The 72,089-nt window shown below is 34.5% G+C and overlaps 2 protein-coding genes across 2 annotated transcripts; both read right to left on the reverse strand.

Moving 5' to 3' along the window:
* Nucleotides 1-113: 113 nt before the first annotated feature.
* Nucleotides 114-3,108, reverse strand: LOC108993719 (ras-related protein RABA1f-like). The gene is made up of 2 exons (XM_018968726.2): nt 2,507-3,108; nt 114-859 (listed from the first exon to the last, which is right to left on the reverse strand). The coding sequence occupies exons 1-2, from the start codon at nt 2,725-2,727 to the stop codon at nt 421-423; spliced, it is 660 nt and encodes a 219-aa protein (XP_018824271.1). The 5' UTR covers nt 2,728-3,108; the 3' UTR covers nt 114-420.
* A 12,057-nt stretch (nt 3,109-15,165) lies between these two features.
* Nucleotides 15,166-55,686, reverse strand: LOC108993713 (50S ribosomal subunit assembly factor BipA). Its single transcript, XM_018968708.2, has 19 exons — nt 55,244-55,686; nt 43,602-43,676; nt 42,741-42,891; nt 42,238-42,306; nt 41,938-42,110; nt 41,381-41,518; nt 24,877-25,002; nt 23,432-23,530; nt 21,213-21,333; nt 21,002-21,065; nt 20,358-20,412; nt 20,152-20,276; nt 19,129-19,202; nt 18,964-19,013; nt 17,006-17,092; nt 16,340-16,390; nt 16,176-16,259; nt 15,759-15,809; nt 15,166-15,441 (listed from the first exon to the last, which is right to left on the reverse strand). The coding sequence occupies exons 1-19, from the start codon at nt 55,598-55,600 to the stop codon at nt 15,358-15,360; spliced, it is 2,034 nt and encodes a 677-aa protein (XP_018824253.1). The 5' UTR covers nt 55,601-55,686; the 3' UTR covers nt 15,166-15,357.
* Between the last annotated feature and the right edge of the window lie 16,403 nt (nt 55,687-72,089).

Below are 72,089 nucleotides of genomic sequence, written 5' to 3' on the forward strand. Positions count from 1 at the left end.
CACACCATTGGGTAACAATCGCTACTTTCAAGGAAACGGGAAAACTTCCAGGCTTTTGGATCCAAATATCAAGCAAGCATATAACCAGTTGAGTGAAAAAAACAAACGTGACATAGCAAACTAGAATCTTAATATCTATTCAATCAATCAAATACATTACATAATTATCTCAATACACCTCAAAATTCTATTATCGAGCAATCAACTGTATCCTAATCTATGAGATGCGTATCATAACACTCCAACTCCAACTGAAGGTGAAAAAGAGAAATGGAAAATATACGGAAAGAGAAAATAACTGAATTCCATGTGACCTCAATCCAATATGTAATGAAGACATACATGTTCTAAGCCACATAGAAATATAAAATTTTAGAAACAGAAGAAACTATTTTATACCACCAGGATTTGCAAGATTTCTCAAGGCATTGAAGAACAACATCCAGCATTTTTCACAGCTGATACATCATCTTTAGCGCCCACATTAATAGTCTGTCCTTTGGGCAAGGCTGTTGGGTCATCCCCAATGTCGAGAGCCTTCCTGCTGACTACACGATATATCTGAGTGAGCACTTCAGTGAAGGCATTTTCCACATTCAATGATTCCAGGGCAGAGGTTTCCATAAAAAATGTATTCTCTCTCTCGGCAAATGCTGTAGCATCCTCGGTTGAAACAGCACGCAAGTGACGTAAATCTGCCTTATTTCCTACAAGCATAATCACAATGTTGGAATCAGTGTGATCACGAAGCTCCTTTAACCACCTCTCCACGTTCTCAAAAGTGACATGTCTCGTGACATCATAGACAAGCAATGCACCAACAGCTCCGCGATAGTACGCACTTGTGATTGCACGGTATCTGTGGCAAAAAGAATATCCAATGAGAAAAGTTCTTTTCTAAAAAAGTAAAAACAAGTGATTCCCTCATAAAGTAGAGGAAGAGAAGGTCCATACTCAGTGAGTAAAATAACTTATGAAATTGACATACAAAAAAAAAAAAAATTTCACTTTTCTTCTCCAAGCCTTTCTTTCCTTCTTTAAAATTTGTTGCTGGAAGAAATTACTGCTAAAGATAGGGGGTTTCCGGAGTCAAATAAATAAAAATAGGCACTGCACAGCATATGAGAAACAGAACAGGCGAGTACAATCACTTCACAGCTATTCAGCTTAAAATTAGATGAGATCAACTGCCCACAAAAATTCTGGAAGCAAACGATATATATAAATAAATAGATAAAAACTTCGTCTATAGTTTTATGTCTTTGTTGTAAAAAATTCATCAACTGATCGTACTTGTCTGAAATTGCCTCTCATAACCATTAAAGATTTCGTTTCCATTCTAAACCATCCCTGCCCCCTTGATTCACAACATAGTTGAATAGATCCAACTCCAAACCAACCGAGAAAACATTGTAACAACCCAAGGAAACACAAACTTCATTTGGCTTGTACTCAAGAACTAGTCAATATTACAACTGGATGATACTTAGGCCTAGGCCTGGGGTATTACAATCTCCCCCTCCCCCCTCTTTCGTCGAGCCATTCTTCAAGTCCCACACTTCTGGTTGAGTGGCTCTGATATCATTAGTAAAAACCCAATGAAAACCCAAGCCGCATCTTGGCTATAGTACAAAAGTACTAGTCAATGTTAAAATTGAAACTCCTTGAAATCAATATAAAAGGCAAAAACTTAGTCCTCCTAAGCAAGTGGGATTCCATTCACCAACCTCTCACACTAACTTGGGGTATTACTTATGAAAACCTCTATAGATGTTCAATTCAACCATGAAAGTAGTTGTCAATTATCCTACTTCAAAAACCTCCCCTTTTGTCAAGTGTTGATGTCATAATCATCTTACACCTAATGAATTTATTATTTTTCACAAAAATGAAATAAAATCTTGCATACTGATGATCTTCAGTCCTTGGTCATAGGCAGACCAAGGACTAACTATAAACCTAAAAAATCCAAACCAAGAAAAATTATAATGTATAATTAACATTCGCTTCGCTTTAGAATGTGTGATCCCGACACTGCACAGGCAGCTGCTGATAACGATCCATTGTCTATATCCCTTTGACAAAACAAAAAAGTTTCCCCAACACTAAACGGGCATAACGATCCTTTGTGTATATCTCTTACACAAGGCCAAATTCTTTCCCACATTTCCTAAAACAACATTACAAAATGCAAAAAGGACTCATCTTTCCTGATTGAACGAAACCAGCATCGAAGATCCAAATTAGCAAACGAATCGAAAAGGAAATGGAAATAAAAACTTAATAGATAACCTTTACTCAATTCGTGACGAACTAAGAGCTTAAACAATCAGAAGCCATGAAAATTATAAACACCATTCGCTACCAAATAATCTCTCACACATTACCCATTTTCGAATCATCGAAGAACCGCCAAGCCCCACGTTCATTGCAAATTATCCAAGATCCAAATAATAATACCCAAAACCCGTGGAAAGAAAATCAGTAAATGAAAATTGGGGTTAACCTCTCTTGGCCGGCTGTGTCCCAAATCTGGGCCTTGATGACCTTGTCATCTACGTGAATGCTTCTGGTGGCAAATTCGACGCCGATGGTGGACTTGGACTCTAGGCTGAATTCGTTCTTTGTGAACCTGGAAAGCAGATTGGACTTGCCGACGCCGGAGTCACCTATTAGCACCACCTTGAATAGGTAGTCGTAGTCGTCCTCGGCTCTATACGCCCCCATTATATGTCTCTTTTCTTCTTTTTTTTCTCCGAGTTTTTGTTTGAAGTTCGAAGCTGGGAGATGAGGTTTAGGATTTGAAAAATTGGGATGTGGATTAAGCGGAAATACGGGGATCAGGAAACAACAGTTTTTGAATTCGGAATTCTTCCCACTTTAGAGAGAGAGAGAGAGAGAGAGGGAGAGCTATTCTACAATGTTAATACGGTTGAATCTATAAATTGGATATGATTTGTTTTGAATGCCTTCAAAAGCTTAATTTTTGAAATTTCAGAGATATCTGTTTCGTATGTTCCTATCCCCTCCTCCTTTTTCTTTTGCTCACAATTTTAAAATCTTCTCACCCACTTGAAATCTTTACATTAAAGCCCTAAGAATAGGAGTAGGCAATATTATGCTTTGTTTTAAATTTTATCATTCATCTCTTTTTTTATCATCTTTTCATCATTTCATGATGTGACATTAAATTATAGATTCATAAGTGAAATATAATAAATAGTCTTCAATCATATAATATCATATCATGAGATGATGACCGAATGATGAGAAAATAGATGATGAGTAGATTTTTTCTAATCGTATTTGTTGATGTGGCATATTTTGAATAATTTTATACATCAATCATTTAAATCAATAATCAGTTAAAATTTATCACACCAATATCAATATATGGTTAATAATAATTAATTAAAATGAAAAATAACATTATCATAAATCTACTAACTTTGCAAACTATGTTAATGCATTATTCTTTTTTACTTTCTCTATTATGATCAACAAACATCAATGTAAAAGGAACGGACTAGCTTGCATATGATTATGAGCAGAATGCCAAATTGTTGACTCTCTTTATGATAGGATGTTCTGTCATTTCTTTTCATAATAAATAAGTCCTATCCAATGCTAACATTGCTATAGTTTTTTAATCCAAAAATGCTTGCCCCGATCACTTCATCATAATAGGAAGGCAAAGTACTCAACCCCATGTGAGTACTAGGGATAGCTAAATTACTTACTAACTTAAAAAGCAATGTAAATGAGCATGAAACTCGCCAGCTCGGCGAGCATCGTGGAAAGGCAAAGTGGCGAGTACCATAGAGAATAAAAGTGTTCACTATCCAGGTGAGCATTATGGAGAATAAAAGTGATTGACATCTAAGCAGGCACAAGGGAGAGCAAAAGTGATTGCTATCAAGACAAGCACTTTTGCATCTAGGCGAGTACTACGGAGAACAAAAATTCTAACCGTCCCAGCCAGCACAACAATAGTAAAGACCCTGGAGTGCAAATGTGCTTGTCACCTAATTACCTCGGAGAGCAAAAATGTTCATCCCTAGCACTTTCATTGGATTAGCTAAAAGTTAAATTCAATAAGTATTTAGCTATTAAAGAGTAAAATATGCTCACATTGGATTAATCAAATTCCAAATATTTGGAATTTAGCTACAGTGACTTTCAAAAGTTTTTCCAAATTTGAAGGTTACTATACATACATCAAATACATATTTTATTAATTATTTCTCCCTCAATTTCTTTCTATCACATATTTTATCACAATTAATATATTAATTTGACTTAGTGATATATTAATTTAATAAGAACATGATTATTAATTAACATATAATAAGTAGAATAGTAAAATATGATAAAATTAAATAAATTAATAATTAAAAAAATTAAATATTTTTGAAATTATTAATTATTCATTACTATATAATGAATAAATTTATAATCTAATGTAGAGATTTGATGTGAATAATCAAAACCAAATTCATCTTATATTATTTTATTATTATATAATGAAAAAATAACTATTCCAATGTGGAGATTTATGTGAATGGAATAGTCAAAAGTTAAATTTCTTTTACATTTATCATAATTATCTTTTAACTTTGACTAATCCAATTAGAGTGCCCTAAGCGAGCATCATGAGATTAACTATGCTCTTTCCCAAGCGAGCACCCCCAAAAAGAAAAAATGCTTGTCACACATGTGAGTAGGGGTGTGCAAAATTTCGAAAATTCTGACTCCGTCCGACTTCCGCTCCGACTCCGACTCTGACTTCGTCGGAGTCATCGGAATTCGGAGTAGCTCCGAATATCTATTCGGAGTCGGAGTCGGAATCGGAGCTCCAAGAAGCTCCGATTCTGACTCCGAACATTTTTTTTACTGAACACTTGCGCTCGAGCGAGGTGTCGAGCGCAAGTCGAGCACACGTTGTATTGAACATTGGCTCGAGCGACATGTCGAGCGGAAGTCGAGCGAACCTCTCTGGAAGAGTTCTCTGCTCGAGCGACAGGTCGAGCGGAAGTCGAGCGAACCTCTCTGAAAGAGTTCCGCTCGAGCGCCACGTCGAGCGCACGTCGAGCTCCGATCTTATGTCGAAGCTCCTATAGGAGGTCGGAGCTCCGATAGGATGTCGGAGCTCCGACCTCCGATCGGAGTCGGACTCCGACTCCAGTTCGGAGTCGGAGTCGGAGCTCCAATTTGGTCCGAATCTTGTCGGAGTCGGAGGTCGGAAATGAACACTCCGACTCCGTCGGAGTCGGAGCCCAGCCCTACATGTGAGCACCAAGGGAGTAAAAATGCTCGCGACTAAGGCAAGCACACCCCCTCTTTCACCTCAAGCTCCTGCTATTCTATATAGTATTTTACTAATTTTCTTTTGACCGCAATTTTCCTGCCCATATATATTAATCAACCATAATCGATATTCTTTGCTCAATGGAATTTGAGCACTTCAATTTTCTATAAGCGTAGTTGTATCGTCATATTCCTTTATATTGGCATTATCTATCCAGAGTATGCCATGGCTACAGGAAATAATCACCATCTTCTGACTTGATTCGGTATAATATGTAATATCATCATGTAATATATAATATCTAATATGGTTATGCTTGTTTTGAATCTAGCTGTTTTCCTTTTAAAAATTAAAAATTTGAATAATATTACATACAGTTATAAAGTGTGCAAGTACCGTACAGTCGTTTTGAAAAAATGTAGAGTCTATTATTAAAAAAATTAATTTTTATTTTATGTGGGAGCCTCGTATTTATTTATTTTTTAAAATAATTGTACGACACTTACACACTCAAAACTATATTTATTATTTCTTTTTATGAAATATATATATATATAAACTAATATAACTTAATATGATAGGTTGAATCTATATCATAATTAAAAAAATATTTTATAATTTAATGTATCGTACCGAATAGCATTAATTTTTAAAGATGTTTCTGTTCATAAAGTACTTTTCTTTTGATTTTTTTTTTTTATTTCTCCTTTTATAATTCCCAAGGAAAATTTACATATGCAGGCAAAGGAGAATGATGTTAAGTTTTCAACGGTCATACCATTTGCCTGTCATTATCATTTTATAAGGTTGTCATTTGACAACATGAAGTGCATTTATAAAGGCAAATGACCACTTCAACGGGCCAATCTAGCCGTTGATGAATTCAAAGAGTGGATGGGGGGCGCCGTGAACTCTTCGTTGAATCAAATTGGAAAATCTAGAATGCCAGAAAGAACGCCACATAAACAAGTTAAAATATCAGAAACTTTGACAAGTACACCAAAAGTCAGCCTTTTACGCCCAGATGTGCTTTCCAATCACTTCACGTAATTATAATAAATTGAAATAGAGAAAAGAAGACATAATAATGAGATAAAAATTTTGTATTTTGTTTAAAAATTTAAAATATTATATTTTAAGATTTAAAAAATTTGAATTATTTATTATATTTTATATAAAAAATTAAAAAATTATAATGATGAGATAAAATAAGATGAGAATTTCATGTTTTATCTTGTGTCCCAAAGCAGCCAAGGGTCTCGTTTGGACAATGAGATAAGATGATTTTAAATTAATTGAATAAAATATTGTTAAAATATTATTTTTTAATATTATTATTATTTTGATATTTGAAAAAGTTGAATTATTTATTATATTTTATGTAAAAACTTGAAAAAATTATAATAATAAAATGAGATGAAATAATTTCTGTATCCAAACGATCCCTAATTATTCATCACATCCCAAAATATCCTCTCCAAGATATCTTTAAGCTTCTTATGCTACATGAGCCTTGGTTCTATCCAAAAAGTGCTGGTCCAATTGTTATATATATATATGAAAAATAATATTTATAGTTTTGAAATATATAGTTCTTACGAACTCTCTTTGAAAAAAAGTTGGGGCTACCATTAAAAAAAATAATGGTAGCCCCCTCAGGATTGTATATAGAATTATCCTATATATATATATATATATATATGCACAGTTAATAAGAGCAGGCAGTAGAACTGACCATATATGCATGTATGTGAAATTCAGAAAATAAATATATGCAAAAATAACAATTTGCATTGAAATATAAGCTTAGTTAAATTACAATTTAAACTTACAGAAAAACAGGTGGAGAGGGGTATGTGGAAGAAGAGAAGGAATGTGAATTCTGAAAGAATGAGAAGAATTAAGGAGGCGTTTGGATTCGCAAGTCATCTCAGCTCATCTCAACTCATCTCAACTCATCTCACTACTATTCATTACTATTCAGCAACTTTAACTCACAAATCTCACTACCATTCAAAACTCATCTCATTACTATTCACAATACATCTCAACTCATCTCAGCTCATCTAAAGTCATCTCAAGTCATCTTCAAATCCAAACGTCTCCGTCTGCCTTCCTTGAACCAAAGGTGCCCCTTTTATGGATGAAGGGGTCGCCTTTTACAATAATTGAAATAGTATACTAGAGCCCGTGAGTGAATAGTAATTGGGACTGTTCATTCATGTGAAAGTAAAATCATGATGTCTTCATATTGCTTTCTCATCGTGTCTTGCGTGAGCATCTCTTTTGACATAAAGCAATGGTCATCTTTGACAGAGGGTATTAGTCAGTCTGAGAGACGACAATCTTCTTTTTGTCTTATAGTGTTAGTGGATCATTCATCATCGGATAACTTTGGAGTATCTTCATAATCATGTTTGAAAATATTGTTGTAGGGATCAGTTACTGAAGCTTCGGATGATGCTTCTGATTTTTCTTCTTCAGAGTTATCTTTTTCCAAAGACTTCATTAACAAGTGAACTAAATCCTTTTTAGTAAGACTATCCAGAGTATCACTTTTCTTTTTAGTCTTTGAAGATTTATTATTCTTAGAGGAAACAGTTGCATTTCCCTTTTGTGAGGCAGATGGTGAAGCATGGGCCTGGATTTGAGGATATCCAGTTAAAATCAAAGAACCATAGTGATTGCTGGATAAATCTAGGGCAGTCTGCAGGAAGTCCCTTATCACATAGTCAATAATATCTTGGGTATAGGGGAACCTATACCACCATTTTGTAAAACAGTATCGAACCAGAATATCATCATTCCTTTTATAATTATATTTCATAATCCAAGGGATTTTATACCATTTGCATAAATGGAGGCAGTAAGGAAACTTAGCCATATGTCTGTCAATTTTGAGACAACAGCATTGGTGAAGCACTTGAATGCTCGTAAGAGCATATCAGGGAAGTTTTCAGGAATATGGCCAAATTGGTCCCACCATTTGAGAAACCAAAGGGAGAGTTTTCCTTTAAAATTTTTATCAAAATTAAAAAATTATGAATGATTCATATCAGGTACCTGGAATAGCATGAATCTGGATCAAGCATCAATGTAGTGATAATAATTATAAGAGATATCAGAATCAGCGAGTCTTTTTGAAGTAAAGGGGTTGGTGCCCTATTCTTATTCTGTGATGACTCGAAGAATATAAGCACCATGGTATATCAATTTTGATTTATCAATCTTGTCATAAATAGGCTTTATGACAATGGAATCAGTCTAGACTAAAACACTGGAGTAAAATTGGAGTGTTTTTGTAGAATTCTTTGGAATCCAGTAAAAGCCAGGGGAAAATAAGATTAAAAAATTTTGAAAGGATCTATGTACACAGACCGGTTAGGTTCTATGTAAAACAATTTGAAATGATAGAGTTTTCTGATATACTCAGTTTTGGATTTTGGAAGCAAATACTGAGTAGTAGGTTATGAAGCAATGGCTTTGGCATATGGATCATATGGAGTTGAAACAGTTGAAGCAAAAGAAGCAGGTTGAATTATTTTGCCAAGGGTAGTAAACCTATTGTCAGTTTCAACAGGTGAAACATGTTCATTCTTGATGAGTTTTCTATTAGGAATGGGGGTTGGAGCAGTTGTTTGCTTTTCTTTTCCTTTTTTCTTACTCATGGTTGGGTGTCTGCAAGAATTCACGAGTAAGAAAATCAGGGATAAAATTATTGGGTCCTTTAATATATAAATATCAAAATAAAATAAAAATACTTAAAATAGCTTGCCATCGTGCAAAAATATGTTTTGATGCAATATTTTCAACATCTTTTTCTAATACATACTTAGCACTTTTGCAATCAATTCTTAATAAGAATTTCTTATTAAGTAAATCACTTTAAAATTTAGAGATATATAGTAGTATAGATAAGATTTCTTTCTTAATAGTACTATAATTACTCTGTGCAGGATTCCAGACTCTAGAATGGAAGCGAACTATTTGTTCAGAAGAGTCTGGCAAAACAATTTATTTCAGAATGCCACCATAACTAATGTTAGAGGCATCTGTTTCAACGATTTTAAAAGAATCAGTAGTGGGAATGCCAATGCACGGAAGAGTTTTGACATGTGCCTTGAGTTGTTTAACAATGTTAGTGTGAACTTCTGACCAAGCAGGATGATTTTTCTGTAGTCGTTGAAATTAAGGACGATATTGTTTCCTCATATTTTGGTAGAATTCAGCAACATATTTAAGAGAACCAAGAAACCTTTGTAACTGATTTTTGTCAAGAATGACATTTGAGAATTTGTCAATAAATTCAATGGCCCAATTAATGGGTCTGATCTTGCTTTCAGAGATGTCATAACCAATGAATCTAATCTTGGTCTAAAACAATTTGATTTTCCTAGCTGAAACAACAATATCATTTAGTCTAATGATATCTAGAAACGAATTCAAATGTTTCCAGTGTTCATCAATAGACTTGGAGAATATGAGTATATCATCAATATAGACAATAGTGAAATGGGCGAATGAGTTAAAGATGTCATTCATGATGTTTTGGAATTCACTAGGGGCATTTTTTAGACCAAAAGACATCACATTCCACTTGTAGTGTCCAAAAGGACTATTGAAAGCAGTCTTATACCGGTATGATTCTTCTATCTGGATTTGCCAAAATCCTAACTTTAGGTCAAATTTTGAAAAGATAACAGCATCACTTAACCTATGAATCAAGTCATTTTTGTTGGGGATAGGGTACCTAATCCATTCTAAGATTTTGTTCAAAGGTTTATAATTAATAACTAGGTGAGGGGTTCCTCTCTCAATCTCAGCATTTTTTTTTAACATAAAAGATGCAAATGACCAATGAGACTTACTATGCCTAATTATATTTTTATTAAGCAGATTAGTAATTTCTTTTTTGCAAAATTCTAAAGTCTCACTATTCATTTGAATAGGTTGAGCTTTAGTTGGAATATCATTTTTATTAAAATTTTTGATATAAGGAAGAGTAAAAACATATTTCTTCCTATTCTAAAAAGTATTTGATAAATTAGAACAAACATCATAAATTAAACGTTTGTTAAAATCATCAATTTTGGATTAAAGTAAAGCACTAGATAATTGTTTTGAAACCTTTTTGTATTTGATTTCCTGCTGAAGGAAATTCAAATGTTTGATTTTTGCAGAAAACAGAGATTTCAGACTTTTATATGTATCAATTTCAAATCGTGAAACAAATTTAAATTTGACTTTTTGTCCAAAATGATCAGTAGTGATATCATCCTTCTTAGTCAAAAAAGGATATAAAGAAAAAATAAAAGGGATTCTCAAAATTACTTTATCAGACATATTTCTGACTAAAACATAGGAAATTTTTAAACATATATTATCTTGGCAAACATGAGCAGTATTAAGCTCATAATTGATCTTCATCTAAGATCCATATGCCGAGATTAATCGTTCAGTAGATTTTTCAAAATATTTACTAGATATTAATCTTTCTTGTATACAATTCATATCCAATCTGGAATCAATCATAGCAACAACTGAAAATTAAAATTCATGGCAAACAATAATAGTAACTCTTGAAAACCATTTGTGAGGAATAGTTTGAAGAATCAAACATATCTGATTATCAACATCCTTTTCTTTTTTGCTTGAATCAGAATCATTCATTTGCTCAGTATCATAAGGAATATCTTGATCAAGTTGTTTGTCAATTTTAAAACATAAACATTCTTGTTTTAAAATATCATTTTAAGATTTAAGATTATTAATCTCAAATTTGTGTTCAATGATTTCTTTTTTAATAAAATTAATTTCATGTTGTAGATCACTAGTAGAAACATCTTTGGGTTTTTTCTTTTGAAATCTTTCCAAAATGTCTTAAAACTAATTCGTTGCTTAAAAGTTTATGGTTCTTGACGAACCATGGTTTTCTTGAGTTTAAAAATATATTCTTTTTTAAGCTCAGGATTTGTGATTTGAGAAATCAAGATTAATAATAGATTTTCTTATTCTTCAGCCTTGGTTAAAACATTGATTGTTTTACTCAAGGATTTGTAACAATATTTATCACAATTGCAATCAAGCTTCATATCAGGAGAATCAATAGACTCAGTTTCTGATGATACTCTGAATCACTAGAACTAAACTCATGAATGTCCGATGATGAAGAAGATTCCGTTTCTAGGAGTCGAAACAATTCTTCTTGGTCATTGGCATCAATATTCAACTGATTAAGCTTCTTTTTAAGTTTGTTGGGCTTCTGAGGACATTTATTAACAAAATACCCAGATTTGCCACAATTATAACATTTTCCTTTTGAAAAATTCTTTTTCTTAGGAAAATATTTAGAAAAATATTTTTTAGAAGATTTTTTATAAAATTTATCACAGGATTTTCTCGTTGTCCCTCCATGAGATTTGGAATACTTTGTAAAATGTTTGTGCTTTCTTCTAAATGGAGCAATAGGAGGAAGACAAAATTATTCGCAAAAAGTTTCCATTTCATATTTGGCTTTCTTGATATTCTTCATCTGTTTATGAAGTATTCTTTGATCATTACACATACTAATACAAGTTTCTTAATTACACTGAAAATATCATCATATGTGTAATTTTTGTAATTAAGAAATCCCGAGATATCAGTAAGTTCTTCCTTAATTTTATGAGCAAATAAACGGGGTAGACCATCAATAAACTTTTCCTTCCAGTAAGGCTTATGACTATCGTCTCTAAGTATTACTCTAGAAATAAAAACATCTTGATACCATTTGTAATCAGACATTTGATTGTATCGTAAATTATTCAACTAATCACTAATACGATTAGTAATGTTGGAGAGAGTTCTAACAAAATGTTTAAGAATAGTGTAGATCAAAGTATTAACACCATCAGGATGTGACATCCCTATAGTGTTATAAAAAATAGGTAACCCTTCATCATTACGCTTAACAGCGTTCTGAATAGTTTCTTTAGCTTCATCAGTGAGGTGCTTATCTCACCAACGACGAAGTACTCCAGAAAAACCTCATGTTAAAATAATAACAATATCAAGTTGTCTGATATTTTTGTTAATATAAAAATTTGCAACTAAAGACATTTTACTCATGGTATTGAGAATTTCTTGTTCAGATAATTTATCAATATTCCATTCGTAAATTTTTTCAGCAGAATAAGAAGATTGAGTTTGAAAAACTTTTTCTTCAAATTGTAAATCAGGAGGAGTAGGTCTGGAATATCAGTTCTTCGTCAGACTCATTGGTTTGAGTTATTTTGAAGAAAATCTGGCTATCTTAGGTTTCAAATCAAAATCTTGAAAATTCTTTTCGAGAAGATCAATATCATTTGCAACAGATGAATCACTATCGGATGATTCTTCTGTAGTTTTAACAAGAATGACTTCTTTTTCGTTGCTGGTCAGAGCACTAGTAGAAGGTTATTTTTTCTTAAGATTAGCAAGCATTTGATCAATTTTATCAAGGGTCTTGGCCTGTGGGTTTAAGAAATCAATTTTAGGCCGACTTTGTGGTAAAATAATCAAAGGTTTTTCAATGATTTTGAAATTTTTCTTTGGCTGATCTTTAGGGAAAACCAAAGGATTTTCAATAGTTGTTGAAATAGGGACTAAAGCAAAAATAGGTTTTTCTGCTTCTTCTTCGATCATATCCAACTGTTGTCCGATAGTATGAAGAGCAAGATTTATAAAATTATTTAGTGAATAATCTTTATTGTTTCTTTCAAAATCTTGTCTTCTTTTAGATCTTTGAAACAGTTTCAGGGATCTTAAAAGGAGCAGCAGTTACTTCAGATCCTTTGTGCGAAACAAGGATTGCCTCCAAAGGCGACCAAAGTATGTGCCTTCTTTGACGAAATCATTTTTAACAACATTTAAACTATTTTTTGAAACATAATAGTTTTCAACAAAATCGAAGAAAAATAAGTGTCTTTGCAAGTCATTCATCTTTTCTTTCCATTTTCTTTTTAACACGTAGTTTTTTAGAAGTAGAAAAAGTAGCATGATAGAACTTTCACTTATCATGGTTTTCTTTTGAATTGTATTTGTTAACAAAAGCAACTAAACCAAACTCAAAAGGCCTATTCATCACAGTAAGGCTGTGATGAATAGGTGCAACATGAGTGATCATATCCGAAACTGTAGGAGATAAAGATGAAATATTTTCTTCTTTATCAGCTTCTTCCTTGACGGACTTATCCTTGGATGTTTCGACATCCTTGGTAGAATAATAAGTAGAAGTAACCTGAGAGGATGTTGAAATTCCTTTCAGTTTTAAATTAGGACTAACCGGCTGGGCTGTTTTGAATGAATCTTCCAGAAATTGTTTGAAATTTGATCTCTTCTTACTGGATTGTCAGAAACAGAACCAACAAAAGAAGATCTAGATCCAGCAAAATAATTTCTTCTTAAGCTAGGAGTTTAATCAAAACTAATTTTAACAGTTCCATCCAAATATTGTTGGATGTAGTCCAAAGTACAATCATCTAAATCAATTTTAATAGGAGGAACTTCATGTTCTAAAGTCTATTCATTGGGAAGAGAAATATCTTTCCAATAAACCATCTTTGGAACTTGAATGTTTGCATCTAGGGTAGAACTCTGGATCAAGAGAGTCTTTCCCGCAATTGATTTTGAAATAACTTTTGGATTTAAATTCGTTTTTAAAAGATGATAGTAAATTCGATAAACAAGAGCAAGTGGTTTGCTTCATTCTAACATGTCATAGCCAGATGTTAAAATATTCAATGTTAAAACTTTGACAATATTATTATCATCCAAAACAAGAGTTAAATCTGGAAAACAATCAAAATGAACTAGTCTTCCTAACAAAAAGGACTAAATCATCCCAAAAATACTAGTTTCAAACTTGTTGAATCTAGCATCTCGTAAACAAAGTAGAACAGATGCGTTGATGCCTTTCATTGTTAATGGTTTGACAGCAACTGGAACAAAACCAATATGCAAGTATTTGTAGCATTTTTTCAAAAAATCTTGGATCAAGACTTTAGTAAATAGGCAACATTTTTCTTGAGATTTTGAAATAGTATAGATTTGTTCAACTGTTCTAACATTAAAAGAAGTTTTAAAAATAGATTAAACCCTAGATGTTCAATAAATAGAGTTTGAATAAATTTTTGGAATATTCCATTGATTGAAATCACTTGGAGCAGTTTCTTCAAAAACACATTCTTCATTAACAATGTCAGGTGGAACCGACGACCTGGAACTAATAGTTGAATTAGATCTAAACATTCTACTCATTTTGTTCCCAATCAACACAATCCTTCACACTTCAGTGTCTAAAGCTAACATCCTTATCCCGACCCAACAACTTAACTACCCTCAATGCACTACACTCCGGGAAAGGGTCAAGGTACTTAGACGGACAATAAGGAGATAGACAAGACAAAGTAAGAATTCAGAGATTGAATTGAAAAGCAACAAAACAAATGAAATGAAGAGAAGTAATTCGATCTATCTGGAGCCTGTGGCTCTGAGATATATAGATATATATATATATATATATATATTATACATGAAAGCAACGAAAAATCCCACTCGTGGTTCCAGTGAATCACAGTTACTGTCATTATTTAGGACCGTAGCAGCAGTTTATACTTTATACATATGCAGAACCGGAAATGCAGCAAACTTATCATCCACAGACTACGGTAAATACCACAGTTTATGGTCAGCAGCAAAGGCACTTGACCAGAAAAGGACTGTCAATATATCACTAACAACTACAAAAAAACAAAGATGTGTGCTTTTCAAATGACAAACCAATTAACTTATAAAATATATAAATATATGTGTATATATATATATATATGACAAACCAATTAAGTAAACACCTCATTGCCATTATTGTTTCTTATAAATACAACGTGGACTCTCCTTAAGTCACCGTTTATGAAAGAATACTTCAGTGTTCCTCGCCTGAAATTGAGGCACAAGACTAATGACCTTGCTATAGAGTACACCAGTATGATGAATAATCATAAGGTTACAAAACTGTATCAAGGACAAATGCTTCAGTCCTTTGGTTTTTTACTCATGCTTTTACGCTTGCCAACATCCAGGTATCTCTTCCTTAACCGAATTGATTTTGGTGTAACCTTCATATAAAACACAAGATTATATCAGGCGATCATCATCACTTCTTCACATTAGGCCCTAAAATGAAATTAAATTCCAGGACTAACAATACTGCAAAAAACTCAGGAAACTTGCAGCAGCAACAAAATGGACCAAAACGAGAACATAGATTTCTTTATTCTGAAATTTATAAGAAATTTAATTATGCAGTCAATTCAGGAAAAAATATCAGGGGCATAATAGCAACAGCTTAAAAAACATGTGAAAGAAATGGAAGGGCCTGAAACTAAATTGATTTCTTGCATAGTAAAAACATGGGAGAGGTTTGACTTATTACCTCGATCAACTCATCTGAAGCTACATAACCAATGGCTTCTTCAAGAGTCATCTGCAACCATATAAACTCAGATGTAAGCAATCACACGACGTCAAATCAAATGTTAAGGTAAATAAATGTTTGATGCATCATACCAAAAGCTGCCTACTGCTTTCGACATGGTAGGACATCAATTAAAAAATAATTCTTAACTGAAAACTTTTAGGAAGTTTGAATGATCCATATATCTCCAAAAATTACACAAACATTCAACCATATTATCTCCTATTGTAAGAGAGTTATCATGAATACCCTGCCGGGTTCTATGTACTGGTGAATCTACTCTTTAATTCTTGACATATTAGATACCAACAAAGAAAAACAACTGGAGGTAATAGAAACAAAAAATGTAGATCATAATGGCCAACAAATACATACTAGACGAGGAGGAGATAGCTTCACATTCTCATCTTTCCCAGCAGCACGCACATTAGTAAGTTCTTTAGACCTAACAGGATTGATCTGCAGAAGGCAATTATTGCAAGATAAGCAACCAGAATTTGAAATATAATACACGAAGTGAAAGGAATGGATATCCATACATCTAGATCTGTGTCCCGTGAATGTTCACCCACAATCATTCCATCATACGTCTGTATACCAAAGAACAAACAGTCAGCTTTGCTTCGTATAAGATGACAGGTACTAAGGTGACACTTGACATGCTAAACTTAGTTCTGTATCTTTCTAAAATGACACTCCGACTACCATTCATATCATCTTTCAAATCTTTCAAAGGAGAGAAATGGGGATCAATCACCAAGGATATCCACTGCGCCAACAAGCCCAAAAATGCAGTTGCCTCCCTGACAGTTCAGCACTAGAACACCGCCGGGGTTGGTGGGACCACACTTTGGGACAAATAAGAGTTCCGCTAGCATCATGAGATAAAAATATGGCAACAATGGCAGTAAGAAAAGCATTTTGGCAGACTCCAACATAGATCAAATAGAAAGGTGTAATGGTACCCAAAATCAAAGGATTTATTTCAATGTCATTAAACAATTTGCACAAAGATATGCCTTAATAAAAATCTGCATACGGTTGCGATTGATTTACTTTAGGGGAATGTGCAATATCTGTATATTATACTCAAAACGAAACTGAAACCAGGAAACCTCCACCAGCATCATAAAAATTACAGCTAATGGAAGTAAAGAATTAGAGCAACAATTAGAAATATATAAGAAAAAAATTGTTATAAGAACCTCCAACCCAGGAGTCACAAAGAGAATTCCACGAGCTTCTAAGCTCATTAGTGCATAAGATGTGATTGTGCCATAGCCCATCGATACCTGTTCAATGAACACAAAATAAATTTAAGTCATGAGACTCGTGACTGGAAACATGAGACTCGTGACTGGAAAAATGATAGAAATCAGGACCAATTCAACTCCAATATCTATTTCAAATAGCAAAGCATATAGAAATTTGTCAGAAAGGCATCAAATACTGGAAATCCTCAATAAACCAACCTACACTTTTGGGCATGAATCAGATAAATTCTCAACATATTTATGTTTTTTCTTTCTATATTTCTTCCTTCTTTTTTCTTTAATAACATGGGATAGAGATAAGACTAATAATATAGAACTTGTAAAGTGCATCAACAACTTAATTGAAGAGCAAGAATACGACCATCTGGAAATAATTAACTTGCTACAAAATCAACTAAATCATTTCCAACATTGATGATGACAGAGAGATCCTTCAAACAAAATAGTGCCCTTGAAACAAACATAAATCTCAACTAAGTGTCAACTACAATTAAATTGGGATCAGCTTTATGGATCATCCTTCAACTAATTGGACTTGACCACAAGTATTCATCATTTTATTCCATGTACTCTATTTAAAATTGTCTTCTCTATCATCTCTTGATTTATTTTATCCATCTTCCACATTATTTCTATCCATGTTTTAAACCTCCCATCACCACTTTTGACAACTCCAACTTGAATTAAATCACAATCTCGGTGGCACATTAATCAGATTCCAGTTCAAATGGCCAAACCACCTTAAGTGATTTTCTCTTATCTTTTCATTTACAGGGGCCAAGTGCACCCTTAAATAGATGACTTTACTCCTTTTATCTTTGCTAATATTCCACTTATCCATCTTTACACTCTTCTTCTGGTTATGCTCGTTTCACGAACATCTTCTAAAACAGCGTGGAATTTTCTAGCATAGAGCATAGCTGATTTTATAGTAGAGTAATGCTACATACAGTCGTGGAGTGCGCAAGCGCCGTGCAATCCTTTTGAAAAAGAGTGGGGTTCACTATTAAAAAATTAGTTTTTTTCCATGTAGGTCCCGTATTTACTCACTTTTTACAAAGAGCTTGCACACTCCACGACTGCAAATATTATTTCTCTAAGAAAAAATAGCTAGATAAACTAATTCTAGATGTCAAATTAGCTATAAAATTGATTCCAGTGAATCTCAACCACATAATGTCCACCATAACCCAAGAATAGTCTTTTCTTCTCTCTTTTCCTCCACTACAACGAAATTTTTTTCTTTCTTAATGTTGATAGCAAAATGACAAAACAGATAGAAGTGTTGAACTACAAAGATTCTGGGACAAAAGCATCACAAAATTCATATTTTTAATTGTTGGGCAACCCATGCAATAATTGAACAATGTATTAGTGTTACATATCATAAATGTTTTTTGATAGGTAGTGTTACATGTCATTAATTAGCTATAAAACAAAGTACAGTAGTGGTTTTGAGACATGACGAGATATAGAAAATCTTTCTAACATAATTTGTGTTTTACATTCTAAATCAGGATCAGGCTATATTGACACCAATATGATTAAAAAATATACCTAGGTGGGTATTCATTCACCCTTTATTTATTTATTTTTCGGTATTCATTCACACATGTAGACATACATTGGAATGTATACATCTCAGCCTCGTCCCCAGAAAGTAGGGAGAAAGACAAGGAAAAGGAAAAGAAGTGCAAGCTTTGAAAATAAATATTTGAGATCCCTAATGTATGCGAAGAGAGAGTTTTTATATCAAGATGCTCATGGAAAACCAAACATCTTCCAATTGGTTATTTACACCCACAGGCTCTTTCGCTATGGTAGATGAAGATAGAATAATAAAATCAACCTAAGAAATAAGTGAATGGAAAAGGCAATAGAAAATATACCAATACTCCTTTCCGCACATTGCCAAGAGGACCCCTATATTTTTCATAGGCTGCAAAAACAGATAATAATCGGAATGAACAAGAATGCTCTTAAATGGGGCAACGTTAAAAGGGGCATCAATCTATTGAACAACATGCATAAATATCTTAGTAGAACATCCATACTCAGGAAAGCACGATGCATAAATCCGGTTCCACGTGTATCAGTACTAAACACGCTTCTGTAACCAACCAGGCCCCTGAAGAATATAAGAATACTTTTTTAGAGGCTATATGAAACAAAATTTCTTGGCTATGCCTATTTACTTGGAATAAAATTTTTTAATACCTATCAAAAAATGAAACAAAATTTCAATTAGAAAGTGTGTAAGTTACTTGGGATGTCAAAATGTCATGATGAAAAGGAATTGTTTTACAAGATAAGTGTACGTAATGACCAAGAATAAGGTGACAAAATGTGTGGTCGAAGTAAATGGTACATGGAGACAGCAAAAGAGCAAGAAAATCTTGGAAACTAAAGGTGGAGACATAAATTGACCACCATCCAATGGTAAAGTGTAACAAAATAGACTTTCAAGGTAGGTTGATCCATGTGAGGTCATCAAAGTTTTGGCCATTTCCTTCCCTCATATACACCACATCAAGAAAATCGGGAAAAGGTCTTGTTATGGTGGCTACCAATCCCCTCATTCCAACATGATGAAAAAAGAATTACACACTTAAAAATCGTCACCTTCAATTGATAAAACGATCTGTATATGAGGGTCTTTTTGGCATCCTTACGAGGGAGGGTTGGATAAGTCTATTGAATTATTAGCGTAGTAACTTTTATGCATGCCTCCAAACACCATAAAAGGAGGGTGAACAAATAAATGGTGAGGTTTTATCCATGTAGGAAGGATACTTGATATAAGGGTGCTACATCCCACATTGGGCATGAGCTCAAATACATCTCGCAGCGTAATACTAATAATCCTTAATAAAAATATCTAAAAATTAAAGAAAAAAATTGACTTTGGAAGGGTATAAAATGATTCTACAGCACAGTAGTTTTGATAAGATAACAAAAGATTTGACAGAACATTAACATTTCATTTTGATGACAATCATAAATAACAAATTTTTGACAATTACAGACTTTAATGAGCAAGCAAGAAAAAATTCTCAAAAAAGTAACCAAGCACTGACCTTGATGGACAGGTCAACGACAATCTAGTCCTGCCAACATTTCCTGGGACAGGTCCCATGTCCATAACCTCAGCTCGCCTATGAGATAGGGCTTCCATAACTAATCCCACATGTTCCTCATTTACCTATAAGTCATATTTTAGATAGTTGAAGGCCCAGCATGAATTCTTAAGATAAACTACTGCATGCACACAAGCAATTATTACCTCAATAGTGACTTCTTCGATTGGCTCAAGCTTTTGACCATTTTCAGTTTTATACCTGATTCAGCACATGATCATTGCCCAGAATGAGAGAATGAATAGTTCATCAATAAGGAATGATTATGCAAACATTATGACCAATTCCAGGCACCTTAAAACTTCATACACTGAATAAAACTTTAAAGAAAAAACCATGTCGTCGTCAACATTATATGATAATTGTCCAACTCTTGATTTGGTCATATTAAGTTAAAGAAACTGGGAAGAAATAGAAGAAAAACCACTGACAATTGAAAAGTTTGTAACTGCAGACTAATGTCTCAGCTAACACTTGAGAGTTTTATTCAAAACTCACCATGTTTGCAATTAATTTTTTCTTGTATTCAACATTTGCATTAACAGTTCAAGAGCCTTACAATCCTTTTTGACAAGTAGTTCAATAACCTCACAATCTCCATCAATACCTTCTGTTCATGGCCATTGTGTGAGGCGTATTTAACCCAAATCAGATTGCATTAAGAACTAGAGAACCTTTTTTTAATAGGTAAAATGAGATTTTATTGATTAAGTAAATAGGCAAAGCCCAAGTACACAGAAAGTATGAAGTAGAGAACTAGATTCATGGAGCAATTATACTAAAAACTTACATCACTTTAGGTGGTGAGACAGACAACTCGAATCCTTCACGCCTCATATTCTCAATTAAGATACCTGTTTTACCCAACAAGGAAACTGCGTTGAGCGCATATATTTAACCGTAATGCTCTATGCACTGAAAAGGAACTGCTATTCTTTCTTAAATCTTTAGAAGTTGTAGAGAAAGTATGAACAAAAAATTGTACGAGGAAGAGTACAAACCCAGTTGAAGTTCTCCCCTCCCCTGAACTTCATATGATTCTGATAAGCCTGGGAGAACATTTATGGCCAGATTAGTTTCTGCTTCAGCCATTAGCCGATCACCGATTTTCCCTCCAGTCAACTATAAATACATCATCATCAGCACATGATTTGTGTTAAGTACAACAGCAGTAGCACAGCACCTTACGTAGAGTCGTTGAGTATAAAAAAAACAAAAGGAAACACAAATTCCTCAAAACATTTGGGTTCAGAAGAACCATTCAGTTCAAGATATCACACTCAAATATTCCTTTAAGGGGCAACCCAAAATTGAATCACACACACTATATTGCAGGATCCAAAGGCTGGAGAGAAGAGGTTTACGGAAGGCTGAGAGCCAGTGCAGAACTAACTCACATCTTATATCATGAACATGGAATCATTAGAGGTCTTATTTTATAGGTGATTAAGGCTTAGTTAAGTTTAGTTTAGTACATAGCAAATTGGGAGGTCTTAACTCTTTTTGCACATTGAGAGCTGTAATGAAATTCTTCACAAGGCAGTTGCAAAGTGCAACATAGATAAAGCAAAAAGATAGTTCCATGTGGTAATTAGCAGGTAGTCTAGAAAAGACCTAAGAAGTTCGAGAAAAATATTACTAACTATTTGTCCTACACTTCTATCCTTATATTTTGGAAACTGTTCAGCAGAGCCAAAACATGCTGTCAAAATTTTAGTTATCAGACATTGGAAGCAATCTATAACAAAGAAAGCTTCACAATTAATAAATAACGTGCAGTAAAAAGCAAAAATATGTATAATCCAAAGTCAGAATAGAGTTTAGAAAGTTTCCACAGATATGGTTCCACAACACCAAAACTATGATCTAGAGGTGGTAGAATTCATTTGTTACTTTCTTTCTTTTTTTATAAGTAAGAAGATATTTCATTGATATAAAGATAGGCATAGCCTAAGTACACAGGCCTATACATGTGATTACCCCTATTTAGGAACTAAGAAATGGTTACAAGGAAATCATGGAAACTAGACCATTTAAATCTAAAGCAATGGCCCACATAAATAAAGTCTTCCAGAAGAAACTAGTTTGGGTACTCAGGTATTCTTAGTGAGAATACCTCACACTACTATTTATTATTACTTTTCACCACTATTCACAACTATTCAACATTCTATCGTTACTTTTTCACTACTACTCACAGAATACCTGAGAATACCTGATACTTGAAATTTCTATCATTTCTCTCTCCAGATACACCAAAAAATACAAATGGGAGCCATCCTCCACACAACTACCATCTGTGTTGTCCCCCTGATCCCTCCCCATGGCCCCATCATTTGTTACTTTCAACAACAACAATAAAACATTTCATTTTGATAAAATCATTTGTCATTTTGATTCTCAATCCTAGATCTTCGAATTTTAGACGAGCACATCATTTAGCGAAAAAAGAATAAAGGTACAATGGAAAAATAGTAGGCCAAGCCAATCAAAGGCAATAAACATAAATATTAAAATAACTTCCTATTGAAAATTGTATAATGGTGGGACAAATAGTTTTTTAAACGTGTTGTTTCTGACAATGGCATATATAGGTTAAAAGATAAAAGATAAACAAATGATTGAAAGGTGAGGGAGCATGCACGCACGCACGCACAATGCACATTGCCAATTCATTCTCAGTGTCTGTCTGTATTTTTGAAAATTATCCAATGTTATTATTTTAGTGTTCATGCACCAAAATCAAAAAAAAAAAAAAATCTAACCGTAAATGAACAGAAATGTATAACCATTTTTTTTTATATATAGATACAAGTCAGATATTTATTGATATGAAAAAAGGGCGAAACCCTAATACAAAGTGAATATGCAAAAGAAACATCTGGCTATTAAAAGTATAGATATCCAGAAAACTTAGGAAACTAAAACTAGAAAGACGATACGAAGCCATCCATTATACAAAGTTCTGAAGAAGAAATTCCTAAGATCCACTAGTCTCCTCACAATCTTTGAATCAATAGTCATTTCTTTCTTCCAAATGCACCACATTAAGGATATCGGAAAACAGAATGTATAACTAAGGAAGAAGTCTTCGTTTATTTTCTTTTATTCCCTTTTCTTTTTGATCCATACACAACAAAAACATAAATGGTAGCAAAGGGTGCATGTAATACCAAATATTGTGACTGAGTGAAAAATAACTGAAAAGTTCATGACTCACATGGGTACCATCGCGACCAGCCAATGGAGAGTCATTGACACCAAAAGTCATAGAAATAGTTGGTGGATCCAACTCAACAGTTGGCAATGCTGTCATAACCTGAAAATTGCAATCAGAAGTTCAAAAACAAATCCATATTATTCAAATTACCGAACACATCTAGTGAGCCTTGAATCTGCAATCTCACCCTCCAGCTCATCCATATGGGTAGAGGAAGTGTAATTTGAACTGGAGCTCATAGTCAAAAAGTGTGAATTATCATACTCGTAATACACAAAGAACACAACATGATGTTGAATATCACCTAAAACTCTGGAGTTGTAGTGTAAATAAGGCTTGTGCTTTCCCCTGTTCATTACAACTAATAAGATTGCCAACATCCTCAATGTTAGGAGGTTGGGGCTTCATACCTTCCCAAAGGAAACAAAATTGAAATGAGGAAGAACAGTGGTGGAGCCAGGAGTTTATGTTTGGGGGGCCAAATTTATATTATAATAATTTTTTTTTTATATAATGTATATTTCCATATATACCAAGACAAAAAAGAACACATAAAAAGTACACTTTGGATTTTCAAATTATCAAAGGTTATGCAATTTGTATACCAAACTACAAAAACTAACACATTATGTCCACAAGGCACAAACTACCAAAAACTGACATTTTAGACCCTCTATTATTATCTGAGCATCAAGATTGTGCCACGTCACATATTTTCCATTCATCTAAATGACTATTTTCCATTCATCTCAATGGCTGTAATTGAATCAGGATGCAAATTGTCCTTTTTTGTATTTTGAGGATGGAACATGGCAATTTTGGTAGTTTAGAGTGTAAAGTGTAAAATCCTTGATAGTTTGAGTGCGCTAAGTGTATATATCCTAAAACAATCAATATATTAATCAACCTGAACATGCTTAAGCCATATCGTGGTTGTAACAGATCATAAATTATAAATTATTATTTTCTCCATAGAACATAAACTCAAAATTTCCACTCAAAATTATGACCATAGAGAAGTGTAAGAAAGAAGTCGAAATAAATAAGACATAATAGATAAAAATCATACTTTGTTGGTGATTTTAGAAAAATATGACTTTTAGAAACATTTTTGGGTCAAACCTTAAGTTAGAAAATCAAGCTTTTACCAAAAGATTTATAATAGAGGAGGGGTTTTTAGGATTTTACCTTTTGTAAGATTTTGAGTGGTTAAAATATTTTAGAGAATAATTTTTTTAAAACGTTTTTGAACTTGGAAAGGTTTTTCTTGAGCTTTAATTTCTATTTTAATTAATAAATAAATAATTCTATGTTTTGGGGGAAATTGTTTTTCAAAAAAAAAAAAAAGAGGGAGGCAGGGGGGCGGGAGGCAGCTCTCGCCCACTTACCTTCAACCCTGATGAACATTATTGCTTTGTGGTAACAAATAAAATACATTCAATTACCTCCACATTTGCCACTGTATGGCCTATTGATGGACTTGTCAAACCAGCCATTGATATTATATCACCAGCTCCGGCACTATCAACTGGAACCATGCTTGTACCTTTCTTTTTCATCAGTTTAACCACCTACAAGAGAACAATTACTATGTTACATGATATGCGTATAACTTACGGAAATTCAAGAAACATCGATTGAAAAAAAAAAAAACAGAGAATTAAGCCTAAACAATATTCTATGGACTTTTTCATTTCATATGGAAATTGAGCAAAGTGAATATTATAATTAATTAGTCATAAATATGTGCGATGCACAGAAATAACTAAATTTATTAAGTGGAAAACACTATGTTAGTAATTTAGTATATTTTGAGATATTGAACAGTGAATAGTCTTTAAAAGAGTGTCAACGTTTGGATTTTGATATCTAAAATTTTGGTTGAGCAGCATTTATCCCCCTTACTCCCCTTTATTTCTATGTTATTGATGAGAAACATCACAAATTTTGCTTGCGTGAAGAGAGAGATTTAAAGCTATTTAGTATAGTGTAAAGTAAAAGTGCATAAATAAAATTATTTTTATTAGATAATTCTAATTTGAAATAAAATTAGTTATTTAATTGGATATATTATTTGATATGTTATGAATTTAACTTGATGATATATACTGTGCCATTAAAAATCCAATGGGAGTTAGGCGGAAGTACCTAATTGCGATTTTTTTAAGACTCATGATTAGTTTTGCAAATGTTGAAAACCTAGGTAGCTCTTCACAACCGCTGAAAGCCCAAATACTGAATTTGTAAGTAAGCCCTTCAATAATAATCCAATGGGATAATTGACATGTTTTCATAAGAGTAAGGTTCCATGTTTTGGAAATTATACATGATATGGATGAATTTCCCAAACTCACTGTTGTTAAGCCCATACCGTTCTAGCAACTTCACATAGCACAATTATATGATCAAGTGTTTACCCGCTTTTCTTATACATACAACACCAATCTATCACTTAGATTCTCCTCCTCAAATTATCCATTACTAAGGTCATCCCTAGTGGCCACTCGTGATGGAGCATTGTTCCTCCAAATGCTTTTCCAGGGAAATGTAGTACCAATGGGATGTAATGCTTGATAAAAAATCTTGACCTCAAACTTCCTTCTTTTTGACATAACCCACCAGATCTTATATTCACACCACCTCTCAACATAGTGGAGTATAATAGGTTGAAGAATGAGGAAAAGACTCTGATTCCCAATCTTTTGCTCATCGAATAAAGTGATATAGTCCAGTATTGTTGGAGAGTTGCAAAAAATCTGCGACCAAGGCCTCCCTATCGTGGGAAAGTCTGAACAATTCTGAGAATAAAGCCTTCAAGGATTAATCATCACACCATACATCATGAAAAAATCTAATCGTAGCCCGATTTTCCCACCTCAAATTAGATAAAGCTAGATTCAATTCCTCAAAACATTCCTTATGTTTTACACACCAACCTTTGTAAGGAGCACTTATTTCATCAGGAACACCACACTCCCGACATACTGCAATACTTAACTTCCACTGCCAATCGCCCCCCTTTCTATTGCAAAGTGCCATAGCTATTTAACCAAAAGAGCACAATTGAACAACAAATGGTTAACTCCAAACCCTCCTGAGGAGACTCTAGTGCAAATCTTGGGCTAGCTGACTATACGAAACTTGAACTCCTCTGAAGTCTCTCTATATAATAGGCCACCAATTGGTATAGAGTATATAGATATATAGTAAGTGGCCAAATTAGCCAAACTGCTTTTGATCAAAGTTAGTCTGGCTCCTTTTGAATGATAGCGTCACTTCCAGCCTGCTAATTGAAGTTTCATGTTCTCAATAATGTCATCCAAAATAGGTTGTGGTCTTGAATGACGCCCTTGAAGGGAGTCTCAAATGCACCATAGGTACCACTATCAGCCTACACGCAAGAATTCGAGCCAATCCATCAATATCCAAAACGGCCCCCACAGGCACTAGCTCTGAGTTAGCCAAGTTAATTTTAGTCCCAAAAAACCTCAAAACAAAAGAAAATGCAGCACAAATAATGAAAATGATCCAGGGAAGGCTCAGAGGATCAGCATATCCTTGGTGTATAGAAGATGTGAAACAAGAAACTCCTTGGAGCTGGTATGGCTCACCAAAATTCTGATAGGAGCCCTCTATGACAGCAACAGCCAGCATTCTATTCAAATGTGTCCTTGACAGCTACAAACAGTAAGGGAGATAAAGGATCACATGTCTCAACTTTGGGGTACTGCTAGAAAAGCCAGATGGTGATCCATTAATCAAAACTGAAACTAAACTGAAAATATGCAATGGACAATCCACTCTTACCATTTCTGTCCAATCTCAACCCGTAATAAATACAATAAGAATCCCAATTAACATGATTGTAAGCTTACTCTAAATCCCACTTACATAATACTCCTCAAGCCCCTAAACAAAGTCTAGTAAAAAGGCACTCATTGGCGATAAAAACTGGATCTAGGATTTTTCTTACCCTGATGAAGGCATTGACCTTTTCAAGTGTCATTTAAAACTTTGTTGCAACTTTGGAAATAATCAGTACACTCTCCAACCAGACTAATGAGACGAAATCCTTGATATCTACAATCCCTACTTTCTTGGGGAATAAGTGTGTTAGAGGGCATAATTGTGTTTAAGTATAGCCCATGAGGGTATAAATGGAAAATGTAAGCTAAGGTATATATAATGCAATGGTAAGAGGGTAGGACATAATTCTTTGTGTTTTCCCCTCAGCTTTCACACATTGCAATTCATGATGTCAACATCACTCAGTGGCTTAAAACATCACTCAATGGAGCAACTTGCAAATATGTTTACCAAGTCTATGGAGCAACTTGCAGATACTTTGACCAAGTCCCTGTGTCATAGTCGGTTCAACTTCATTTCTTCTAAGCTGGGTTTATATGACATATAGGCTCCAGCTTCAATGTAAGTTTAGAGAACATAATTGTATGAAGTATACCCCATGAGGGTATAAATGTAAAATACAAGCTAAGTATATATAATGTGATATGCAATTCACCCTCCAGCTTCTCTCCGTACATTTATTCATTTTCCCTCCGTACATTTTCTGTATCCAATGTTTCGTAGTTCTCCGTTGAGATTGGGTGGTTTGTGAAGGAGGGTGGATGGGTTTTTATAAGGATATTGCGATAGAGTCCAAGTTTTTCTCACTTGCTAAGGATGGGGATCTATTGGTCATCACTGAGAGAAGCTGGAGGGTGAAGTCAAAATTGTCACTAGGTCCTTCAACAGTGAACTGGTTGGCAAAGGCTATGGCAGATTGTTTGAAGGAGGAGAAACGTGATTTTTTCACCACTGTTAGGGAGGGTAGTCGTAGCTTCATTGCTTAGAGTTGCTCGAATGGTCGTGGACGTTATATGGCAGTGGTGGAATATGGGGGTGGGGGCAGAAGAAACATCATCTTTGTGCCTGAAGAGAAGGAAGGCAGAGGGTGGAAACGGCTAGGGAAGGCGCTCTGGGAGTTTCTCAAGGAAAGGAAAACCTCTGTCAGTGAGGAAGCTCCAAGACCATCAGCGATAAAGGTGCCCCCTTTCTCTTACAAGGAGGTGCTGCAGGTGGAGCATCCTCGTTAGTCCCTAGCAAGGTGGCCATGGCAGAGAGTTGGTGACAAGGTACAACAGAGAGGAGATCACAACTATGGTGCTGACAGTGATAGAGTCTTTCGGCATGAATAGAGGCAGAGTGGTGGGAGCAGACTTGCAAGTGGTGTGGCAGAGGGGGATGTCCACAGAGCTTTGCTGGACGTGAAGGTGCAGTTGTGCACGCTGTAGAACCAGGTGGAGTGGCTCTTAAAGTGTGTCGAGCCTAAAAGGGAAAGGGGAATGGAGGAAAGGGCCAAGCATGATATTGAGCTAGAGGAAAGGGCTGGGTTGCACTTCAGGGGTGGCCCAAGCCCAGGCCCAAGGAAGGAAGGCCCTAGTCTAAAAGGGGGTGTTTTAAGGGGGGTGAATGGGCCCACAACTGCTGGCCCAACGGACACTGCTGGCCCATCAAGGCCTAGTGGGCCTAACGTCAATGGGCCCAAGCCCACTGGAATTTCAGGGGCTGGAGGTGGATTTCAGCCCGCCTGTTGGGCTCCCTCCCATATGGAGGATTCTTAAGGATGGAGATCGACCGCCCATGACTGACAGCAGCCTAGCCATTGTGTCGACGATAGCTTCGACGGCACCAAGACTTGTCGTGGGTCCATAGACGTAGGTCCAGATGGCGCCGGCAATGGAGAAAAGACCGACTGAGCGGCAGGGCTGCGTAATGAGCAAATTGACAATATCTCACCACCGTGCCGCTACCTCAGCTCCATGTGGACAGAAACCACCGATCACCATGATGGAAGTGTCACCTTCCCAGACGGAGGCCCATATTCAACTCGAGGAACATCTCGAGTCTATTCAACAAGAGGGGCTTGCTCTGAAGCTTGCGGGGGGATCGTTCGAGGGGTCGCGATGGCTGGGGTGGAGGTGGTTGATGATGGGCTCTCTCAAAGGCTTGGCTGCGAGGAAACAATGGTCCTCGAGACTCAGTTTTCCACTAGTAATGCTGTGGTTGAATGGGAGGGCAGAAACTTATTCGAGGAGGAGGAGAGGGGGGGGGTGACACCTAATATGCAATGGGTTCCCAGTGAGGGGGAGCCTATTTCATTGAATCGTATGCTACCAAATGAATCCAATGTGTCGGATTGGGTGCTCCAAAAGGTGAAGGAAATGCAATACTGTGTGGGAATGGAATGTGTGGGTTTTGAAGAGCAGTTTTTGGCTTTACTTACTGCAATTGAAGCGGGTCGTTCATAGGCAAAGAAATCAGGGTCTAAAAAACAGCGGGAGCTCAAGCACCTAACTTGATCGATGAATTATGAAGGAAGTTCAAGCCATGAAAGATCCAAGAGAAAGGGGATTGCCTCTCCATTATGAAGCCGAAAATTGTCGTGTCCGCGGGTTGAATGAGGCAAATAAGCGACTTCGTATTAAAAATTTGCTTCGGGAATGGAGGGCGGATATAGTATGTTTACAAGAAACCAAGCTGAAATGTGTTTCTAGGAGAATAGTGCGAAGTGTTTGGAGTTGTACTTATGTGGATTGGGTTTATCTTGCATTGAATGGGGCTTCGGGTGGAATCCTAGTGATGTGGGACAAAAGATTTTTTTTTTTTTATAAGTAAAAATATTATATATATATATAAAAATGAGTAACGAAGTACACTGATGTATACAAGAAAACACTTTGCCCATAATAGAAAACCCCAAATAACCCAAAAGGCTCGTGAAAAACAACCCAAAATACACCAAACCTAACCCCAACCCCTTGTTTCCCGTAGAACTAAAACTCTGCCAAAAAACCCCACCCCTTTATTTCCCGTATTCACAATGCCCTCCATTTAGACTTCCCTCTAGTTGAACTACCACCCTTAGCGTCGTAGTCGATTGTAGAGAAAAGACATTGTAACTCCCTGCTTTTCTTGAAACTTGATTAGGTTTCAAATGAGTGGCTTGTCTCAATCACAATAATTAGTTCTTTAAATTGGTCTTCACATCCTTCATGTGAAATTCTCACGAACTGCTGAATCTCATTAACTTTAGGTAGAATCCAATATGCTATTGGAGGAAAAGAGACCAAGGGAGCCACAATATCCCCAGACACAGCATCCAGCTGCACTCCCGGCTCTAGGTAAGGCACCAACGCCAAATCCATGTTCAAATCCTGTACCTCCTCAACAATTCCTTTGGTTATCTCCAATGGTATGATATCAAGTCCCTTCACCTCTGGTGACCCTTTATGTGCAACTTCAGTGGGTCCCTTCACCAATGGTATGACACCATTTTCCTTCAACTCCGACGAGGGAGCCATAATTTCTTCGGGTACAGAATTCACCTGAGGCGAATGACATTCTATTACAGATGTCTCTACGCCGATACCCGACGTAGAACTCACTTCAAATAACCCATACTTTCTTTTGACCCGCCATACTCTTCTGGATCTAGTTATAGGAATAAGGCCGAATCCGATTTTTCGTTTTCATTTATCCGAGTTTAAAGGATTCGAGCCTATCTTAGTCTTGTTCTTTACAACTTTGTTGCCTCAAGTTAAAAGCAGGTCTATTTTCGTAGACAAAAAAGCTATCGCTGCCTTCAATTTGACAAGTTGGGTTTTCATCTCCTTTAAAGAATTATGCATCGTGACAAGCTGGTTCTAAGGCGTGATCTGCAAACCACCTACATCATTCTCCTCACTATGAACCCCCGAATCATGACCGATCTTCAAAGCTGCCTCATATGATCGCCTCGCCACCGTGGATGTACTTGGGTCTTTATGATTCACCTCCAAGTTGATATTCTCATTCTTCTTTTGGTTTTCCTTCTTTGACCCATCAACAAAAAGCATATCCGCAACTCTACGTAATTCCGCAGTAAATTTCTCCCAACCCAGACCTTCATACCATTTAGGAATGGCTACAACACTGCCAGCCGCCTCCACCATATTCAGTGACAGTTAAAAACCTCCCATGCTTATTGGAGCATCTTTGAGCCATGAATGTTCTGCTGCCTTCGCGCAAGTGTTTTGTGAAGTCCAAATTTTTTCCCGCTCGTAATACTGCTCCCATCGTAGCCGTCAACCATTCTAGACAACTGCAACCCATCACTACAAATCTCCACACCCTTCTACTCTCCATAATTTTTAATGATGATCTCCATGATTCTGGCAAAAGCTCAAAAGCCTTCGATTCCACCCAAAAGCGCACCAACTGACCCATATTGATCAACCTTCGACTTCAAATGCATGGGCATCCCACGCTGAAATGCATTCTGTTGAGTAAAAGCAGTGCGCAAAGGTTGCTAGAGTTATCAGGTTGGGAAAAACAGAGCCGTGGAGAAAATGGAGGAGTTTGTGGGGGAGTATACTATGGAATGTTCTTTTAAGAGCGTGGCAGATAATTTTGTGTGGGCTTTTGCAGGTTTATACGGTCCAAATATAGAAAATGATAGAAGATTCTTATGGGAGGAACCTGTTGGGTTACAAAGTTGGTGGGAGCTTCCTTGGTGTATAGGAGGGGATTTCAATGTCATCAGATTCCCTAGTGAACGATCTGGAGACAGCAGGACGCGCCCAGCAATGACAGAGTTTTCAGATTTTCTCTTTGACTTAAACCTGTTGGACATTCCTCTCATGGGGGGCTCTTTTACTTGGTCGAATAATCAGACGTGGTCCTGACTAGACAAATTTCTAATCTCACCGGAGTGGGAGGCGCACTATTTGGAGGTGTGCCAAAAGAGGTTGCCACGTCTTTGCTCGGATCATTTTCCTATCTTATTGGATTGTGGTGGAATTCAAAGTGGGCACCGATACTTCAAGTTCGAAAACGTGAGGATGAAAAGTGAAAGCTTTGTGGATAAGGCTAGGCAATGGTGGTCTTCATACCAATTTCACGGTAACCCCTCAAACATCCTAAGTGGTAAATTAAAAGCCTTGAAGAATGACCTTAAGCTTTGGAATTCTCAGTCCTTTGGAGATATAGGGGAGCGAAAGAAATTCATGGTGGAGGAGTTGCAACAGTTTGAGAGGGTACAGAGGCTACAGCCCTTTCACTGGAAGAGCTATTGCGGAAGGCAGAATTAGTTTCAGAATTGGAGAGAGTATTATCTTTGGAGGAGATTTCTTGACGCCAAAAGTCGAGAGCATTGTGGTTGGAAGAAGGGGACCGAAGCACAAAGTTCTTCCATAGAGTTGCGAACTCTCATAGAAGAAATAATATCATTGAAATGCTAAATATTAATGGTATGGAGTGCAATGAGGCCCCTTTGATTCCGGACCATGTGGTGGATTTCTATGAACAACTGCTTACAGAACACGAGGGATGGAGGCCAAAGCTAGATGGTCTTGGTTTTGATACTATTGAGCCTCAGACAGCGTCTTGGTTGTAGAGGCTTTTTGAAGAGGAGGAAGTGTATGATGTAGTGAGACACATGGGTAAAGATAAAGCCCCAGATCCAGATGGCTTCTCAATGGGGCTTTTTCCAATCATGCTGAGAGGTGGTGAAAAATGACATTATGAATGTGTTTCAGGAAGAATCCTTTGCTGGAAAGGTTGAGAAAAATCTAAATGCTACTTTTATTGCGCTAATCCCAAAGAAGATTGGAGTGTCAGAGATTAAGGATTTTCGACCCATTAGCCTTGTGAATGGGGTGTATAAAATTATCTCCAAGGTGCTTGCCAACAAATTAGGGGAGGTTTTGAGCAAGATCATTACGAAGCCACAAAATGCGTTTGTTAGGGGGTGACAAATTCTTGATTCAGTCATTATAGCGAACAAGAGCCTAGATAGCATATTAAAGGCTGGCTCCACATGGATTATTTGCAAATTAGATATGAAGAAGGCATAATACCATGTAAACTGGGACTTCCTCCTAATTTTGCTGGGGAGATGCGACTTTGGGGTTAGATGGCGTACTTGGATTAGTTGGTGCATCTCAACAGCAAGATTCTCAATCGATTAATGATTGTCCTACCGGCTTCTTCAGCAACTCTCGAGATCTAAGGCAAGGAGATCCATTGTCCCCACTTCTCTTTGTTATCATTATGGAGGCCTTGAGTAAGATGATATCGGCGGTGGTTACGCATGGATTTGTGGCTGGATTTGAGATTGGTGACCCTAATAGAGGCATTATTATTTTGTCTCATTTACTTTTTGCAAATGACATGCTCCTACTCTGTGAGGCAGATCGAAACCAATTGAGGGCATTGAAGGCTTTGTTATTATGCTTTCAAGCAGTGTCAAGCCTGAAAGTGAATTTCGACAAGTCAGAGTTAGTGCTAATGGGGAAGGTGTAAGGTAGCCTTTCTTCCCATTACCTATTTGGGATTTGCCTTTGGGGGCTGCTGCAAGGGCCTCATCCATTTGGGATTCAGTTATTGAGAAGATAGGACGGAAATTAGCAGGGTGGAAGAGATTGTATTTGTTAAAGGGTGGCCAGTTGACTCTCATTAAGAGTACCATTTCTAACTTACCTACCTACTTTTTGTCTTTATTTTAATTGTCTGCCCGTGTAGCAACTCGGATTGAAAAATTGTATCGTGATTTCTTATGGAGTGGGATAAGGGATGAATTCAAACTTCACCTGGTTAGCTGGGATAAGGTGTATAGATCAGTCACGTCAGGTGGGTTGGGTATAAAAAACTAGAGAACATTCAATTGGGGCCTACTTGGGAAGTGGCTATGGAGATATATCATGGAACCAGAAACCCTATGAAAATTGGTGGTTGATTGCAAATATGGAAGCTTGTGGGGTAGCTGGTGCACTGAAGAGGTAAATGGGGCCAATGATGTGGGGGTTTGGAAACACATTAGACGTGGGTGAGGGGATTTTAATAGCCATTCTAAATTGTGTTGGGGGGGGGGGGGTTCTCAAATTAAATTTAGGAGGGACATATGGTGCGGGAAAAAAGCCTTAAAGGATGCTTTTCTAGCTGTTTTTCGAGTGGCCCGTAATCAAGAAGCTTCAGTGGAGGACCTCATGGTTTGATTAGGGGACCAAGTGCAGTGGAATGTCACGTTTAGTAGAGTGGTGCAAGATTAGAAAGTTGACATCTTTAAGGCTTTTTTTAGCATATTATATTCTGTGAAGCCGAATGGACAGCAAGCCGATAGGCTGTGGTGGACTCCCGCAGGTAAGTGCATTTTTTTGGTTCGATCCTTCTATAAGTCCCTTACCCATGCCTCAAATACTCAGTTCCCATGGAAGAGAATTTGGAGGAATAAGCCACCTCCGAAAGCAGTCTTCTTTACATGGACAACAGCTTTGGGGAAGATCCTGACTACCGACATCTTTAAGGCTTTTTTTAGCATATGATGGAGGAATAAGCCGCCTGCAACTGTGGTCAATCTATTGGCTAGTTGGACATTTCCAAGAGGAGTTCCACAAATCAAGGTTGTGTGGAAGATGATCCCGATCTACATTATGTGGTGTATATGGCAAGAGCGCAAAGATCAGACTTTCGAAAACAAGGAGTGGTCAACAGAGGAATTTTGTAACGCCCCAATAGAAGACCCAAACCACATGATCTATACTCCAAAAAGACTAATCGATGATGCAATTGGAGCTCATTGGAACCATATAAAGAGCAATAACTTCTCTTTCCCAAGCAATATGAGATCTCATACACCACCTACCATTATCCATATTATATAGGGTATCACAATATTTGTAATGTCTCAATGGAAGGCCCAAACCACATGGCCTATACTCCAAAAGGACTAGTCAATGATGCAATTGGAACTCCATTGGAACTTTATAAAGAGCAATAATTTCTCTTTCCCAAGTAATGTGGGATCCCATACACCACCTACATTTATCCATATCATATGGGGTATCACAATATTTATAACGCTGGGGTATCACAATATTTATAACGCCCCAATAGAAAGCCTAAACCACATGGCCTATACTCTAAAAGGACTAGTCAATGATACAATTAGAGCCCCATTAGAACCTTATAAAGAACAAGAACTTCTCTTTCCCAAGCAACGTGGGATCTCATACGTCACCTACCCTTATCCATATCATATGGGGTATCACAATATTTGTAACACCCCAATGGAAGGCGCAAACTACATGGCCTATACTTCAAAAGGACTAATAAATGATGCAATTGGAGCCCCATTGGAACCTTATAAAGAACAAGAACTTCTCTTTCCTAAGCAATGTGGGATCTCATACACCACCTATCCTCATCCATATCATATGGAGTATCACAAACTTAGAACTTTATTTTTCCGCACTTTATTTCTATGGGTAATAGCTTTAGATTTTAATGGCTTGAATTTTCACGACTTTCTAACTTTCAATACTTCGACCTAGATAAATCTTATTTCTTGTATACCATCTTGTGTACTTGGTCTTTGCCTATCTCTATTAATAATATTATCGATTACTTATAAAATATATATATAATGCGATAGTAAGACGTTAGGACATGATTTTTGACCTATCCATAATTTTCTCTCAAAACCCTAATCTTGATAAAATGAAATGAAGGCCTTTTTTAAATTAGCTTGAATACCTCCCAACAACTGTGAAAGAAAGCCAACTGAGAACCCAATGGGTCCCAAAGCATTATCACCATTCCAAGAATTCAGCACTTCAAAGACTGCATTCTCCTCAAAATACCATTCCATCTACACGGCGTCCTTATTGCCTATGGATTCAAATGGGAGACCATCAACTTTGGGCAACCAACAGAAATGTTCAGAATATAGGTGATTGTAGAATTGCACAATCCTCCCTCGAATTTCCATAAGATCTGTATAAACAAAATGGTTCACCATTAGTGCGTCAATGGTGTTATTTCATCAATTCCATTTGTCCGCTATGGAAAAAATAGATATTATTGCCTTCATGCAGCCAAAATGCCTTGGATTTATGTCTCCAACTCACATCTAAAAGAGCATTTATTTCCAATTCACTCGTAGTCTCCTTCTTTCACAGCAATTCCATCTCAAATAAGGATCTTCTTCCTTTTGCTAACACATCAATATAACATAATTCATTTAGAACTTCCTTTTCCCAAGAAGACCAAACTCCATTTCAATTTTGTTTTTTTTTTTTGTAAGTAAGAATCTTTATTGAATCGAATGAAACTAGGCAATGTCCATGTACACAGGAAGTATACAAAATAAGACACCTAATTACATTCTAGAGAGCTGGAAAGTAGACAAAAACTCATGTATATTCCCACCTTTTAGTACAATAATAGAAAACCACTGTAAAAGAGAGAACAAATAAATTCCAGATTTTCCCCACTGCATGCTCCTTATTGTTAAAACACCTATCGTTCTTTTCTGTCCATAAACATCACATTAAGCACAAACCGCCACATCACTACCATTTGAGAGCTATTATGATGCCTATTCCAGCATGCTAGTAGATCCACTACACCCTTAGGCATAACCCAACTCAGCCCAGCTCTACTTAGAATGCTAGCCCATAGCTCTCTAGCCACGTCACAATGTAGAAGCAAATGATCAACCGCTTCCCCATTCCTCTTACAGATGAAGCACCACTACATTACAACCATACCCCATTTTCTTAGATTATTCATTGTTAAAATCTTCCCAAGCACTGTTGGCCATGTAAAAAAGGCGACTTTAGACGGCACACAAAACTTCCAAATGCTCTTCCACGGAAAGGAGTTAGGCTACTAAACTGTCAAGACCTTGTAAAATGATTTGACAATAAACTTCTTGCTCCCCATAAGTTTCCACAGCATACGATCACTCCCACTACCTCCAATCTTCGCTAAATACAAATAGCTGAAAAAATCAGCAAGCTCATCAAGTTCCCAATTCTAAGCATTTCTATTAAAAATAACATTCCAAAGTACGGTCCCATTTGAGCGACACAACACCTTTGAAACTGCAGCCTGCTGAAAACAGTGTAGAGAGGTCTCTCGCCACACCATTCATTGAACCAAAAACGAATTCTTGCTCCACCACCCATGATGGAAACCAAGTGGGCCTAGACTTAAAGATCCTTTGGAAGTTCCAGATAGGTCAATTACAAGATCAAGAGCTAAGAAGGTCAAGGAAGTAATGCAAGAATTGGTGCAGTCCACTTGGGACGAGTCTAGCAAGAGCCGAATATTCATTATGGACTTTAGAGAATGAGATCCAGTGATCATCCACGTGATACAAGCTATGAAAGAGTACAACATAAATTAGGGCCTACTATTATGATTATGTGATTGAAGGCCTTCGACTTGTTTATTTCATTAAAGAGGCTTATTTTATTAGTTATAGGAATTAGTCTAGAATAACTGGGCTTGAGGATGCTTGGCCCATATATATCTTATTTCTTATGAACTTGGGATTTTGGGAAGACCTTGTATTTTGGCCAAGGGTTTATTTGGAAAGTTACTATTTAGGAACTAGGGTTTCAAGAGGTTACTGTAGCATCACTGTAGCTGCGACACTGTTCATCCAGGGGAATTTTGGGTAAAAGGGATTTTATTTTAGCTAGGATTTTAATTAGGTTTTAATTTAAATACTCTTTGTAACCTCATATTAAGAAGTTTATGAAATTTGATGAATTTATTTATTGTGAGTTGAGTTTATCTCCTCTTGTTCTTGATTGAACTTTTGAACTTATCAAAGGTAAATCACAACCTTTGTGGCGTTCCTCCTTGTAATCTGAGTTCTTGAGACGAGTTCTTCAACAGGTCTAGATTTTAATATAATCTAGGTTCTTGAAACGAGTTCTCATCGGGTCTAAATTCTTCATCCATTGACTTGATTTTAACTTTCTTGGGTGAATTTTCAAATTGACTATAGGTTCAAAGGATTTCATTCCTGCGGGTTCATATTAACCCACCTCAAACTTGAGGTGTTTTTCAAAGGTGTTCCACCCCCTTCAAATAAATTTCCATAAGCTAACACCATAAGACCCCCTTCCCTCCTTAGAGCACCACCCCCCCTCTCTCTCTCTCACTACAATACTTCTAATCTATAACCTCCCTCCACAACGAGTTCCCTTCCATTTGATACCTCCACAACCACTTTCCTAGTAATGCCTTATTAAACATACTCAAATTTCGCACCCCCCAAGCCACCATATACTAGCAGTCAGCTCACCCTTTGCCAACTCACAAGATGAAATTTGATTTCTCCTCCCCCATGCCACCCTACAAAAATGCTCTAAACATTTTTTCTATCCGATTGGCCACACCCACCGGTAATGGAAATAGAGAAAGATAGTAAGTAGGAAGATTAGGAAGGGTACTTTTGATAAGGGTTAGGGTTGGTTTAATTATACAAAACCAAACTATCTCATCTCATTTCATATAATTATTACAACTTTCCCAAATTCTCATACAAAATATAATAAACAATTCAACTTTTTCAAATCCCAAAACAAAAATTATATTAAAAAATTATATTAAAACAATATTTTATTCAACTTTCAACAAAACATCTCATCTCATCCCATCTAAACTGCATAACCAAACGAGGCCTTAATCTCCTCCCTTTTGATAGATATAACCGCTTCCAACTCGACAATCTCTTCTCAATCTTCTTTACCACATCATCCCAAATACTCCTAACTTTGAAAGACGCCCCCAAGGGAAGCCCAAGATATTTCATAGGAACAGAGGTTACTTTGCAAGCCAACAAGCCCGCAAGAAAGTTAATATTTCTCACATCCCCCACCGGTACAAATTCTGACTTTCCCAAGTTCGCCTTGAGCCTCGAAACTGCTTCAAAACACAACAAAACAACCCTTAAAGCTTGAATCTGACCACTATCTGCATCACAAAAAATAAGAGTATCATCCGCAAATAATAAGTGAGAAATGGAACCAACTCCATTGCTATTGTTGCCCACCGAAAAACCATCAATAAAGCCCCCCTTACTGTAGCCTCCACTATGCGACTCAAAGCCTCCATAATAATGACGAAAAGAAAGGGAGACAACGGATCCCCTTGTCTAAACCCCTTGGAAGTCTGAAAAAATCCACATGATTTTCCACTGACTAAAACAGAAAATCAAGCGATCGAAACACAATATTTAATCCATTCACACCACCTATCCCCAAAGCCGCATCTCCTAAGCATATAGAAAAGAAAATCCCAACACACGTGGTCGTAAGCCTTCTCCATATCCAACTTACAAAGAACCCCCGGGATGCCTTCTCTTTTTCAGCTGTCCAAACACTCATTAGCGATCAGAACTGAATCCAAAACTAGTCCAAACACTCCATTTCATTCCATATCTTCAAACGTTTTCAACACTTCAGCTTGCAAGCCTAGACAAAACTAGGGGAGCCATGAAGTTGTATGACAACCACCATTGTTTCACCTTGTCTACAAAGCCTGCAACTTTTAAACACATCCTTTAACTTGAAGTACCCTTTACTTCGTTCAACATGCCCATGATCAAGTAACAAAGTAAAGTGATTGGATAATAATCAAAGTAGCTTTCTCGGCAATACATCAAGGAACTAGCTTTTCCAATCAAGTGAGATAAGAAATCTATTGATTCTAGATCACGTCAAGGGATCTCAGTTATCGGACCATGTGTAATTCTTGCCAATCAAAGGAATTTCCATAAGGTCTTGTTTGAAATTGAAATCCAAGAACTCTACACTGGATCTTTCTAGGTGAGATTTCACCTCTTTAAGACTAGCCAACACTCACCCCACTAAATATCTTGATGTCAACTTCGCTCGGTGGCTTGAAACTTCGAACTTTTGTTGCCAAACACAGTGGTAGGAGATTCTTTCTAAGCTAGAAAACTTATCTGTCCCCATTCTATTGCAATGCAAGACATGGGGATGTGTCCCAAGATTAATGATGCTCTACCAACTTGTGTATTGGCCCTACAATGAAAATGAGCTTGCAGCTTTGGCCAAGAAGACTTGTTTAATGACAGTGGGGCAACATCTTTTACAAACCCATTGGTCATGATTGAATCATTAAGTGCCAATTTGGCCCGGGCTGACTTATATAGCCCCAATCTCCAACATTGATTACCGAAAACAAACCAGCCCTTGTATGCATCTTACATAGGGCTTATCCTCCACCGTGCCAGTCATGATTTTCACCCCTCAAGTTGAAGTCTTCCACGTTAGACGATTGAAGAATGTTAGGTGGTTGAATAGGTAGAGACCCAAAACTGGAAAGGAATGAGAAGAAAATAGAGGCTTTTCTGAGTTCATCAATGAGGTTTCGCCACCCTTTTCCATATCTCTCTTCTGTAATTACTAAGAAGCCTTTACGATCCCTTTCAGCACATTTTGCACTGGCCAAGTATCATCCATGAAAACTAGCATATCTTTACACCAGGATATGCTTTGTTTCCTATGTGAGAAGTTTTTATAAACTCCAGTAACCCCTCAGCCTTCAACATAATTTCCATGGCGGCCAAAACCAATCCACAGTAATTCTGCTCAAGAGAATTGTCTTCCTATGCCCTACTTTTCTCAATGACACTTAACACTAAGATTTCCCTCATTGCCAGCAGTTCGGAAAGCTTAGAATCGATGGAAAAAGGATAGAAATAAACCAAGCTCCAAATCATGAATAAATACAAAATACATTATTGCAAAAAGGGGTGAAGGGATTGAGAGTTGTTACCATTGAGACTCACAGGAAACGACCACCATTAGAGAAGAGAAATAGAAATAGACAGAGAGGGAGAGGGAGAGGGAGGGTGTTGAATGAGGACCAAAAAGTAAATCCCAAGTATAATCAGCATGAACTCTTACAATCACTAAAATTAGGCACAAATAACTAGTATGAAGCAATCAGAACTCTTAAGATAGTTCAATTTCAATAAGGTGAAAAGATAATTAAAATTAATGCTTAAAAAATTTTTAGAATAACAATTTTAGGTGCAAAAACATACTGCTTTTTTCATCTGAAATCGAGTAAAGATCTACAAACCTTTCCTTCTTCAATTTTCTCAACTCCAGTATCTTTATTACGAAGTCCATGGACTCTGTCACCAACACGAATAATTCCAGAAGAAATGCGTCCAGTCAATATTCGCCCAAGATAGAAGTCTCGTTCCATCATTGAAACCTGAATGACATTATTATGTTTGTCACCGTTCTCAAAGAAGAAGATTAATAATGAAGCCCAAAAGAAACCAGAAGAACGGGAGGAAAAAAAAGAAAAGAAAAAAGCAACTATGCCAGATGCCCTAACAAAACTACAATATTTATATCTTCTTCTTTACAGGCATCACCATCTATGTTGCCCCTTTTTCTTATGGGTTCTGCTGCCTAAGACTTCAGAGCGAGTTGAATATTAGAGCTTCCATGTTTGTGAAGCACAGCAATTTTCTTTTTAATTTGCACACAGACAATAATCTAAAGGCAACTCACACCAATATTTAAAAGTATACTTCCATGCTTGATTCATGGGGAAAAAAAGAAGCTGCAAGGAAAAATCACACACACTAATACTCTTTAGAAAACCAAAAACAGTAGAATACCAACCAGCATTTGGAAAGGGGCATCAATGCTAGCTGTTGGTGGCGGAACATGTTTTATGATGGCATCGAGTAACTGTGACATATTCCTTGCATCAGCAGGAGGATCTTTGGTGAAAGTTATTGAAGTCCAACCTTCTTTTGCAGAAGCATAGAGAACTGGAAAGTCCAGCTGCTCCTCTAAAACAATTATCAGAAAATCTACATTAGCTTTCCACCCAGGTCATTTATAAAGCTGGTGAACGTCACAGAATAGGTAAGTGAAATATCATCATTAAAGTTTTTCAACATCCAACATCTCTCACACCTGTAGCACCAAGATTTGCAAAAAGATCAAAAACCAAACTTTCAACTTCATTGCACCTCTCCTCAGAAACTGCATAACCGATAACCATAAACACAATAAGGGCAAGCCTAAAGAAAAGTGTGCAAGCAGAAAATATTCACCTGATAAATAGATACTACTGCCATTTGTAATTGCATGCAAGATTTAGTATTGCTGCCAAAAATATTATGAAGGTTGCAAATCTCATGTAAGTCAAAGCTAGACAACAAAGCTCCTTTCAGTAGGCATGGAAAGATGCAAATGAGGCAAAGGATACCAATCATGATTTAAACAATAATAAAATGCCTTCTCTGGAGGAAACTGAACAAAAAGATTGACAATTAATATTTTGGCTTTTGACTTTGTTGTTCTCCATTTTTGTTGTTTTTGCCTCAAGACATAATGACTAGCAACAATCATGTAATTTTTTATGACTCCATTTTTTAAATTGAAAGTTAGCATATTAATGAATAACAGAGTCATACCTGCAGGTCGGTCTACTTTGTTTAAAAGAAGAATAGGGCGCAACCCATACTTCAATGCTTTTGCAAGAACAAACTTTGTCTGTGCAAGTGGACCCTCTCCAGCATCTACAACTAAAATTGCTCCTTCAACCATACCAACAACCCGCTCAACCTATTTGCGTCATAAAAAACAAAGTTGCACTGAGATCAACTCAATAGTTTAAAAATTTAAAAATTTGAAAATTCTAAAGAAGAATTTTGAGAAAGGTGGGTAGTTCTACTTTGAAGCGCCTCAGGACAAAGGAAAGCATTAAATTTGTGAATCTGAAATAACTTGCATTACAACCAATTCAAAACTTCTTGCCTTCCCACTCTATTTTGCACTTCATTTACGGCCAAAAGGTTAGGCACTTGTAATCATAGTAGTAGAACTTTCAAAGGATATCATACTCATCTTACTTATCAAAATAAACAAAAAAAGCTTTCAGAGAATAACACAATTTGCTCATTGACATTGTATTCATTAAATTAAATGCTGATATTTATGTATAAACTACTATAATTTCCAATAAATAAGGCTTTGCTTCAAAAAGAGCTCACTCAACATGAGACCACCGACATATGGGATAATTCAGCAAATATATAACTGTTTCCAAAAATTTGTACATGGTGTCATGCCTCCTTGGCTCCTCCTAAATGTAATTAGTAAATCATTCATCTACAAATATTATTTTGTCACATTTTGAATTTGATAAGTTATTTTTTCATGTTAAATTTTATAATTCCTTGATGATTTATGCATATAATAATGGTCAGTAAAGGATTGAGCTAGCAACCATCTAGAAGTCTCAAAGCACTATATTGCACCGAGTGGGGACTTACTTCACCGCCAAAATCTGCATGTCCAGGCGTGTCGACCATATTTAGCTCATTCTCCTTCCACGAAATGGATGTAACCTGCACATGAATATTACCGTATCAGGATGGATTTTGAAAAGGACCACATTTTTCATGACAAGTGACAAAATTTTATTCAAAATAAATATAAGAAAAAACGTAGTGCTACTATATAGCATGTAAATGAATGATATACTAAAGAGAAAGAAATAAACAAGAAAAAATGGCTAACATTTGTTTCCAATGACGGGAACCCCAAAGACCATGCAAAACTATGTCTTTTATGTCGTTAAACCTCAAAACCGTGTAACACGTCCACGTCATAGAGATCAAATAAATTATCTACTTCTCATTGATGGGACGTGGCTCATAGGAATTTTTTGCACCCACCCAAAGGTTTGAACCTTAGGGGATGTTTGGTAATAATTCTCATCACATCTCATCTTATCCCATCTCATTTCTTTCTCAAACATTGGTCAAACAAAAACACTTTCAAACTAATCATTACAATTTTCTCAAACTTTCAAACTTTTAAACAAAAAACAATTCAATTTTTTCAAATCCCAAAACAAAAATTATATTCTAACAATATTTTAACTTTATAATATTTTTTATTCAACTTTTTCTCTCTCCTTTCCCAAAATCCAAAAAATACTTAACTCAAACTATCTCACTATTATTCATAAACCATCTTACTACTATTCACAAAATTATCATCTCATCTCATTCTCCAAACATCCCCTTAGACTTGGGGGTATGACCAAGGCCCTTACCACTCAAGCCAACCCCTAGGGTAGAAAGAACAACTAAAATTCAAGGGAAAAAAAAAAAAGAGATAATGAACGGAAGCCTCTACCAGCCCTCATCCAATCAAAATCTGATCTCAGAAATAAATACTTTAGTCACCTCATTGATGTTCTAGGATACATCAGATTTTTTTTTATATGTAAGAAAAATTTATTAAACCACATAATTAGGCATATCCCAAGTTCACACGGGGTATACAAGAGAAAACACCTATCATTCATTTCCAACCAAATGCACCACATAATGCACAAATGAATCATCTTCCACGCAGCTGCCACTTGAGAGCAAGTATGAAGTCTAGTCCAACATGCGAGTAAATCTACCACTGATTTTGGCATAACCCAGGTCAGTCCGAATCTTCTAAACACACCATCCCATAACACTTTAGCCACATCACAATGTAGAAGTTGACGATCCACTGATTCCGCAGCTTTCTTGCACATGAAGCACCGCTCCATAACAATCATTCCACACTTTCTCAAATTGTCAATTGTCTGAATATTCCCAATTGCTGCTGTCCATACAAAAAAAGTAACCTTTGATGGAACATGAGCCTTCCAAACACTCTTCCAAGGAAAAGAAATGTAATGCTGATCTAACAGAAAACTTTTTAGATGCTGTATATCTCTAGTACATATGATCCCTCTCATATCGTCTAATATCCACTGAATACAACAATCTAAAAAATCCGTAACCTCCTCAATTTCCCAATCCTGGAAAGGTCTGAAAAATCTAACATCCCAATGCACCTCTCCATTAGAGTAACTCATCAACTCTGAGACTGAGGCCTGCTGATTAACAGCCAACCTGAAAACAGCCGAAAAAACTCTAAACAGTGCATTCTCACTACACCAAACATCAAACCAAAATCGAACTCTTGAACCATCACCTACTACAAATTTGACTTGTTTCACAAAATTATTTCATCATTTTCTAATAAATTTCCATAAACGCACACCATAAGTCCCCCTACTCTCCTTAGTGCAACATCTGCTTTACCCAAGTTCACCTTTAGCCCGGATACGGCTTGAAAACATAACAAGACAAAGCTTGAATCTGTTCCGCAACAGCATCACAAAAAATATGAGTATCATTAGCAAAAAGCAAATGTGATATAGAAATAAAGCGATTATTATTAATTTCCACCGACAAACTTGATATAAAACCTCCTCCTACCACGACCTCCACCATACGGCTCAAAGCCTCCATAACAAGAACAAAATAACTGCAAGGCTGCCCATTAACTAAAACCGAAAACCGAGCAGTCAAAATACAATGTCTGATCCAACCACACCACCCATCACCAAAACCACATCTTCTAAGCATGTAGAAGAGAAAATCTCAGTTTATATGATCGTACGCATTTTCCATTTCTAGCTTACAAAGAACCGCCGGAACACCTTACCGCATCCGACTATCTAAACACTCATTCGCAATCAGCACAGAATCAATGATTTTTCTACCTCTAACAAAAGCATTTTGGGGTTTAGAAATAATCTTATCCATCACCTTGCTCATTCAATGTGCCAAAACCTTCGAAATTATCTTATAAATTCCACTTACCAAAGTAATGGGACTGAAATACTTCAACTCCGAAGCACCCACTCTCTTAGGGATTAGAGCGATAAATGTGGCATTCATCGACTTCTCAAACTTTTGATAATCATAAAATTTTGGTAGTAGTAGTAGTAGTAGTAGTTGTTGTAGTAGTTGTTGTAGTAGTAGTTGTAGTTGTTGTAGTTGTTGTAGTTGTTGTTGTTGTTGTTGTTGTTGTTGTTGTTGTTTTATTAGATATATTTTGAGGTAGTAATTTGTTTTGAATAGGATTTCTCTACTATACGCCTCTTTTATCTTTCTGTTTGGTCTAGGAGTTTTCTAAATTGAAATTATCTCTAATTCAAACACTTCAAAACTCTAATATCCTCTCAAGTGTTCCTTTCCTTGTGGGAGTAGTTTTCCAAAGTTCAGTCAAACTTAAACCCCTCCAAGTCACTCACGATAACTTCCTTCCCCTCATCTATAAAACCCACGAGACCCTTAGCAAAAACCATGAAACTCTCACACACTAGCCACCATAGTAGCTTCGGCAGACAGAGAAAACCACTTCCCAACAGCCACCCTAGCACTACTCTTCATACCAAATCAACCACCTCGCCGAAAACTACCACAGAACACGCCGACGCCCTCCGTTGGCCACTAGAAGAGTCGGATCACCTCACGACAGCCACAGATCCCGCCGACCAGGCAACTCCCTCCGCCTCGCACTCCCTTCCGAGGTCCCAGTCGCATCGCCGGTCAATTCCAGCCACTCGAGAGCCGTCGTCACCACAGCCTTCTTCCCTTGGTAACGTGCTACAAGTTGGAAATCAGGAAGCAGCGCTAAGAAGTAAATAGTATGATCATATAAATGAATGCGTATTGTGAATATTATTGTCATGTATGAAAATATGATGTGTTTATGATGGTTATCTATGCTACACTAAGAGACAAGCCAAGGTTAGATTCCTTTCATGATCTTGAGGGAATATGAGATTATGCTTGAATGAGTGAATTTGTTTGATTAATTGAATGTTACTAAAAATCATATGAGAGCAATGAGATATTCATATAGGCATATCATGCAAGCCATGTTCATGTAGTACTTAGATTATGTATGCCATGAAATGTCATAAAATATTCAGATCATATTATGTTATGCCATGTATAAGAAAGTACCATGTTATGTTATGCCATGTATAAGAAAGTGTCATGTTATGCTATGTCATGCTATACCATGTACAAGAATATGACATACTATGCTATGATATGTACAAGAATATGACATATTATGCCATGTTATGCTATGCCATGTACAAGAATATGCCATGTTAGAAATATTCATGAAAACCTAATAAATTTTCATGCATTAAGAAAGTTAAGAAATATTACGGTGCCACGGACTCAAGCGTGGTTAACCATAAGTTAAGTGAAACACGGACTCAAGCGTGGTTAACCATAAGTTAAGTGAAACACGGACCCAAACGTGTTTCACATCATGTTATGCAAGTTAAGTGAAACACGGACCCAAGCGTGTTTCACTCCATGTTATGCAAGTTAAGTGAAACACGGACACAAGCGTGTTTCACTCCATGTTATGCAAGTTAAGTGAAACACGGACTCAAGCGTATTTCACTCCGTGTTATCCAAGTTAAGTGAAACACGGACCCAAGCATGTTTCACTCCATGTTATCCAAGTTAAGTGAAACACGGACCCAAGCATGTTTCACATCATGTTATCCAAGTTAAGTGAAACACGGACCCAAGCGTGTTTCACTCCATGTTATGCAAGTTAAGTGAAACACGGACCCACCAAGCGTGTTTCACTCCATGTTATGCAAGTTAAGTGAAACACGGACCCAAACGTGTTTCACTCCATGATAAGACAAGATAAACAAGATATTATGCATTCACGATTACATGTTTGCCACGATTATGTATGCTTCCGCTTTTGGTTAATGATTAAAACATATGCTATGTGAGTCTGTGACGATATACGTATGTAAAATCCTTCAGAAAGTCATGTTACGTGTTTGATTGTAATCTATGAAGTTGTAGGTATGTTTTGAAGAGTCTCATAGAAATTAATTGCATATTAGGCAAAAAAAAATTATATTTTACGGTATGATGTGCTACTTACTGAGTATTCGACTCATTTTGTTTGTTTGTCTTCTTGTTTTCTTCCATGTCTAATTCTCGCAGATGATGTCTATGATGATGCAAAGCTGGATTCCCAGGAATAAATTTAGTACAAAGACTTAGGAATGAATAAGTGTTATTCACACAAGAATTAGATTCTTTTTTTATGTCATTCATGGGATTAGTTTATGTTCTTTTATTTTACGTTCAGTTGTTAAAACAATCATGTTCAATTGTTAAAACAATCATGTTCAATTCAGTTTTAACGTTTTGATGAATTTCAATAAATGAGGTATTTTAGGATATGAATCTCTTTATCGGGCACTATGTTATAAATGTTAATAACATCTCTATCCTACGGGAACTGGGTGTTACAATATCATTATCAGCTTTGATCATCTCCATAGCATTGTTGCGCCTATGAGAGTTAGCCATTTTATGAAAGAAACTAGAGCACTTATCCCCCCTCTTTAAGCCATAGAACTCTCGATTTCTACCTCCAAGATATTTCTTCCATCAAAAGTACTTTTTCAAGTTCTAACACCACTTCTTTCTTTCTTAACAAAGACTCCTCACTTTCCCCCTCAACCTCCAAGGCCTGTAGCTCCTCCCAAAGAGATTTTTTCTGCTCTTTACATTCCCAAAAACTTCCTTGTTCCACTTCAATCAGCCTTCAAAGCTCTGAGTTTACTTGCCAAAACAAAGCTAGGAGTCCCCACAATTTGATAAGAGTGCCACCTGCTTCTCACCTTGTCTACAAAACCCTCAACTTCAAGCCACATATTCTCAAACTTAAAATAATGTCTACCCTCATGAATGCCCCCACAATCAAGTAAAATGGGAAAGTGATCAGAACATACCCTAGGCAATCTTTTTGACATAACTCCGGATAATGAGTCTCCCAAGAAGAAGAGACTAAGAATCTGTCCAGCCTTGAACCTCCTCTATAATTAGACCACGTATATTCTCCCCCCACCAAAGGCAGATCCAGCAATTCCAAATCAAATATCAACTAAGAAAAATCCTCCATGGCTGAAGACAGAAGAATTACCCGCCCTCTCATTGAGAAAACGAATCTATAGGGGAACTTAGGGAGTATTGCCTTAGTACTTTAAGCTTTTGGGTGAAGAATCTTGTAAGGAATGGGAATGATTGTAATTTGTAATGTTTTGCTTTAGTTATATTTTGTTTTAGCTTGTAAGTAGGTGTTCTCATTTGTATACATCCTGTGTACTGGGCTATGCCTATTTATTTGGAATAAAATTTCTCTTATTAATTATAAAAAAAAAAAAGCTAACCACATAGGGAACTAAGAAGACTCAAATGTTTTATTAATTATGATACGAAGGAGGAGAGTGGCGGAAGGGACAAATTGAAAGGGAGGGGGCATCTTTTTGCTCATGAAGCCTAAGATCCTCTCTTGGAATTTGTAGGAGCTTAATGATCGTATCATATAGTTGGGATATTGTGCAAGAAGATGTTATGAAGGTTTTTCTTAAATTTCATTCGTTTATGAAATTTATTGCACTTGTTCCTAAAAAGAGGGCTGTGAAAATGAGGGATTTTCAGCCTATTAGTTTGGTCAATGGGGTGTACAAAATCATTTCCAAGGTGTTAGCTAACCGAATGAGTGGGGGGTGATGGAAAAGATTATCTTGAAATCTCAGAATGCATTCGTGAGGAGAAGACAAATTCTTGATTCAATTTTAATAGTTAATGAATGTTTGGAGAGTAGAATCAGATTGGGCAAATCCAGTATTCTAGTTAAATTGGATATGGAAAAGGCATACGATCATGTTAACTGAGAGTTTTTCTTGTACTTACTTGGGAGATGTGGTTTTGGAGAGAAGTGGTATTTGTGGATCAAGCAATGTATTTTGACAGTCAGATTCTCTATTTTGGTGAATGGTACCTTAGTTGGTTTCTTCAATAGTTCTTGTGGCTTGAGGCAAGGGGATCCTTTGTCTCTTTTTCTATTTGCTCTAGTTATGGATGCTTTGAGTAGAATGATTGAAGCAGTGATGGATGGGAGTTTCATGTCGGGGTTTTTGGTGGGAGATGAGTCTAGTGGAAGCATAAAAATCTCACATCTTTCTTTTTGCAAATGACACTTTAATTTTTAGTGAGACTAACCAGGATCATTTTCATTCTTTGAGAGCCCTTTTGTTAAGTTTTGAAGTTGTTTCTGGTCTTAGAATTAACTTAACTAAGTTTGAAATAGTTCTAGTGGGCTCTATATTGAATATATTGGATTTGGCTAATATCTTGGGGTGTAAGGTATCCTCACTTTACCTATGTGATATCTTGGACTTCCTTTGAGCGCTCCTCACAAATCTTTGATGATTTGGGGTGGTGTGATTGAGAAAGATTAAGAGGAGGTTGGTTGGTTGGAAAAAGCAATATTTGTCTAAAGGGAGAAGAATTACTTTGATAAAGAGTGCGTTGTCTAATCTTCGTACGTATTTCTTTTGCCGGCAAGGGTGGCTAATAGAATTGAGAGGATTTTTCGAAATTTTTTGTGGGGAGGTAATAGGGAGGAAAGAAAGTTTCGCCGGGTTAGCTGGAATAAGGTTTGCTCACCGGTTTCTTGTGGAGGATTGGGGGTGCGAAAATTGAGGCTTTTCAATAATGTTCTTCTTGGGAAATGGCTTTGGAGTATCATCTTGATATGGGAAAATATTGTTGATAAATATGGAAGGATGTGGGGAGTTGGTGTTCTAACGAAGTTAGAGTTTATGGGGTGGGTTTGTGGAAGTCTATTCGGATGGGTTGGGGGGAAATTGTCAATCATTTTAAATACAAGGTGGGTGATGGGACAAGGATTAATTTTGGCATGATATTTGAAGTGGGGATTTGGCTCTAAAGAATATTTATCCCTCCCTCTTTAGGATTGCTAGAGATCAAGACGCCACAGTGGCTGATTCCTTTATTTTTTTAAATAATAATCTTCAATGGAATGTCAATTTTGTTAGAGATGTACATGATTGGACAATGAATGTCGCCTCTGATTTTTTTGGAAGATTATATGATATGAAGATTGTTCAGGGAAGGGAGGATAGTTTGTTTTGGATTCATGCTGGAAATTCCAGATTTTCGGTTAGCTCCTTTTATAAGGCATTAACCTGTCATTGTGTCAATAAATACCCTAGGAAATGCATTTGCAGATCTAAGGTGCCTAGTAAGAGCATTAGCATTGGATTATGCAAATGTAAAATTTGTATAATATGACATGATTTTGCATTTGGCTATTCCACTCAAAACTTATTCTCACATTGAATTATCCATCTATTAGTCAAAATAATAATAAAATATTATAAATTTAATAATATTTTTTTTTCAATTTTTTTTGTTCTATTAATTATTTTTCTAAATTAAGAGCTACATAGAAATATTAATGTTATACAATATGAGACTTGGATAAAGATGTGGATGGGTCCTGTAGTGCAACAAATACATTCTAAATATTTAATACAACACCATTGAAAAAAACACGTCTATTACATTTTCAGCTCAAAAAAAACCATTAATAAAAACATAAGTCATCACTAATGTTCAACACATTTCAGCCCATCACAAAAATATACACCTCCAAAAGTCAGCCCATCACTAATGTTACTGCCCATCACAAAAAATAAAGATAATGCCCAATCACAAAGTTGCTGCCCAGCCACATGTAAATCCATCACATGTGGCTGAACGGCCATCACCCTCTTCTGATTCCTTAAAGAATACTTATCCAAACTTTGTTTCAAAGATTCAGACTCTACTCCTACCTGCTCAACTTTTCTGCATTAAACAGGATAATTAAATTGCATCAACACTAATATAGTTGTTTTATAGATAAGTACCCTCTCCATTTCACTTGAAATGGATAGTATCTAATCTAGTTCAAAACATGCTTGTTTTGGTCATTGTGTTTCTAAGAAGCATTAAATCCATAGTAGAAAAGACAAAAACATGCACACAATCATAAGTTGTTATAGTATAAATTAACACGTGGAAAGGATCCTATTCCTGTTTGTATACCGCATAAAGTTACACAAACTGAAGATCCTATCAAAAAACTGCAAGGTCATGATATACTATAACTTTCATACAAACTCAAGATCGAATGCTCGTGAAAGTACTATTGGCACCTATATGCTTAAAGGATCTGAACTAAAGCTCAACGGACATAGAAGAAAACAATCACCGAGCAATAATTTGTTTTGAAACGATTCCTTTACAAGGTATTTGGTTGCCCAGTGAAAAATGAATTGGAATGGCCTTTCGCACAATATTAAAATGAATCGATTCCTAAATTGATGGGATTATGAACAAGGCCAAGAAATATAACAAACAAAATTCAAACCCTAACGAGAATAATTAAGTGAGTCCCCGTCCCCAAGGATTCATTGGAGGAAGAGAGAAATTCCACCATTTCTAGAGATCATGGTGTGACTTGGAGGGCAGGGAGCGGCAGAGGCGGTCCATCTCGATGCAGAGGGATTGGATGTGGGTAATGTCCCTGGTGATTGAGGATGAGAGCTCTGGAGAGTCCATCCCAATGCTACCGCTCGAGTACTCAAGGCATTCTGGTATATCTCTGACAGCGTACTTCCACCTCCTCCTCCTCCTGCTACTGCTTCCATTTCCACGGTAGTATTTCCTATGTTCTCGTCGCAGAGGGGATTGTGTTGTTTTCACCACTTTCTCCTGCTTAATCCATAATTAGACAAAGTATACTGGGAGGATTTTGTGAAATCCTTCTTGGGGTTTCTAGAAACTGGATGGAATGAAAATGGTGAAGAGGGGAGGGAGAGCAGGAACGAAAATGGTGAAGAGGAGAGAAGAAGGAAGCTCGGTTTGGGTCCTTGGGAAAAATAATTTCGAGGAAAAGAAACCAGCGTTGAGTTTTATTGAATAAAAATAAGATTTGGTCTTTGTACAATAGTCTTGCATATATGACCACCGAGTATGATACACTGTAGCTAAAAGTCATATATTTTTGCATTTGGATAATCCAATGCTATAATTTTATGTAAATTGAGTCAAATTTTACATTTCACTGGCATTTGGATAATCCAAGGCCAGCGCTCTAAGGTGGGCATTTTTCTGTTGGTAGGTGGAAAAAGTTTGACCATGGATAATTTGAGAAAGTGTGGATTATTTGTTGCGGATTGGTGCTTCATATGTAAAAAATCATGTGACCATTGAGATTGTTGTTCGTTAATAAAACTTATCATACTCAAAAAAAGAAAAAAAAAAAAAAAAAAAAAAAAAAGAATAACACAAAAATTAGTAATAAAAATATCTTATTACATGAGAAACATCATTCAAGATGGGTCACCTTGTGCTACCTCACTAGCGTATAAAGGTAGAAACATTCAAAATAGGCATAGAAGCATTAATTGCAAACAATATATAGGATGCTTTTGAATGTATCATATGGTTGATATGCATATATTATATATAATACAACAAGATGGAGTTTGCTCTTCTTTCAAAACAATAAGTGGTCAAAAACGATATATACTTAAATAAGGAATAAGAGATCAATCTCGAACTTGAAAAAACTAGAACTAGAAAAACACACAAAAATATATAGGCACCACTACAAGCCATCATCTAGTCATAGAAACATCTGCAAAATAAATTTATGCTTGAGAGCATAGAGCGCAACACCATTAAAACTCAATAATCTACAGATAGTCCACATTTGGCAAGGAGTTGTAATTCAAACCAAGCTACTCTTTTGTATTTATATATGAGTAAAGGCCAAGCTGTGCTTATATTGCCCAAACAATCCTTTCTAACCAAGAACATCTCAATTACCTCTTTGGGCTTCACTTAATGAAACCCAAATAAAGAGAAAACAAAAGGCCACAACTTCTTGGGAAATGAGCACTAGAACATCATCATCTAATTCCTCGTTGAATTCACACAAACAATACCAGTTCACTCACATGATTTTCCTTTTAGTGAGATTATCCAAAGTTAGAAGTTTGCCCAACACAAATATTCAGACAAGAAAAACACAAACTTATTTAGTACTTTTCCGATGTTTAATACTCTTCAAAGGAAATTGCACATCCCCAAACCCACTCAATAACCGGAAAAGATGGGACATCAAATATACCAATTCAGTTTTGTTCCCAAAACAATCTATCAGCCCCCTCATCTGCTGGGTGGTTAGAATATAGAATTTCCTAGTTTTGGAAAGCTCAGTTCCAAGAACCAATCTCCCTGTTTTCTAAGTGTTCCAAACAACTAATAGAAGCATTCTCATCCAAAGCTATTTGGGGAAGGGGAAAGAATTCAGGAGATATTCTTTTAATACTAGATCCCCACACCACATGCCATGCCAAAATCAAACCCTCCAACCATTCCATACTATAAACTTCACAAACCCACAAAACCTCTTGCAACCTACCCTTATGGTAGTTCAATTACAACAACCAGCACTAGCATCCACTAGACCAAAGATACTCCATATTTCATCCCGTTAATATGCCCACAAATGTACTCTCTTTTCTAAACAAAATGCCATCGGGTGCCCACAAATGTACTCTCTTTTCTAAACAAAATGCCATCGGGGGTCAAACATGTATATGCGACCCCCCCCCCAAACAAAAAAACTGTTCTTACGTTATTATTATTTGTTTTTTAGTAAGCCTCGTGTACATGCCTTCACCTAATTTTAACAAAATTCCTATTTATTGATCAAAAAAGAGTTTTTTAGTAAGTAACACTGTTCTTTATGTATATTCTTCAAACCATATTAATGGTGATTCTGGGTGTAATAGCTCATACTCGATAGCGTTCCAGTATTATGACGATCAAAGAATGAAATTAGATAGCTTCAATAAGATTACATATCCCTGGTTGGTGTGCAAACTTTTTTCATTAAACTAAAATCATGAAGAAGAAGCGATTTAGTTTTCGGTACGCATACACTTACAGATTAACTTTTAAGCACCATTTGCTGGCCCGTTACCATACTAAGTTCAGAACAAACACTTGGAATAACAGCAACAACGAAGCAATTCCATAACAAGATTACGCACCTATTTGTCAACTAAAGAAAAGAAAACCAGGAAACTAATTTAACAAGAATCCAGGGTTTCACTCAAATTGCCCCACTTTCTCGTCAACAAAACACTGACCTTGGAAGCAATAGTGATACCGCGCTCACGCTCGAGGCTGATGGAGTCCATGGCACGCTCGTGTGGTATGTCGGCTCCACACTGGCGGAGCAGTCGGTCCATGAGGGTGGTCTTTCCGTGGTCGACGTGGGCGATCACTGCCACGTTCCGTAGCCGGTAGGGATCAAGGGCGCTATCGGCGAGCGCAGCAGTGGACGGGGCTGCAGTGGCGGAGGAGAAGGCGCGTGAGAGGAGGAAGGGAGCACGGGGGGAAAGGCACGGTTTTCTGAGAAAAGAGGGGGGAGGAGGAGGAGGAGAAGAAGAGAGGGATTTGCGAGCGGTGGACCAGAGAGAACGGAGCAACAACGGACCCGCCATTTCGTGAGGAGAAATGGCTCTGTTTTCTGTTGCTGTCCCAGCTATGGAGGTTGGAGGGTTTAAGAGATGGGAAAAGAGAGGGTTTTGGGGGGCGGCTTTTTTTTTTTTGGCCCTTTTCCCCTTTTTATTTTTTAATTAAATTAAAAATGTGATGATCTCATATATCCAGTTAATAGTAATAAAAAAATATTAATAAAATATTAAATAATAATAATAACTAATAAAAATAAATAATAAAATAATAAATAGTCACTACCCAAACAATTGTGATTTCTTCATATATTTGTTAATTGATTTGCATCATGAGGCAATATGAATATTTTTTAAAATAAATAAATGCATCTATATATATATGAATCTATCCTATATATAATAAGTGGTAATAGCTGTAAACAACGATTTTTTCATCTTTTGTGTGTGATCAATGTTTTTGTTTTGGCGTTTTGTGTCCATTTAAGTGAGGACATTTTGATCTTTGGATGCAGTTGTGTTAGAGGGTGGGTAGCTTTAGGTTTTTTTTTCTCTGAATCTTTTTATTTCCTTTTTTATTTTTCCTCTAGGTACGTTCGGGTAATAAAAAGTGTTGAGAAGTGTTGAGAATGTTTATGAATAGTAGTGAAAAAGTAATAATAAAATATTAAATAGTAGTAAAAAATAGGTGAAAAGTAATGAATAGTAGAAAAGTAGATAAAAAGTAATAATAAAGTAAAGAATAGTAGTGAGGTACTCTCACTTGCCAAACATACCCTTAGGCTATGTTTGGCTTACAAAGAATTCTCAACACTTTCCAAGTATTCTCGTACTTTTAAAAATACTTCATACGCCAAACAACTTAAAATATTCTCAACAGGACCCACAAACCCACTTCAATATCTACTCATAACTATTCACAAACATTCTACAATACTTATCACTATTATATATAAATAAAAAATAAAACCACTATAATATTTATCACTATTAAATATAAATAAAATAAAATCACTATAATATTTATCAATATTAAATAAAAATAAAAAATAAAATCACTATAATATATAAATAAAAAATAAAATCATTATAATATTTATCACTATTAAATATAAAAAAAAATAAAATCACTAAAATATATAAATAAAAAATAAAATCATTATAATATATAAATAAAAAATAAAATCACTAAAATATATAAATTAAAAATAAAATCACTATAATATATAAATAAAAAATAAATCACTATAATATATAAATACAAAATAAAATCACTATAATATATAAATAAAAAATAAATCACAATAATATATAAATAAAAAATAAAATCGCTATTAAATATAAATAAAAAATAAAATCATTATAATATTTATCTCTATTATATATAAATAAAAAATAAAATCACTAAAATATATAAATAAAAAATAAAATCACTATTATATATAAATAAAAAATAAAATCACTATAATATATAAATAAAAAATAATAAATAAAATCACTATAATATATAAATAATAAATATTTATCGCTATTATATATAAATAAAAAAATAAAATCGCTATAATATATAAATAAAAAATAAACTATAATATATAAATAAAAAATAAAATCACTATAATATATAAATAAAAAATAAAATCACTATAATATATAAATAAAAAATAAAATCACTATTAAATATAAATAAAATATAAACTCGTTATAATATATAAATAAAAAATAAAATCATTATAATATTTATCACTATTAAATATAAATAAAAAATAAAATCACTAAAATATATAAATAAAAAATAAAATCACTAAAATATATAAATTAAAAATAAAATCACTATAATATATAAATAAAAAATAAATCACAATAATATATAAATAAAAAATATTTATCACTATTATATATAAATAAAAAATAAAATCACTATAATATATAAATAAAAAATAAAATCACTATAATATTTATCACTATTAAATATAAATAAAAAATAAAATCATTATAATATTTATCTCTATTATATATAAATAAAAAATAAAATCACTAAAATATATAAATAAAAAATAAAATCACTATAATATATAAATAAAAAATAACATTACTATAATATTTATCACTATTATATATATATATATAAATAAAATCATTATAATATTTATCACTATTATATATAAATTAAAAATAAAATCATTATAATATTTATTATTATTATATATAAAAAAGTAAAATAAAATCACTACAATATTTATTAATATTAAAAAATCACCATAATAAAATCATTATAATATTTATTACTAAAAATGAAATCACTATAATATTTATGGAACCAACATATTTTTCAACCATCTATTCAAAAGTCAACAACTCAACATAATTCACACATCCAAACAACTCAAAATACTCTTAATGGGACCCACAAACTCACTCCAATCTCTACTCATAACTATTCACAAACATTCTATAATACTTATCACTATTATATATAAATAAAAAATAAAATCACTATAATATTTATCACTATTAAATATAAATAAAATAAAATCACTATAATATTTATCAATATTAAATAAAAATAAAAATAAAATCATTATAATATATAAATAAAAAATAAAATCACTATAATATATAAATAAAAAATAAAATCACTATAATATTTATCACTATTAAATATAAATAAAAAATAAAATCACTATTATATATAAATAAAAAATAAAATCACTATAATATATAAATAAAAAATAATAAATAAAATCACTATAATATATAAATAATAAATATTTATCGCTATTATATATAAATAAAAAAATAAAATCGCTATAATATATAAATAAAAAATAAACTATAATATATAAATAAAAAATAAAATCACTATAATATATAAATAAAAAATAAAATCACTATAATATATAAATAAAAAATAAAATCACTATTAAATATAAATAAAATATAAACTCGTTATAATATATAAATAAAAAATAAAATCATTATAATATTTATCACTATTAAATATAAATAAAAAATAAAATCACTAAAATATATAAATAAAAAATAAAATCACTAAAATATATAAATTAAAAATAAAATCACTATAATATATAAATAAAAAATAAATCACAATAATATATAAATAAAAAATATTTATCACTATTATATATAAATAAAAAATAAAATCACTATAATATATAAATAAAAAATAAAATCACTATAATATATAAATAAAAAAAAAAATAAAATCATTATAATATTTATCTCTATTATATATAAATAAAAAATAAAATCACTAAAATATATAAATAAAAAATAAAATCACTATAATATATAAATAAAAAATAACATTACTATAATATTTATCACTATTATATATATATATATAAATAAAATCATTATAATATTTATCACTATTATATATAAATTAAAAATAAAATCATTATAATATTTATTATTATTATATATAAAAAAGTAAAATAAAATCACTACAATATTTATTAATATTAAAAAATCACCATAATAAAATCATTATAATATTTATTACTAAAAATGAAATCACTATAATATTTATGGAACCAACATATTTTTCAACCATCTATTCAAAAGTCAACAACTCAACATAATTCACACATCCAAACAACTCAAAATACTCTTAATGGGACCCACAAACTCACTCCAATCTCTACTCATAACTATTCACAAACATTCTATAATACTTATCACTATTATATATAAATAAAAAATAAAATCACTATAATATTTATCACTATTAAATATAAATAAAATAAAATCACTATAATATTTATCAATATTAAATAAAAATAAAAATAAAATCATTATAATATATAAATAAAAAATAAAATCACTATAATATATAAATAAAAAATAAAATCACTATAATATTTATCACTATTAAATATAAATAAAAAATAAAATCACTAAAATATATAAATAAAAAATAAAATCATTCTAATATATAAATAAAAAATAAAATCATTATAATATATAAATAAAAAATAAAATCACTAAAATATATAAATTAAAAATAAAATCACTATAATATATAAATAAAAAATAAATCACAATAATATATAAATAAAAAATAGTTATCACTATTATATATAAATAAAAAATAAAATCGCTATAATATATAAATAAAAAATAAAATCACTATAATATTTATCACTATTAAATATAAATAAAAAATAAAATCATTATAATATTTATCTCTATTATATATAAATAAAAAATAAAATCACTAAAATATATAAATAAAAAATAAAATCACTATAATATATAAATAAAAAATATTTATCGCTATTATATATAAATAAAAAATAAAATCACTATTAAATATAAATAAAAAATAAAATCATTATAATATATAAATAAAAAATAAAATCACTAAAATATATAAAAAATAAAATCACTATTATATATAAATAAAAAATAAAATACTATAATATTTATCACTATTATATATAAATTAAAAATAAAATCACTATAATATATAAATAAAAAATAACATTACTATAATATTTATCACTATTATATATATATAAAATAAAATCATTATAATATTTATCACTATTATATATAAATTAAAAATAAAATCATTATAATATTTATCATTATTATATATAAAAGTAAAATAAAATCACTACAATATTTATTAATATTAAAAAATCACTATAATAAAATCATTATAATATTTATTACTAAAAATAAAATCACTATAATATTTATGGAACCCACACATTTTTCAACCATCTATTCAAAAGTCAACAACTCAACATACTTCACACATCCAAACAACTCAAAATACTCTTAATGGGACCCACAAACTCATTCCAATCTCTACTCATAACTATTCACAAACATTCTCAACACTTCTCACTACCCAAACGTACCCTTAGTCTTTTATCTTCTCCTTCTCATCTTCTATGCATCTTTTCTCTTCGAAAGCAAAGTGTTTTCTCTCTTCATCCTCTCTCTTCGTCCTCTCTCTTCACTTCGTGTTTTATCTTCTCTGGGTGTTTTATCTTCGTGTTTTCATGGGTTTTAGCTTTTTGGCGTTAGGTTTTTTTTTCGCGCCATTAAATGTTCATTTGTATGTTTTGGATTTGTATGCTCTCAATTTTTTGTATTTTTTCAAAAAAAATAGCTTTTTGGCGTTGGAATTTTTTTATGCTTTTAAATGTTTGTTTGTATCATGTTCTGGGTTTGCATGTTCTCGATTTTTTATATTTTTATGCGAAAATAGATTTTTTACATGGGCTTGGTGGCTTTCTCTCTTCGGATTTGAAGATTTGTTGTTCCTTGTATTTTTTGTGAAAAATATGTTTTTTTTCATGGGTTTTATAGCTTTTTGGCATTGGTTTTTTTTTTCATATCGTTAAATGTTCATTTGTGTGTTCTGAGTTTGCATGTTCTCTTTTTTTGTATTTTTTCTGAAAAAATAAATTTTTTACATAGGCTTCTTAGCTTTCTGGATTTGCATGTTGTGAGCTTTTTATATTTTTTGTGAAAAAATGTATTTTTTTCATGGGTTTTTAGCTTTTTGGCATTGGGTCTTTTTTTTTTCATGCCGTTAAATCTGGTTTTAACATTTTGCATGGGTTTTTTGTGTTCTGTGGTTTGGTGATCTGGGTTTTTCCGTAGTTTTTTTTCCTTATCATTTCATCTTTTTATCAACTAGTTTATAGCCTTTTTGACTGTGTGATTTATAGATTTCTAAGAAAATATAATTTTTTTTTTATATAATACAGTGTTGTATTTGTTTTTATTTGGAAGAGAATAAAAAAATTATTGACATAAATCTACGCTTATCGTGGAGGTGAAGTTTGTCCATCTCTGACTTCATTTCATTCTTACAACAAGAAATAATTAGAAGCAAGTTTTGAAAGTGTGCTAATGATATTATAGGACATTTGTGGAATAATATCATTTAATTTTTAACAAAAAAGTAAATGATTACGAATCCTTAACAAAAAAAAGTATATTTAACAGTTTCAAGTTTATAGTTTGAACTGTACTGTATATAAATTTGTTAAATTTCTAATTTTATATTATTGCTTCATACTCTTATGGCACAAAAGTTTTTGCATTTGGGCTTTTTCGTTTCAGGTTGCTTTTATCATTTTATATTTGAGTTTTGTATGAATATTTGCATCTTTTTGTTGTTTTTATTTATGATTTTGTAATGACTCTGGGTTATTCGTCTAATAAGATTGTATTTTGTTTTTTTAGTTTGGTTTTTGTAGCAGATTTGGATTGTTTGGTTTGAGGTTTGTATCTGTGGACTTTGTGAATTCTGTATGAATCACTAATGCTTTTGCTTATAATTTTATACTTTGATTCTGTAAATTTATTATTTGAATTGTAGTATATATAAATTTCTTAATTTTACACAATGTTAAATGATTGCTTTTTTTTTTTTTTTCGTTTTTACAAAAGCTTAGCATTGTTTGGTTTGATATTTGAGCTGTTTGGTTTGAGATTTGTATGAATTTGAAGTTAGATGATGTGCTACTTTTTTTCCTCATGTTGTGATTGTTGTGTCATATATTGTAAGAATGAAAAAAAAAAAGAACAATGAATATTCTGTTTGTTCTCAAAAAAGAAAATTTAGATGATGGGACTTTTTATAAGTTGATGGAGGTTTTTAACACAATTTTTGTTGTACTGAACTTTAAATAAAAGAAAATTATTATTACAGCTTTCCTCCATCGTATAAAAAGCCTCCTCATTGATCTTCTTTGTTTTTGAGATCAACACGAGTTATTTTGTATGCTCAGATGTTTTAATGCTACAATAAAATATCATGTTCATTCACAACATGCATAATAATTTAAGTATGATAATATACTATGATATTATCTAAACATAAGAATTAGGTTTTTTTATAATATAGTTTGTTTATTTTTTGTTTTACTATGAAAGATGAGACTTATAAATTTCTCTTATTTTTATGTTATGATGTTTTGGTGGTTTTTTCTTTTACTTTAATTAAGATGATTTGCTACTTTTTTTGTTGCAAGAAATTTGGTGTTATTGGATATTAAACTAGCTAGATGAATCTGAAGTTAGGTGATAGACTTCAGATTAATGACATATTTAAATCAATTTAGAGTTTGAATTGTACTATATATAAGCTTTTTCAGTTTCTGACTTTTTAATTTTGCCTCATTCTGTTATGATACAAGATTTATTTGGTTTGGGTTTTTCTGGTTTCAGGTTGGTATTTTTGAACTTTCTTAATGTGTGTATAAATATACCATTGCTTGTATCACTTTATATTTATGTTTTGTGTTTATATTTCCGATTTTTACTTTTTTTTTTTTTTAAAATAAACTATTTCATTCATCAAAGTAGTTGCTTGATGCAAGGGGGACAGTTCTCAATCATTATGCAATCCTCTTGGCAGCTAAGAGCAAACTTTGCCAAGTGATGTGCAATTACATTAACTTCCCTATGGACATGTAAGACAGACTAAGAGAGGAACTTAGAAAGTAAAATCTTAATATCTCTAATAACAAGGCCAGAATCACTCCAACTATCTTCCTTGGTTTGGATTGCCGTCACCACCAAAAGGGAATCACCTTCGAGTATTATATGCTGAAGACCCAGATCTGCACAGAAGGAAGAGGCTCTTCGAGCTGCTATGGCCTCACCAAGAAGTGGATCCGGGACCAGGTCCATCGAAGAACATAAGGATGCCATAACAGCTCCTTCTGAGTTCCTAACAATTACACCAATCCCCATCCTTGAATTGACTTTATCAATGGCAGCATCCCAGTTGGCTTTGAACATATCTAATGGGGGAGCAATCCATCTGTTAACTTTAGCAGCTTGGGCTCCTTTCTGTTTTGTTCCATTCTCAATCCACAACTTAATAGAACTCATCTCTGCTTGGATAAGCTTTGACACCTGAGAAGGGGATTGGAATTGCTGTTCAAAGAGCCAATTATTCCTCCTACACCAAATGGCTTTTGTAGTAACAGCAAATTCTATGATTTCCAATGGAGAGAAGTGATCCATTAAAGATGTTAGAATATCTTTAAAGGATCCTTCATGCAGACTTGATTTCTGAATTCTTTTTGAGCTCATAGATCATACATCCATTGAAGCGCCACATGACCAAATAGCATGAGAGACTGATTCTGGGTTCAAAGAGCAGATTGGACAGAGAGATGAATCTACTATCTTTCTTTTATGCAAATTCAGCTTAGTGGGAAGGGACTCACAAGTAGCTCTCCAGAGGAAAGATTTTATTGCTTGAGGTGCTTGGATACCCCAAACTTTGTTCCAAAATCTCGAGCTGGAACTTTGAGTTGAAGATTGCCCCACTTTATCTTCTATCAAAGAGCCTTGAAGGTGATAAGCACTCCTTACAGAAAATTTCTCATTGCTCGAGCACCTCCATGTTAGCATATCTTGACTCCTGCAAGGGCTAATAGGGATCTGGCTAATTAGTTTTGCTTCAGAGACAGAGAATATGTTATAAATGAGAGACAGATCCCACTGCATGGTAACTGGGTTAATGAGCTCAGCAACTTGGGCTTCAGCCTCTAGAATATGGACAAGAGATTGCACTTTAAAAGTAGATGGGCATGGCAGCCATTGATCCTACCAAATTTTGATTTTTCTTCCATCACCAACTTTCCAAATCAAACCTGCCTTAATTACTGGCCTGGCTAGAAGGAAGCTCTTCCACACATAGGAATCTTGAGGTCTTGATTTGGCTGATAGAAATTCCGAGGTAGGGAAATATTTAGCTTTGAGAACCTGAGCTGCAAGAGATTGAGGGTTCTGAATGATCCTCCAACCTTGTTTAGCCAGTAAAGCTAAATTAAAATGTTCAAAGTCCCTAAATCCCAAACCCCCCTTCTGCTTGGATTTCCCTAGTTTCTGCCAACTCAACCAATGTATTTTGGAACTATGGTTGCTTTGACCCCACCAGAAGGATTGTAGAAGCTGGTTGAGTCTTCTAAGAATTGTTTTAGGAAGTTTGAAGATCCCCATACTATATGTTGGGATTGATTGCAGCATAGATTTAAGGAGGGTCTCCTTCCCAGCTTGAGACAGCAGGTTACTCTTCCAATTAGCCATCTTGGCTTTGACCCTGTCAAGTATTGAGTGAAAGGCCTTAGTTCTGTTCCTTCCCACATATGATGGTAACCCCAAATATTTATCAAAGGATCATGAAGCTTTGATTCTTGACTATTGAAGAATGGCTTGTTGGACCTCAACTTTGGTGTTCCTGCTGAAAAAGATGGAGGTTTTTTCAAGATTAAGCCTCTAACCCGATACTTTTTCATAGCTGCTTAACACCTGTTGTAGTCTACACCATTCATCTGGATTAGATCTGCAAAATACCAAGCTATCATCTGCAAAGAAAAGGTGGTTCACATGAAAGGAGCCTCGAGCAGTTGGAATCCCAGAAATAATTCCCTGCATCTCAGCTTGATTTAAGTTATGGCTGAGGAACTCAGAACAGATGATGAATAGGTAGGGAGATAGAAGATCTCCCTGCCTAATGCCTCTGGAAGGAATAAAATTTGCTTGGGGTACACCATTAACAAGGATAGAGTAGTTGACAGTGGTAACACACTACATCACCAAGTCTACCCATTCACTCTCAAAGCCCATTTTCCTCATAATTTTACTCAAAAAGTCTCATTCCACTCGATCATATGCTTTGCTCATATCGAGCTTAAGGGCCATATAGCCATTATGCTTCCCTTTTAGCCTTGATTGCATGGAATGCAGCAGCTCATATGCAACAATTACATTATCTGAGATCAATCTTTCTTACACAAATGCACTTTGGGTGAGGGAAATGAGATTAGGCAAAATAAGTTTGAGTCTGTTTGCAATTACTTTAGAGATGATCTTGTAGAAGACATTGCAGAGACTGATTGGTCTGTAATCTAAAGCAGATTGTGGGCACTTCTTCTTGGGGATCAAAGATATAAAGGTTTGATTAATATCTTTAAAGCCCTGTCTGGTTTGTAGCTCTTCTAAGACTGCAGCTGTCACTTCCTTGCCTATTGAGGACCAGTGTTGATGGTAGAATGCAGCTGGAAATCCATCTGGACCGGGTGATCCAAGGGGATTCATGTTCTTAATTGCAAATTCCACTTCCTGTTTAGAGAAAGGGCTAGCAAGGGAGCAATTCATTTCTGTAGTGACTGAGGGAGGGAAATTATTCAAGGCTGCCTCGATATTGCTTGGTTTAGAGGAAGAGAAAAGGCTTTGGTAATAGTCTTGAAAGGTCCTTACAATCTCATCCTTATTGAAAGTTACACTTCCATTACCATTTTTGATATGTTTGATTATGTTCACCTGTTTCCTTTGAGATGCACACTTATGGAAGTATTTAGTGTTCCTGTCTCCATCCTTAAGCCACATTTGTTTAGCTCTTTGCCTCCATTTCAGATCTTCTTCTTCGAGGTACCCATCTATCTCATTCTGAAGAGCATTGATTTGGCTATTAAACTGGCCAGAATTGGACTCTTGTAAAAATCTCAGTTGTTCTCTCTTGTAGTTTAGAAGCCTCTTCTGCTGTCTAAAGGCCTCCTTGCTCCAATTCTTGAGCTTATCCCTACATGCCTTCAATCCACCTCGAGTAAAATCAAGCTTGGAAGCCTGAGGTGGTTTCTGTATCCAGGTAGCTTTAATAAGTTCAATGCACCATTCTCTTTTACCCCATGCCACTTCATATCTAAATATTCTGTGATTAGAGGACTCATCTTGAGCAAAGTTTAAGCAATGAATAAACAAGGGATTGTGGTCAGAGCATTGTCCTGGAAGAACTAGGACCTGATTAGAGCCAAAGAGGTTAAGCCATTCAACATTGGGTAGGGCTCTATCCAATCGACATTTAGTGAATTCAGCCCCTCCCTTTTGTTACTCCAAGTAAATTTTGATCCTTCAAAACCAATATCCATAAGTCCACAGTCTGATAAGGCCAGTCTAAAATCTTCCATTTGCTTAAAGGGGCATATGTTAGAGCCAAAGTACTCCTCTTGGAACATAACCTCGTTAAAGTCCCCCATACATAACCAGGGGTTATGAATTCTGGAATGGATCAGCCTGAGAAGATCCCAACTAATACTTCTTTTAGCAGTAGAAGGCTGTCCATAAAAGCCTGTTACAGTCCACTTCTTGCTTGGGATGTTAGAAGATGAAGAGATAGAGATATGATGATGAGAATATGTATCTAGTTCAGCTTCAATATCTCCTTTCCAAAAAATGGCAATACCCCCACTCCTTCCAATACTGTCAACAGAAAAGCAATGGTCGAATCTAAGTCTGTCTCGGATAAGTTCTATTTTTTTTCTTCTACATTTTGTTTCACAAAGGAATACAACATCCGGGCACTTTTCCTTCACCATGAGGTGGAGCTCACGAACTGTCCGAGGGTTCCCAAGCCCTCGGTAGTTCCATGCTAAGTGTTTCATGGGGCTTGGCAGGGCTGGAAGCCAGCCACTGCCAACTGAGCTTGTTTAGCTCTCTTTCTTGTCATGATAATCCCCTGAGTTCCTGCATCAAGCCTTTTCCTTACTATAGGGTCACTAGATTCACCCATAACCGTATCAATTGGGCTTTGGTTACCTCTAGGTCCCATCTCTCTAGCCCTCCTTTTCCACTTTCTTTTAATATCAATAGCAGTAGCAGTTTTAACAGTAAAGTTCTGAGAATGTGAGCTACCCTGAGTCAAGTCTCTAGTAGGGAACGAAGTATCTAGATCAGTGTGATACAGGGAGGGATCCAGGATGGGTATGACACCTTTTAAGGCCAATGTGTCCTTAGGAAGCATACTAGCCAAGTGGGAATTCTCAAAGCTATCAGAGTTTACCTGGAAAGAAGGGACAAAATGGACTTTTGTATTGTCCTAGTTGCCCTTTTCGTGTAGAGGTCCCAAAAGTTGGTGGTTGTCAGAACTCCCAAGGTCAGCTTGGTCAGTGCCTACTTTGGGACTGCTGGTGACGTTTTGACCCATCCCATCATCTTCATATCTGCTGCCTTCACTCTTGTTTTGTTGCCTGTGTTTTCACATTCACCATCTCTCTTACTGAATATTGGAGAGTTCCTCAGCTGTGTGCTAGCTCGCAACCAGGAGCCAAACTGAGGTATTGAGCCTTCACTAGCAATATCCCCCCAAGAAGGATTAGGACAAGACAAACCCGTATGTTTAATGGCACCACACTGAAAGCAGAATAATGGGAGTCTCTCATACTTAAATGGAATCCAAAAGCGTTTTCCTCCCATGTTAATGAACTTGCCCCGAATAAGAGGCTTACAAATATCGAGTAAGACTCTAACTCTAAGAAAATGGCCCCAGGCCATACCACTAGCATCCACGTCAACTGATAAAACAATTCCAGCTGCTGCTCCAACCTTTTCACCCATGGTTTTGTTCATTCCTGCAAAAGGCAGGTCGTGAAGCTGAATCCAGAATGGTTCCTCCTTAAACTCAATGTCTTTTGGAGCCACACAGCCTTCACAATCAAACAAGCAAACCAAGGCCTTGTCAAACGACCAGGGTCTTCCCGAAAGTATACGTTCCTTTTCCATGTGATTCTGGAACTCGATCAAAAACCTGTTGGTTCCAAGGTGTTTGAAGGAAACCTGACCTTCTACTTTCCAAGCTTTACTCATGGTATTTCGAAACGCTCCTCTATTCATTTCCTTCTATGCAACAATGAGAGCAGCCAGATAATTCCTACTTTTTGCTATAAAGTTAAGAACTTCCTCATTTGGAATGAGAACTTCCTCCTTCTCTTCTTCCGTAAGTCTCAAAACTTCGTAAAGGTTAGACAAATATTCAGCCATACCGTAACACTATGCTTTACTTCAGGGGATCCCACGACAGAAACTCTCTTAAGACAAAGTCCAAGAGAGAGCCTCTACGTTCAGAGAACAGTAGAGAGAAAACTCCACCTTTCTATGAAAGAGGAGAGCCCCGAGAGAACAGTAGAGAGAAAACTGCAACAATGAGATTCTCCGATTTTTACTTGTTTCTGCTCATGATTTTATAATCATTTTTGGTTGTTCATCTAATGACATTCTGAATTTGTCTTAGTTTCATTTTTGCAGCAAGTTTTGGCTATTTGTTTTGAGGTTTGTATTTGTGCACTTTGTGAATTTTGTATAAAATTTTGGTCATTTTTACTTATTATTTTGTATAAGGCAAATTTCGTGATGATTTTTTTTATGTTTGTTAAGCATCCTTATTAGAAGAAGAATTCATTTAAAAAAAATTCCTAATTATTTTATTCAAAATTATTTTATTTATTTCTTTTTTTATATAAGGAGGAATGATCTCGGTGTTTTAAATTTGTTGTTACAATTTATTACAATAAATATTTTTTTTTTCTAAAAAATGTAATAAACATTTCAAACTATAGAGTTTTACTACACAACCTCCACCACACTCCACACTTCACACTTTTTTAAATTTTTAAATATTTTAATATTTTTTTTAAATTTATTTTGAGTTTATTGTTTTTTAATTATTTTAAATTTTCTATTCATTATTCATATAATAAAAATTTAATAAAATTAAAAAATTAAAAAAATTAAAAAAAAATGTAGAGTGTGGAGTGTTAGGAGGTTGTAAAGATTTATTCTTTTTTTAATGAAAAAAATGTTTGCCAATACATCAGAATTAAAAACTGAAACAAATGCAAACTTTTCTCAAAACTCAACATACAATTGAAATTGTCTCCATTTTTCTTTTTACAAATTTTAACCATCGATAAGATTTTGATGTTATTTAATTGTTAGTAAATTCTTTTTCATACCATAAAAAAATAAAAGTTTTATTATTTGAGAAATTTATTGCATTATCTACAAATAAACAAAACTTATCGTAACGAAAAAAGAAAATATATCGATAAACTTTCTGTTGTTAAAAAAAGAGATAGATATAAAAATGTTTTGAAAAAATAATATAATAATATTGAACGTAAAAATTGTTTTAATATTTCGAACGTTCTTATTTTATTTACATCTTTTTATCAATGTCTTTTTTCCAAAACAAGAGAAACATTTTGGGTATATTTTAATTTGAGAAATTCTATTTGTAGTCTCCAAATGGAGACTGCATGTGCAAGCTCTTCATTAAATAGAAAAAAAGTATCATTTTGTTAAAGATATTATTGTAATTTTGAAAAAAAGTTTAAAGATAAAATTAACTAGGCTTGTAATGTAGCCCTCCAATGAGGACTGTACGTAGCATTACTCTTTTTAGAAAAATTTATAATTTTTGTAATGATATGTATTTTTTTTTTTGAAAGAATGCAATCAATATTTTAAATTATAATAATTTTTCTTTTTAGTGAAAAAAATCTTGTCAATACATCAGGAGAAGAAGTTAAGCTGCTAAATACTTTTCTGTTGAAATTTTATATCCTTGCTATATATATTTGTTGCCAAAATATCAGAATTAATCAATTCTAAAATTTTCTATTGAAATTCACTAAAAAGAAAACTCATTTAATATAAAATTTTTAGAAAATTTGTTTTCTGCCATTAAGCAATTCTACACAGAATTTAAAAACTTCATATGAAAATTTTCACACATAAACTGTTCTTGGCAAATCTGAATGTAAGCTTATCAAAAGGTGAATTTTGTTTATGCAACTACTTGTTATTTCTGATTTTATTTGATTTTTCAGGTAAATTCTTTTCATAAGAAAATTGAAACTTTTATAATTTGAAGATTTTATTGTATTATTTACGAAAAAAACAAAACATATTCTAACAAAAAAAAACAAAATATATTCAAGAAGTTTCTCTTATTTCTAAAGAAAATGAGATAAATGAAAAAAAGAATTAATAAAATATTGATAATATTTCAGATGTTCTTATTTTTTTAAAATATTGTTTTATATATCTCTTTCTTTTTAGAAACAAAAGAAACATTATGGATATATATTATTTTTTTTGTAACAATATGTTTTTTTTTAAGAGAATACAATCAATATTTCAAATAATAGAATTTGTTCTTTTTGATGAAAAAGAACCTGTCAAGTCATCAGGAAAACAAAAAACATTTATGTAGTTAGATATTTTTGTTTCGAAATTCATCTTTGTTATTGTTACATTTATTGTCAAGACTAAACATTTATTCTTTTTACGAAATATCCCAACAAAAAGAAAACAAAATTATAAAAACAGAAATGAAGCCTTTTATATATATATATATATATATATATATATATATAAAATAAACTTCATTTCATTCATAAAGGAAGTTACAGTTGTGGCTAGCCAATACAGAAAAAACTCTGAATACAAGTCAAACTACACATCTGTTGTACGCCTCCTCACATACAATTACTTTACGATGGACATTGTCTAAACTTCTAAAAACTCTCATAAGAGAAAACAAAGATAAAACATATCCCTACCTCTAAATGAGGAAAGGGTATCCCAACCACCCCCATCCTCCAAATGAGGAGAGGAATCCCAACCACCTTATCCTCCATAAGGGGAGGGGTATCCAACCATCTAACTATGGACATTAGTAGAGTCTATTTTCTTTCATTAAAAAAGAGATAAACAAAATACAAATACCAATTAAAATCTTGCAAAAAGCAGAGGTACACTACACAAATAAACACAAAGCCCAGCTTGAAAAAGTCCAACCTAAAAAAAAGCAGCCTAAGGTTTCATCTCTAACTTATGGCAGCCACCCTTCTTAAATTTCTTTTTCCTTTTTCCTTTTTTCTTCATTCTTTTTTCTTTTCTTCCTCCTCTGTCACCTAAAACGCTTCCTCCTTAGCTCGATCTTCTTCCACCGCCCCTCCTTCGCGCGAGCTTCGGTAGCCTCCACCTAGACTTCGAAAAATAGCTTCCTCCACCATCCCTCTCACCTAGCCCCGGCTTTGCCCACCCATAGCAAGAAACAACGGCCATACAAGTTGAATGTTAACATTCATAGTGATGTTCTTAGTTTTGTTGTTGTAATTTGTTATACAAAATTTAAGCAAAAATATGAGTTTTAACCTTTTATTGTTAACCTTTGTGAGGTTAATTGATATTATTAATTTGTTGGATTTCTTCTCTCACATTTTCCAAATATAATTTGCTTATTGGTATGCTTTACATTTTGATTTTAATATATTTTTCAATTATATATTTGTTGCCTTTCTAAATTTTATCTTTTAATTTAGAATGGTAGTATGCAGTATTTATAATATTTGAATAATGTGCTGATTTATTTCTGGTATTATTTTGTTTTGAAATTTTCAATATTTGTTGAGTATAAATATTTAATGTTTATCTGTTCAATATTTGATTTTTTACTTATTTATTATATTATTGTGTTTCATAATTGTACTTACCAAGATATTCAATTCAGCTGCCACTACTTTGAACATTTACCAAGCTTTGTTTGTGTGTTTTCATTTTATTTGTTGGCTTTGTATATTTTATTTGTTGATTTAAGGTTATGTTTTGTTTTGTTTTTATTATTTCAATATTATGGACATTAATTTTTGCTATTATTCTCCTTTGTAATTCTTAT

This window comes from Juglans regia, chromosome 1 (genome assembly GCF_001411555.2).
Source record: "Juglans regia cultivar Chandler chromosome 1, Walnut 2.0, whole genome shotgun sequence".
NCBI classification, from domain to species: domain Eukaryota; kingdom Viridiplantae; phylum Streptophyta; class Magnoliopsida; order Fagales; family Juglandaceae; genus Juglans; species Juglans regia.

What these genes read in the sequence shown, in the direction of transcription:
- LOC108993713 (XM_018968708.2), bottom strand. Translation starts at nt 55,600, where the DNA reads ATGGCGGGTCCGTTGTTGCTCCGTTCTCTCTGGTCCACCGCTCGCAAA. An exon ending in ATGTGCGGAAAGGAGTATTG is followed by an intron (nt 17,093 to 18,963) that starts GTATATTTTCTA and finishes TTCATTGAACAG; the next exon opens with GTATCGATGGGCTATGGCAC. An exon ending in CTTCAGATGAGTTGATCGAG is followed by an intron (nt 15,442 to 15,758) that starts GTAATAAGTCAA and finishes TTTTATATGAAG; the next exon opens with GTTACACCAAAATCAATTCG.
- LOC108993719 (XM_018968726.2), bottom strand. Translation starts at nt 2,727, where the DNA reads ATGGGGGCGTATAGAGCCGAGGACGACTACGACTACCTATTCAAGGTG. An exon ending in GACACAGCCGGCCAAGAGAG is followed by an intron (nt 860 to 2,506) that starts GTTAACCCCAAT and finishes TTTTTGCCACAG; the next exon opens with ATACCGTGCAATCACAAGTG.